Raw genomic sequence first — 72,089 nt, forward strand, 5'->3', positions numbered from 1 at the left:
TGTACTAAATCTGGTGATATCCCAATTTAAAATTAATCTTCCAAAAGATTGTACTACCAAATAATTCATCCAATATTTCATCAACCATAGAAATTGGATAATCTAGTGGTTACTACTGGAAAGAAATTTTAGAGGTTGGAGGAAATTTGGAAGAGAAAATTAAGAAAAAGACTACTAGTGTTATTGAACACTTTTAATTTTTTTGGCTTGATACAAATGATAAGACATCCCTCCTATTTATGCTAGTTGGCACCCCTAAATTTATGCCTAGGATTTTGCCAACATATTTATGATCTATGGCTACAAATGTCTTTCAAACTATTTTTTACAATTACACATTTTTCTCATATGTTCTAGAGAATTCTGCAAAATGCTCTAAGTATCAATGCATGTACAATATTCTAATAATTAATACTTCTAGATATTGGGCTTTTGTTTTGGACTAGGCCCAAATAATTCTATCCTAAAATCAAGTTTATATTTCAACCGTTGCATGATTGAAAGTCCTATAATCCACTCTATCTTTTTTCTTAGTGAAAAGACTTGGACTCGAGAATAAACTATTGCTTAATTGAATGATTCTTACCATACCGTTCCAACACTTAATAGGTCCCCAAATTTTATGAGATATCTCATAGGGTTATCTCAATTTTGTACCTAATAATGTTTATTTATTTAACCAATCAAGTATCTAGCTAGAATACAAAAAATTGAAAAAAAATAGAGAAAAGTGTTTACTTCCTTCGAGGAATCCTTTGAGGCACTGAGTTGAGTTCTAAAGTCTAGAGTTCATATATTTACGAAATTCATATGTATATGTTTGGGGTGCAGAGTTATTTTATCTGAATTAGAAAGTCTGTGTTTAGTGCTGAGTTCGATATGAAATCAGAGGTATCTAGGGTTGTTTTTTCTAACATAAATAACCTGCTTCTTTGGTGATTATTATTTTTTGGAAATATTTTTATTCAATAATTCTACACATTTTTTTTTATAAAAAAAATATGGATTACCTTTTATTATTTTAGAAGTACATATGCATGTTGGAAGTTTTGAAAAATAAGGTTTAGGGTTTACTTTTGGATCATGCATTTCATTATTTTTTTTTTGTTTGATTAACTTTTTGTCTAACCTTTCAATTGCACACATATTTTTAAAAACTTTTAACACTCAATTTAAATGTCAACTTAAAATCGTCAAATATATTTTACAATTTTTTACATGTAACCATTATATTTGAGGTACACAAAATACTCATGTTTCATACAAACAATAAAATTACACTATACTTGCACATTAATGCAATGTATGAGTGTAATATGCACAAAAAAAGTAAGTCATCTATGAGTTTAGGCTATTTATAGCTTTTATGCCAAATTGTAGGTTAGGGTTTATTATGCATGTAATGTCGGTGTTGGGAATGTGATCAAAGTTTTCCACATTGACTAGATAAGTGGATGATCATGAGTATATAAAAGGGGACAACTATCACCAATGGTATGAGAACTTTCGGGCGTAACCAAAAGTAAAGAAAAGAAGGTTTATGCCTGAAATGGATAATATCTTACTATTGTAGAGATAATATGGAGGTTTGTTGTCCATAATAAGTGATATCAGAGCGACAATAGGCCTTGACTTAGTTTTGTTGGTAGAATCCTTGGGTGCCGAATGAAGAAGTGGAAAACCTTAGAAGATGTAGTAATGATGGCATCCATACATGGATGGTATTGGAGTTGTAACCCATGGAGTTGGACATTGGAGGTCGTTGCTATAGATGATTATCAGAGGTGGTATTCTCTAAAGGTGGTCGTTGAAACATGTCGCTAGAGTGAGTTGGTAGTAGTTTTCGATGGTTGTTGTAGTCAAAGATGGGCGTTGAAAGAGGTCGTCGAAGCATGTCGATGACAATGATTGTTGCTAGAGTTGGTTATCAACAGTGGTCGACAGATGAAGTTATTGGAAGCATTGGAGGGAGGGTGTAAGAAAAAGGTGAATAGGCGCTATGAAGAAGCTGAGAGAGCCTTGAAGCAAGCTCAAGCAAGCTCTTGCTGAGGATAAAGAGGAAAGAAAGAAAAAAAAATGACAAGAAGATTGAGAGGAAGAAATAAATAAATAAAAGATATGGAAACAACTGCTTTTCTTTCAAAAAGAAGAAAAGTTTGATGACCTTTTCACCTATGAGGTTATAAAGCCAAGTTCAAAAGAAGAAGAGCAAAAGAACTCTATATTCGTGGAAGAAGTCTAAGAAGAGGAAGTCAGGCAACCTGTGTCTGAGCAGGTGGCTTCTAAGAGAGTCACAATATCGGCTAGCAAGAGGGAAAATGAGGAAAGAAAGGACTAGACTGAGGCAAAGAGGCCAAGAATGAAATATGCCTCTAGTGGATGATATGATGACCGACAAGGTTTCATTTTGTCCTAGGAAAGCATACTTCAAATGGGCTAATAACACCTTCAATTCCAGGATTGGAGGTTGTTCCATAGAGGTTTTATTCAAGCCCTTTTCTTCCTCTATATTCAGCGGTTCATAAGTTTTCTGTATCACAGTCATCGCATTACATGATTCGACTGCAGTGTAGGCCTTTTCCTTTGGTCCTGATTCTTCATCTACGTCCCAATCAAAGCTGCAGGGCCATTCCTCATCTATATCGCATGAATGTACTTCGTCTAGGTAGTTCATCGCCTTAATGATCCTGAACTTCAGCTTTTGACCATTGACATTCATTGCAATCTCTCCTTTATGTACATCAATCTGAGCTCTTCTAGTGGAGAGAAATGGTCGTCCTAAGATAATAAGGGCATCTTTATCAGCTTCATAATCAAATATAATGAAGTCCGTAGGAAGGATGAATTTATCCACTTTAACCAACATATCTTCCAACTTCCCTTCCGGATGTACAAGTGATCGGTTTGCTAATTGGAGGGTCACTGTGATGGGAGTGAATTCTCCAATCTCCAATTGTTTAAAGATTGACAAAGGCATTGATTTATGTTTGTCCCTAGATCAAAACATGCCCAATATAAATTCCTCTGATTGAACAAGTTATTGTAAAACTTCCAAGGTCTCTCATCTTTGGAGGAATTATCGTATTACTGACTTGCGTTAGAGCCACCATATCGTATTTCCGTATGCTTCTTTTCTTGGATATAATATCCTTTAAGACCTTAGCATAGGTTGGCATTTTCTTTATTGCTTCCACAAAAGAGTTGTTGATGTGCAACTGTTTTAATATTCCAAGAAAGCGTTGATATTGATTTTCATCGTTTTTCTTCTTTTTTAGCCTTTGTGAAAATGAAGGTGATTATTGCCTTATGGTGTTAATGCTGTAGGAGTTGTTGTGATTATTTCTTATGATTCTTGTATTTCCTTATGAACACTCTCCTCGGACGCATGATCTTTGTCTTGTTGACTTTTAAATTCTTCATGCGATTTTCATTTTACAGCCTATGATGTTATGCATCCACTCCGTAATGTCACCGCTTGACATTGTTCCTTGCCTTTGTCTCTCGTGTGGTGAGGAATTTTTGTGGTGCTGGAAAGTGCTTCTTGTTGCTTGTTTTTCATTTCACCTGCGATCTGACCCATTTGTACTTCAATATTGCGAACGGATGTTGCTTGATTTTGAAGAACTATTTTATTCTTTTGAATGTATTCCTTCAGTAAATTTTCTAAGGAAGAGGATGTGGATGACTGAGATGAATTGGTTGTTTGCTGAAATCCATTTGATCTTTGTTGAAACTCTGGTAGCCCATCTCTATGGGCATTGTGAGGATTGACTTGTGCTTGCTGCTGATTACCACCCCAAGAAAAATTCGGACGATTTCTTCAACCAGGATTATATGTGTTGGAAAAGGGTTATTTTTAATGAAGTAGACAGATTGAGGATCGCGCAGGCACTTCTCAAAGGAATGAGATTCCTTGCAAAGGACACAACTTTCGTTGTTCATTTGGGCGATCATATTCACTTGCCCGCCCTTCGCACCAATCTTGGTCATGCTCATCACCTGTAGTAAATTTGTCATTGTATTTACTTGTGTTTGCAAAGATGCGATAACATCATTATTATGAGTTTTGTTCGTTCTTGACCGATACTCATTTTCCTGCAAATCTTCGTGATTCTTCGAGATCCGATCTAAAATATTCTTGGCCTCAATATATGTCTTGTCCAATAGTCCCCCTATCACGGTAACATTCACGACAATCTGTGATCCTGAGTTCAAACCATAATAAAAGATTTCCATCTGGAGATAGTCAGGAAGTCCGTTATGCAGATAATCCCTAACTAATCTTTTGAATCTCGCTCACGCATCACTGAGCGTTTCTTATTCTCTCTACTGAAAGTTTGTAATCAACCTTCTTCTCTTTGCATTTTCTGTTGGTGGGAAGTACTTTTTCATAAACTTCTCTTCTACTTGTTTCCATGAAGTTATCTCCCTTGGTTCATGCAAGTATGCCCATTTTCTAGCTTCATCGCATAGTGAAAATGGGAATAATGTGAGTCGTACTTCCTCTGGTGTGATGTTTGGAAATACAAAGGTGTTGCATATTTCGATAAAATTCCTCGGATGAGCGTGGGGATCTTCACCGCGTCTTCCCTTGAATTGACCAGCCGCTTGAATCATTTGAAGCATTATAGACTTCATTTCAAATCTTGTTCCATCTAAGGCTGGTTGCATGATTCCTGGAGAGAAATCATAAAAGTTGGGTGATGCTTAGTCCCCAATGGGTCTATTACAATCATTTGCCAACAAAATTGGGTTGACAAGTGCTTCATTATGATTGTTTTCCACTCGTTGTTCCTCCCATGTGGTTCTGCTGCTCGGCCATCCTACGAGCTCTATTTTGTCGCCTTCTTCTATTGGCTCTATGTCTTCTACGTCTATTTTTGGGTCGTATATGAGCTCAGGAGTATTTCCTTCGCTCATACAGCGTGTACGCCTTTCTCGCAGTCAAGGTATAATACTCCAGAAATTCGAGGTCTGCAAAGATCAATAAGAATAGTTTTAGCACAATTAGTTGCCACAATCCTCAGCAGCAGCACCAAAAACTTGATGCGTTAATAACATGCAATGAAATGATAAGACTTATGTGGTTTAACACTTAGTTTTATCTGGTTGAACCCAAGTGTTAATTCAACCAGAGTCCTGGTGAGTCGAGGGTCGAATGCAGGGATTAATTGCAAATATGTGGTGAAACTAAAAATATGATTATAATGCAAATTGAATTGTTCAAAATGGTTGAGTGAATGAGTTGTTTTAAATCTAAGTACTATGCAATGAAAATTATGTTTAAATGAAACAGTGTAAATTCAATGATAGATATATGATGATAGGGTTGAGGAGAATTGTCACTAACACTTCCTAAACAACTAAGTAGATTATGCGATCAAACAATGCACTCAATGTTATGTAGCACATCTCAGTGTATCTAGCCATATTATCTTATTTCTAAGATGCATGCGATGAGTGCCATGTGTAGAGGATATACTTATTTCTAAGAAACATCTTCTCTTGTTCTATGAGATCCAAATCTAAGGTCTTTCAAACTTAGATTAAATTTACTTAGAACAATCTCTCACTTGATTCAAGAAAATCATATAAGCATGCATAAGACAAGTTTTTCGCATGATTCTCCTGTTAGTAGTGTCAGTTGCACGCTTCTTAACCCATTTGACAATTTAGCTACACATGATATTGATGGAAAAGATGGACAAAAGATAGGATGAACATGTATTCATATTGCAAAGTCTGAATTTGTCAATATAGAAAGTACAATGCAAATATACAAAGAAAAAGAAATGAGTAGAGAATCAAGTCGTGGTCTGCAATACCTTGCTCCCTACAGCTCCTTTGATGATTGCTTCACTTAGAACATTAGTGGTATCCTTCTTCCTCTCTCACAGGAATCCTAAGCTCTCATTAAGGAATTTATATGGAAAAATAGGAAGGTCTTTTAGCAGAATTTCCTCTTAGAATTTCCTCTTGTCTTCCCCTATATCTGCATGAAAATTGCATAGGTATTTATAGGCGTTCAAGGATGCTTTTCTTCTTTTTTATCTTTATCATGATTGCATTGATGGGGCGCATTAAATTCTATAACATGTCGCGTCGTCTGCAACGTGTCAGGGGTTCATTGAATCTTCAACAAAATTTTCTTACCGGCTACTGACGCAGTTCGTGATTTGACTCCCACCGCCCATGTCATGTCATGCCTTGTCGCTTATAGCTATGCGATCATTTGTTTTTCTGGCAGTTTTTACTTGATCATGTCAGTGGGTACTTGGCTTATGCGATCGTGCGTTCATCTGGTTGTGTTGAAGGGCAGTCTGCATAAAGATAGCAATATTAGTCCGAAATTTAGATAAGTTAGATATTGAGAGTATGTGATCACATACTCCGTTTTTTATATACTTTTTTTGGTAAAGAATGTTGAAACTTCATGTTTTTTTTCTTATTTTTTTACATGGAAGAGATATTATAACTTGTATTTCTACAAGTTATTAGGGAGTTGGGAACACAACTACACAAGACGGAATTCACTCATTCCCTAATGTCGGGGTAAGTAGATAAATTGCTCATTTAAAGGCTGATTTCGGGGCTCAAACAATATGACCCCACGCCCTCTTTTGGTGCGAGAAGGGTTTGGTCATAGTTGGACTATGACTTATTTTTTATTAAACGGATCAGTGGTACTTAAGGAGTTAGATGTAACTACAGGAGCAAAACGAAAATTTTGGCCCAACTGTACTTATGAGCAATTGGTGAAGGGTCATCGTACTGTTGACTGGTTATATCCAATGGGCATAGAAATATATCTATAGTGTGAATAGTGCAGCTGTCAGTCTTTAATGGAGTGACGGGCAGTTAAGGATGTTGGATAATTTAATTAAATGAGTTTTATCTATAAGCCCATAAGGTCCCCTCTGTAGCTCAACAGGGATTATTGAGAATTAATTTTGGATCAATTTGAATTGCTCAAATTATTTGACGGATTAATTATATATGATATAATTAATTAAAATTAATTATATGTGATATAATTACTATATTATATTTGATACATTATAATATAAAGTTTATGTTGAGGGGAAATTAAATATTTGAGTATGATTCAAATACTAATTGTATGAATGAGATTCATATAATTAAATTTAATATAAATTTGATTTATATTAAATGTCAGGAATGATTGAGAGTTTTAAAACTATAGATTATATTATATTCGATATAATGTAAACTATAGGATATGTGTTATAATTGATATTATATATATATATATATATAATAAATTAGTTATTATATATATTTTTATTTATTAATTAAATTAATTTTAATTTAATTTTAAATTAAAGGGAGGAAGTTACAACTTTCCTTCCCTTAATTCTCTCAGAAACATCGTGGTAGGGGTGTGTTTTTTACGATTACGGTTTTTATCTTCTTCATAGAAGAGAACACAACAATGGTTGTGTGAGAGACTCTCTCGAGGTTTTTCCCAGCAAAATTCTCGTCCTCTCAATTCGTCCTCCCTCTCCCAAAAATTAACAGAGCCCACACAACTTCTGTTAATTCTCAACCCTTAAGGAGAATACAGAAGGCTCACTGTTGGTATTGTCCACTTGGGATTTGTTGTACCTTTGTTTGAGGAGATTTGAAGTGTTTGTGACCGGATCGAAGAGGAATTCGTGAAGAATTGGTTCTTCAAGGGTAAGTGTTATTTCTAACTTTAATTTCTCCTTTAAAAACATGCTGTAAAATATTCTCTGTAATTTGCATAATTTGAGATCTTTGTATTTTTAATTCTGTGAGATTTGAGAATTGAGATCAATCCCCGCTTCTGCTATGGATCTCACAGTCGTTCACACAGAAATATATATGTAGAGTGCAACTATCGGTCTTTTGTAGAGTGACTAGTAGTTAATGGGGGTTGATTAATTTAATTAGAGAGTTTAATTAATTAATCAAGTACCATTGAAGCTTCAATTTATAAGTCCATTAGGTCTCATCGTCTCAATTAGGCTAAATGAGAATCGAATTAATTTTGAATTAATTTGAATTGTTCAAATTAATTAAAAGGGAATTAATTATATGAGATATAATTAGTATAATGTATATGATACATTATATTATAAAGTTTTAATGACAGAAATAAATATTTGAATATGATTCAAATATTAATTAAATGAATATGATTCATATAAAATCTTTATCCTAAAATTAATGTGACTTTGATTCATATTAATACTATAAGTTATAGGAGAGATCTATAAATTATAGGTTATATTATATATGATATAATATAAACTATAGGTTATACGTTATATGTGATCTAACATATAGTTTTATTAATAAAATTTGTTATTAATATATATAATTTTAAAATTTAAATTATTATTAGTTTAAATGTTAAATAAAAATGAGGAAATTATAACTTCCCTCCACCTTTTAATCTCTCATGATCTCCTCACCGTATGTGAGTTGGTTATCATGTCTGACAGAGAGAGAATTCTTCTTCTTCCTTCTCCAAGCCTTTTTGCGTTGGGTGTGAAATCTTCTGGAAAAAAAAATTTATGCAAAATTTCTCTCAGAAACTTACCTTCTCCTTCCCTAAATTGATTGTTGTGAGCCCACAATTTTGCATCGATTATCTTCATTAAAAATAATAAGGAAGTCCTCGTGGTGGTGCCCGAAAATAAATTCATCTCTATTGTGGTTACTAGGTTCATGAAGGTGAGATAGGGATCGCGATCGTTCGTGAGATCGGGAGAGGAAACACAAAGAAATGGTTCTTCAAGGGTAAGTTTTGAAATCCCTTTCTTTTCTCACAAGCATGCTGTAATTTTAGAATTTATCTTGTAAGTTTTATATATTTTTTATATTTTCTGTTTGGATCCAAATTAAAAATAAATTCATACAGCGTTCACACGCTTCCGCTTAGGATTCAATCCTTTCAGATAGGTTGTTCCATTAAGTATTGACTTTGGGACTTAAATAATGAGACCTCACCCTTTCACTGGCCTGAGAGGGGCTTTGTTAATGATTAGATCATAAACAAAATTGTTAATTAGAGGATAAGTGGTACGTAAGATGCAAGATGTAATTACAAGGGTAAACGGTGATTTGACCTAGCTATAATTACGAACAATCTGTGAAGGGTTAACTTACATAATATGGTTAAATCAATAGAGACATAAATATACTGCAATTTATAAGAGTGCAACGAGTATGAGTCTTTAGTGGAGTGCCCATAGTTAATGAATATTGATTTATTTAAAAAAGAGTTTAATTAATTAATCTTGCATCATTAGAGCTTATAATTCATTAGGTCCCTCTACTAGTTCATAACGGGATTAAACAAGGATTTAAGTATTGGAAAATTTTGAATTATTCAAAATTTATGTTTAAGGGAATTTATTTTATATAACAAAATTTAATGTATTAGATACGTTACAATATGAATTGGATTTATATTAAAATTATAGGTTAAAATTAATGTAAATAAGATTCATATTAAAACTAAGGTTAAAGTTAATGTGAATAAGATTCATATTAAAACTACAGGTCATGAGAAATTATGTACATTAGAATATGATTTATATGTACATCTTTTTAATATATGATATTAATGAAATTGGACTTGATTAATACTTGTTTTTAATTAAATTTTGATTTATTAAAATTAATTAAACTAACTTGCCTGCAGTTGCAGGGGAGTTAACTCCCCTTACGTATTTTACAGATTTGTCTACAATTGGGACTATTACATTTTTAATACTTGTTTTTAACTCTCAGTCTCTATTGCTCCAAAAGTTATAGGGAAAGGTTCTCCTATTCCTTTTTCCCTTTACACCAAAAATACAAAAAGATTACACCATCCTCTTTGTCCCTAAAGAATAGTGGAGAAGATCTTTGATGGTATTATTATCTTGTTCGTGAATAGTTCACACTATTTGTTTCAAGATCGGGTGAAGATTTGTTAAAGAGATTCTTCAAATGTATTATTCTTCTCGTTTTCTTAATTTGTTTCTACTGCTATGATTTGTATTAATTTTTGTAACACAATTGAGACAAAAGCAAATTAAAACGCTTCCACTTGGGATTCAATTCCTTCAATAATGCATACTTTCAATGTGTAATTAGCTATTATGTGGGCCCTCATATGTGTAATTAGCCATATATCCAACAAAAAAAGAAAGGAAAAATAGGTTTTTTGGTCATAAGTTTTCAATAATAGATGCATTTGGTCTCTAATGTTTTAAATTGACCACTTTTTAAAATAATTAAATATACGATGTGATAAGATGACTTTGAGAAAAAAAGATACATTATTTTTTAATAGTTCCCACTTCTCTCTCTTCTCTCTCTCCTCTTTCTTCCTTCTCTAGTTCTCTCTTCTCCATCACCATCTTCTCTATTGAATCAATCATGGTAAATAAGAAATATATGATTCACAGAGAATAAAGTTAATTACATATTTTTTGTTCTTGCGTACCAGTGGAAATGAAATAAAAAAGTACACACCGTAGATTATTTGATTCCATGAATCATTGTTTTAGAAATAGAGGTTCATTTGAGAAGTGGGATCCTTCTTCTTCTTCTTCTTGAAATGCTTGATGGTTGTTCTGAGTAACTTGCTCCATCCCTAAAATTCATGGAGTATTATTAGTTAAAATTCAGTGAAAGACAACATTACACTGATCTTGCAGCATTCAAAGCCTAAAAATACTTGGAATCAATCAAGATTCCAATTTCTTGTTCTTCATCCTCTTCATCTTTCTGTTGCCGTTCATTTCTTATTAGCACGATTGGTTCCATAGAGAAGATGGAGATGAAGGAGAGACAACAAGAAAGAGAAGAGAAAGAAGTGAGATATATTAAAAATAATATTTTTTTTCTAAGTCATCTTGTCACATCATATATTTAATCAAATTTTATATGTAAATTTCATAGATTTATTAGTTAAATGATCTTTTTAAACCTAATCTTGAAAACTCAAAACTAAAATTATCCATTTGAAATATTATGAACCAAACACATTTATTTTTTAAATCTCAAGTCCAAAAAGGTATTTTTTTTAAAAAAAAGGAAAAAAAAATATGTGATCCACTATATTTCAAAAGACTTTAATTCTAGCTACTACCTAAAATTAAAAAGGAAAAAGAAAAGGTTGAATTGAAATGAGACCAACTCGGTTGGGTTAAACTCGTTTGATTTTGGCCCAAATTAGTCTTTGGGCCTGTGTACAAAGCCTCATTGATATATGGATTTAGAGGTTGCTCCAAAAATAAAATGAATAATTTTGAGAATGTTTCATATCTATCCTATTTGCTAATAGTGTTGTTCATCTAAATTAAAAATAAATAAAAAAAAAAAAAAGAAAATTTACTAAACCCTACATACGTATCCTATTTCCTTGGATTTTTCTCCCTCTTTTCTTTATTTTAACTCCACATTCTCATTCTCATACTCAAATTAAATATTAACACTTTTCACCTCTAATAACTTTTAAATGACAAGAGTACTTATAAAATATTTAGAAGATGTTTGGGATCCTAACATGAAATATTATGGGTTGAGATATAAACTCAACTAAATGTCAGGAGAGCAATTTAGTATGTCATCGATATTTTATTCTATGTCCAGCAATAGTGTATTCAACTACCATCACCATCGATACCCCCATTGCCATTCTGGCTGCTATCTCCAACGACTAACTCTGAGGACATCCGACCACCAATGTTGACAGCCAACTCCAACGACCTCCAGCGACGACCATCTCCACCAACTCCAACAATATATGTGTATTTAAAAAATTTACATATGTGGTAGAGATATTTATAAACTTAAATTTTCAAAAAAAAATTACAAAACGGAGCTTAATATTTGGGTACAAATTCAATGTGGTCTTTTAAAAGAAAATTATACTTTAATGGTGGTTAGTTTGGTAAAGAAAAGTCCTTTTTTCAACTTTGTTATCCACTAGTACATGAAATGAAGAATGCTTTAAATCTAGACGCTATTTAAGCAAAAGAACCTATGGTCGCCAGAGACTATGGGCATCTTCTAAATCCTTATATAGCAAAAATTAATAATGATACTTTAATAGTTGTTTGTTCATTTTGTCAAAACCCAATACCAAATAATTTGATTGTTTTCTTCTTTAAACGCAATATATATTACATACATGGAACTAGGAATTTAAACATTTTACTTGTTTACTATTGTCATGGGACTCATAGATCATACATACTAAATAATTTACAAATTCATTGTTTTTTAAGTAATATAAATTTGTATAGCTTAAACAGATAAGCTATATATATTGATTGTACGAACTATGTTCAAATTGACATTTAAAAAAAATACTTAAATTTTAAATCCATCTATTTAGAAACATCTATCAAACTTTGAAAGTAAAATTATGAGAAATATATTTACTAATTTAGTTTAGCTTTTTCCCAAAAAAAAAAAAAAAAAAAAAAAACTAGTAAATTACAATAATTTCAATCAAACGAAATACTTGAAATCAAACCATACAAAAATGTCCAACAAAACTTAAATCATTAAGAAAATGAAAATTGAATAGAAAAATTGTTGAAAATATTTTCAAAATTTAGCAAAATGTCACAGTTTATCAATGATATCAGTATAGATGATAGTAGTTATTACAATGATATTTTGCTATATTTATAAATATATTGGTTCATTTTACTATATTTGAAAACAACTCTAACCCATTTGACAATAAAATCAAGCAGTTAGTAAAAGGAAAAAAAAAAAAAAATTCAAATCCAAATCCAAATCCAATCATAAAATATCCCTATTCAATTAATAAAAGTATATGAGTATAACTATATCAAAAACTCATATCAGCAAAAATAGTCTCGTCCAACTAAGTTCCACTTTGATTAACCGGAGGGAAATGCGTTTTTCAAAAAACTTACTTTTATTTAAACACTCTTAACAAAAATGGTTGAAAATATACTTCAAAAGTTATTTTGAATGCTCAAATATTCCGATTTTTTCCAAAATGACTTATTTTTTAAATAAAACATTTAAAAATGTATTCCAAACACCTCCTAAAGCAACACTTCATAGTTAGCCATAATTTTGTTAACTCAACTCCTTAGAAATTAAGAAATATCCAAATTCTATTTTATGTTTTTAAATTCTATTTCAGATTGTGTGATCTAAGCCATGCAAATTCTAAAAACAATATTTTTATATTTTTATTATATTCAAATTTTGAATTTAAAATTTAAAAGGTAGAATTATATTAAATAAAGATACATAGGTTAAAAAATAGAGAATATCAATTATAAACTCAATTCTTTTTTTTTTTAAAAAAAATAAAGCATAATAAATTATAAAATATTACAAAATAATACCTATATAATTTTTTTAACATAAAACATTTTCATAAATTAATTAATAATAGTTTATAGTCAACCTAATATATAATGAGTAACTACACTTAATTTTATGATTAATAAATATAGTATCAAATACATTTACCGTTTAAATTAGAATCCAATTTATGAAATTACTATCGAACACATATGAAAACATGAAATACAATTAATTTTTATTTAATAATCCATTCTTATCAAATTTATCTTTTTAGATTGGCTACTAAAAAAATCCTAAAATTTCTTTCTACCATTAGAACTATGCTCAAATGCATGATGATTATAATTAAGGGTATATTTGGGGCGAGGACTATTCTAAGACCATAATAACTATTTCTTGCTATATTAAATGCTATTTTATATTCTCCAATTAGGTACGATAAACAGTATTTCAAAACCTATTTGCTACCGATTTTACTATTTTACCTTCATCATTTTTTTATTATTTATTATCGTGTTTACTAATTCTTTTTAAACTAAAATAGTTAACACTTCAAACACATATTATTATAATTCAAACTAAAATAATCTACAATCCCAACTCAAATTATTATAATCCAACTATAATAATCTATAATTATATTAATCCACTCCTTACTTCAACTATCTCCTAAAAAGTTTGGCAGGAAAGAAAAAAAAGAGTAGTTAGTGTGAGAGATAAAAATTCAAATGCAATGGATGCCTCTAACACCCCATGAATTTAGGCTGACGGGAAAGTGACAATTCAAAGGAATTGAAAATTCGTACTAGAAAAAGAAGAATTTAAAATTGAATAAATATAAACCAAAGAAATCAATTAATTGTGTTTGTCATACAAAAGAAGAAAAGGGTACGAAAAGCTAACCGAAAGCAATGACCACAAAATAAGGCAAGTGGAGGCCTTAGAGTTAGGCCACATTTTTCAAAATCCCTAAATTTTTCGGAGTAGTATCAATTTAAGTCCCAAACTAATAATTATATTAATTTAAAATTTAAAATTTTGCAAGTTTATTAATTTGCTCTCTCTTTTGAGTGTACCTACTAGAGATTATGTTCATCTAGTGGAGATATTCGGGTACACCGATCTACCTCACATCTTTTATCCAAAGAAAACTTTCACTCTCCATTTACATTTCGTTTAGAAAAATCTCGTGTAAAACTTATAATTGTAATATTTAAACTCATAAACTTTCATAAGTAGATCAATTTAGACTCTCATAATTTTCTTTGAGGAACGCCCATGAATTTACTTTAATCGTTCATTTTATAAAATCGACATTTGAGAAAGTTTATATACGTTTGAGAATCAACATGCATGGATGATTTTTGAAGGTGATCGTAATGGAATGTCTTAGTTGATTGACTTATAAAATTTAGGAGTTAAATTGATTCAAATAATAAGTTTTACACGATTAACTAGATATTCCTCAACCACTTACACAACAATCTTAAAAGCATGATTCATATTATATATATACATGCCAACATAGTTAATATTACAAAGTCTTCTTTTCAAGTTTATCCTTATCCTTAAGATGCACATATTAATTTACAAGCTTATCCACGTAGTTGTTTAATTTCTAGGTTCCTCTACAATGTTGGATCCTTGAGTCGTAGATTGATAGATCAATTAGGCTCCGAGGTGTAAACCGTTACCTGAGAAAAAAGTGTAAGCATAGAAAAGAATGAGCTAATGGCCAGTGAATGACATTAAAAACATGTTTACAAAACATAATCATACTCAAGTATCATTATAATGATCTTCAAGGCTTCCAATTTTGAACATCAAATACAACATTTTAGAAAATGTTATAAAACCCTGGAACATCGAATAACATCCACTCATTTGTAAAATATCATCCTCTAACCTTAATTGAGGGAGAACTCTTTTGCTTAATCGCTCAACGTTGAAATCCTTAGTTGGTGTGTTTAGTTAGGTTTAATTCTGACAAGAATAATATTCTACAACGAGCAATTCATTTATTTTCAAACTGACTCATTTACTATCTATTATTTGATTAACTAATCTTTTATATTACAGTGGTTGAAAAGCCAATTTAGTAATTCCTGAAGGGGGATGAATCAAGATAATTTTGAATAAGTGCTCTCGATTTTTTTCATCCTTTGTTGTAATAATATCTCGGAGTTTGCACCGATAACTTGGTATATCCACTATAGAACCATTAACTAAAGAGGAAGGTGTAAATAGATACATTTATGAAAGTTCAGAGTTTAAATTGATACATTTATTAGTTCATAGTTTTAATTGATACAACCCTAAAACTTAGGGATATAAAATATTATTTCTAAAAAAAAAAAAAAATAATAATGTAGGAACATATGTAGATTTAGAAATGTCAAGAAGTAAAATAATTGGTCAAATAATAGGTTGATTTATATGTTGGCTAGATTTTTTTTTTTTTTTCATAAATAAAAGACTTTAATGTCTACCTCTTCATTATTGAAGGTTTAAATAAAAGAGTGAAGATTCAACATGACATATGGGAATAGGTAGCATAAGAATAATATTCCACTGGTTTGTCCCACACCCACCATTATTTCATTATTCATTCAGCCTCCACTTCATTCATCCATGTCACATCTAACATTTTAGTATTAATAAATAATGAAGATTGGTTAAAATTAAAAGAATTTAGGTGATGTTACAATTTAATCTTTTTTTAGTTCTATGCTTTTTTTTCTTTCTAATTTTATGCTTAATTATTTTTTCTTCTAACTTCTCTATGATTGATAAGGTAGTTGTTTTACGTTGAAAATGTTAAAAGAAGTAATGAGTTTCTAAGCACTATAAAAGAAATCTACGACTTTGGTTTCAAATTGTTCTAGTTAAAAACAATTTTAACGTGGATATATCAACTCTAACTAAATTATCTTTTCGTATTCTAATTGTGTGAGTGATACATAAGCCTTAAGAGAGTGATTTCATAATTGGGGTTGAGATAAGAATTAGAGTGGCTAAAAATTTTTACATAGTGAAACTTATTTTTGGTGGATCATGGTTTTTTCTCTAGGTCTGAGTTTTCCACTTAAATTTTTGTATTTCTTAGTTTGTTATTTTCTTTTAATTAAGTTCTTATTATTTTCATGTTTATTTCACTATAATGTAATGAGATGTTTCTTCCAACAAGATTTTCATCCATCTTAAGAAAAAAACTTGATTACCTATTTCCTAATCAATTCTAAAGACAACATAAGTTTTTGAAAATTAAGTCTGGTTCGATAATCTAATTTTTTTAAAAAATTAAACTTATAAATACTATTTCCTCTCTCAAGCTAGGTTTGAAAAACTAAAAAAAGTGGTTTTTATTTTTAGAATTCATCTAGAATTCAAGTGTTTCTTTAAGATAGCTGAAAATAATCATAAAAAAGAAAAAATCAGAAGAAAACAAGCATAAATTTTAAAATCTTTACAAACATAGCCTACTTTTTTTTCAATATTCAAAACTTAACTTTATTTTTTAAAGTATAAGTCGAAAGTGAATAATAAACATAGAAATTTACTAGAATAACTTGGAATTTGATACTACAAACGTATGTCCATTGAGGAAAGAGAAATGATTGTAGTAGGAAAAAAAATATAATTTAGATAAACTTTGGAGAGAGGGTTATTATTATTTATTATGATTATTGTGAGTAGACTAGTGATGAAGAAAAATATTGAAAGCAGCGGCGGCAGCCGGCAAAAAGAGCAAAATTGTCCACGTTGAGAGGGCAAAGAAGCCTGCAGTTGAACGTTGCTTCTTCACCAAACAACATAATATAAAGCCTTATTAATTACCCAAAGAGAATAATTTATATATATAATATTTATTGTTTGTTTGTTTGAATTTTGTTTCGCACTTAAGATATATATATATATATTTATTAATATAAAAATATGTACATTGAATGCATTGTGGTGTAAGCAAAGGTAACCGAATCTGATTCCCCCAAAATCAACCAATCTCTCTTTGAGACTTGGATTCGACTCAAAGCTCTCCCTAATTCTGAACTTTTCTCTCCCATTTCTAACCCTTTCATTCTCCAATCATTTTTTTAGGTTTCTGTAACTCGGTACTATATTAACTATTTCATTTCTCTATTAAAGTATGTTGAATTTAGGACATCGACTCATTCATCGGTCAATGAGACCTTGTACTTGATCACTTGGAGTGTCAACTAATAAATTCAAGCATTCTAACATTAGTTTCTTCATGAACTTTGGAACCATATTAAAAAAATGTAGAGTTAGGTTTCTTCTTACAATTAGAGATGTCCAATTTTTCTATTGGGATGGGGTCCACCCCGAATGAGAGATTCCGTGATTAGGTGGGGAATGGGGAAGTGAGTGAGGTAAAAAAATTTCCGTCACCTAAACGCATTCCTCGTCCCCGTTTCTGTTCCCATCTCCTCCCCCGATTTACTTCTACATGTTTATTTAGTATAGTTATCTAATGTTATGTTATATTATTATTATATAAATATTAAATTTCAAATTTCAAATTTGATTACTTATTCGGAAAGATAATGAATATGTTTAAATTGAATATTTAAATTTAAATTATATATGTAAATAATTTGATTTATATCTATTTTTTTCTATTAAAAAAATTAATTAGTTTTTTTAGGTCAAAATTTGAGCAATTTATCTTTAAATTCAAATTGTCATGTAAAATTAACCATAATAAATAATTTAGTGATAATGTTAATTATTTAATTAAAATTTGTTCACATTAGTGATTTAAATTAATTATTTTTTACAAAAAAAAGTAACAGAGAAAAATTTATCGCAAGGAACCCGATCCCCACGAATTTCCCACAGGGAATTTTCATCCCGATCCTCGTGAAGAATTTCACGGAGATGGAGAATGTGATGGGTGGCGGATACAAGAATGGGGAATGTAATGGGTGGCGGAGACGAGAATAGGGAATGACATCCCGACCCCAGCCTATTGACAATTCTAGGAATAATTCTATTTGAACGCTTGTTAACAATTTTTTTTATTGCTTATGATTAACATTTTTTAAATTAAGTTAAACTACACAAGTTTAGGCATTGTACATCTCTTTTAACACTTTTCATGTTTGTGTTTAGTAGGTACAGTTCATAATTTTTAAAAAGTATTTATTATGACTCTAATTTTTTAAATTTGGGCTTAAAATTTCTTGGAGCTTAAATTTCTGTACTCTTAATTTTCCGTCTAATAGTTTGGTAATCCAATGAATTTTTTATATAATATAATTTAGGTCTTTCACTTATTGAATATAATTTCAAAACATGAAACTAATAAATACAAAATTCAAAATTCAAAATTCCATTATAACACAAAATTTAATTTCTACGTAATAGATTGGTTAAACTAGAAAATGTTGAATATGTTTAAAAGACGTGCTTAGTGAACTCAAAATTAAAAATTTTGTATTCATTAAAATTTAGATAACTATTAAATAAATACTTAAAAGTTTAGCAATATATTAGATGTATATCTTTTAAAGTCTAGATTCTGATTGGATTCAAATTAAATTTGTCTTTAGAATTCTCACTAAAAATTTTAAACAGAAAAAAAATAGTATTCAAAACCCTTTTTCAGGCTTTTGAAATTTTTCTGAATTGTCATTTGACAAGATCTTTAATATTTTTTTTTATCTCTCCCTCAGAAAAAAAAAAAAAGAAAAAGAAAAAGTTTTAATCTTTTAAATTAAAAACGATTCGAAGCAAATATAATATAATCTGTATTTTATTTACTTTCAACACTAGAATTTTATTTTCCCTATCCCTATTGTACTAAAATAAAACTCTTTTGTGTGTGCATTTATTGATTAAATTTTATAATGTAGTATAAATTTAACGAAGGAAAAACCTTATCTGCAAGTTTTCTTTTTAGCATTAAAGAAAATGCTTCTACAATTAAAGTTGATTTCACGTTGAAAAATAAAAAGCAAATAATAATAACATTATTGAAGGAGAAAAAGGAAAATAACAATTGTATTTTTTTTTTTATTGAGCTCTAATAATTCATATCTTAGTATAAGTTTGATATTGAAGTCTCTGTACATATATATTTAATTTAATGGGGTGTTATATTATCACCCACGACATTTGTTCTAAATCTAAAAAGATTTTTATTTTTTTCACATTTTTTTTTATCCTGTCTGCTTTTTTTTTTTTTTTTTTTTTATTTTTTTATTTTTATAATCATTAAATTAAATGTCAATTGAAGATGGATTTCATAATAGGGACGTAATATTATTATTATTATTATTTATAAAGGCTTTATATATACTCTTTAATGTTTCTAGTTAACATAAGATTATAATCCAATTCTTAGAGGTGTTTGGGGCAAGAGTTATCGTCAAAATATAATAACCACTTTTTACTACAGTAAAAACTATTTCAAAACCTTCAATTAGCTACCGTCAATATTATTTCAAAACCCACATTTGCTACCGTATATACTATTTACTACCGTTTTTTACTGTTTTACATTCATCATTTTTTTATTATTTGCTACAGTGTTTACTATTTCTTTCCCAAACTAAAATAGTTTACACCTCAAACACATGCTATTATAACCCAAATTAAAATAATCTACACCCCAAACACAAACTATTATAATCTAATTATAAGGATCTAGGACTATAATAACCAACTTTTTGTCTCAAACGCCCCCTTAATATCAAACGTTATGGAACAACCGTCTTTAAGCCCTTGGCCCAAAACCATGATGTCAATCAAGTCAAACCTATTTCGAATCGAAAAGAGATTGCTTCATGGATTAACAGGATTAGGTCGAGACCACATCCTATTGTACAAAAGGGATAAAGAAGTCTTGAACCAAATTAATAAGTCATCAAATCTGCTTTGAGCATAATACGATCATTCTCAACTCGATACTATTTTAGCTAAAACTGATTTAGACATAACATTATATTATTGTAGGATTATGGCTTGTGAGTGAGTTTGAAGAGGATCATCCAACTAGAATCATTTGACAAAAGTTGTCCATTATAAAATTTTACAACATTTATGGTGGCATAAATGCACTTTTTTTTAAGCATAGTATAAAAGTATACTTATTAATATGTTATAAGTTTGTCATAAAAATCTGAATCCCATCATGTTTTTAGCATTTAAAACAAAAACATTTACTTCCAAAAAAAAAAAAAAGAAAAAAGAAAACAATTGCCATATAATTTATTTTAATTAATTAGCAAGAAATCCAAAATCCGTAGTATATATGGAAAACAGTTGATTCATGCACTTTCCAAATATGAAGCGTGTAAAATGCAATGGAAGTGACCGCCTCCAATGATTTCAAGACACGTCAGCAATGAAATATTTGTTTGCTTACCGAAATTGATAATGACGTGTGAGCTTTTTTCTTTTTCTTTTTTTTTTTTCCCAATTATATAGTCAAAAAAGAATATGATGAATGCTAGCAATATAGCATTATGGGTACCTAAAACACTTTCTTTTTTCTTTTTCATCCTTTACAAGAATGGAATATTTCAAAAATTCCTTGCCCCATTTTGATGATGCCTCTACTCATTTTCTCTTTCATTTCCTCTTTACTAAAAAGGTTCCATCATTACAAATACCCATTTTTAAGTTGTTACACAAAGTTTTTCCCTTAGCTCCTCTAGTTTGCTTCCAAATCTTGGCAACTATATTAAATAGATGTGTCTATCCGTTCAACAAAATCTTAAATATTAGTCAACGAACGAGTTGGACTCATCGACTTTCAAAACTATTACTCATATTATATACATCGAAAAAATGGAAAAAGAGCTCTCGTTACTTGTTGAATTGCAGAAGTCAATCGCTAGCTACCTTCTCTTCTTTTTGGTTCTTTTGTTTTTTCAACTTTTTCTTAACCTAATTGATTGTGAAAATTATTTTGGATTTGTTAATCAATAGTGTAGATGTTTAAAGTAAGTCTGTATTTTCAATTATGACATGTGCGACAAATAGAGTAATAACGAAAAATTTCATTTTATAGTTAAGGTTTCATATGACTTTTTATGTATGTAGATTCAATAAATTAATAAAGAGACTACGGGGATGTTTGGGGGAAGGGTTATCATCAAAATATAATAACCACCTCTTGTAACAACTATTTCAAAACTTTCAATAAGCTACAGTGAACACTATTTCAAAAACCTCATTTGCTACAATATTTACTATTTACTACAGTTTTTACTATTTTACATTGATTATTTGTTAGAGTGTTTACTATTTCCTTCTCAAACTAAAATAGTTTACACTTCAAATATATAATATTATAACTTAAACTAAAATAATATATACCCAAACACAAATTATCATAACCCAACTATAATAAGCTAGGACTATAATAACTAAATCATTGCCTCAAACACCCCTAAGTGTGTCTATAAACTATATAAAGACTAAGCATGTATATGATAAAAATTGACCTTAATTAATTATAATGAAATATTTCACAAGTATAGTGATTAAACTGTTATAAAATTTAAAATATGGAGACTAAATTATTATAATATATTAAAATATAAAAATTATATTAGTAAGAATTTAAGAATATGAAAGTTAAATTATTAATTCTATAAAAGCTGATAAACACATCTTCTTTTAACTTAATTTAAAAAGAATTCATACCCAAATTTGAGTAACTCAAATCAGTTACAACTTATTTAAATCAAATCTTAGTTACTATTTTACTTTTGATGTGGTAGAAAAAGATATTAGGTGTATTTAAAGTAAAAACGAAACTTAAAATAAAATTGAAAAGAGGGAGAGAGAGGATAAAAAGGAAAGTGGGGTGTGGATAAGAAAAAGAACAAAAAGGCCAATAATGGCTTCTTTCAAGATACGACAAATTTTACTATTTTCAATAGTTGAGTTTACACCTATCTTTATATATCTTATTTAATTATAAATAAATATTAAAAATTATATATTTTTATTTTTTTTTACCCGAATTAATATTTTATTGACATTTAAGCGAAACACATAAAAAATAAATGCAGTTTAAAATACACTTAAATCATTTCTTTTTGGAATTAATCAATTAAAGGATTGCTTTTGAAAGGACAATTACTTGAATAATGCTCTAAATCATTTAAAAACTTCAAACCACACTTTTCTTTTCCCAATAATTATCACTAAGGTTAAGTATATCTTTGGCAACTTCATTCCCATCAAATCAATTTATATTTTTTTCCTAACCAAATCAACCCTAATTAAACTCACTCTTTATCCTAAATTCGATTTATAATTAGGGGCACTAACAAAATTCCATTAACTCAATCTTATCCATACAATTTAGATTGAGTTATTAATTTATTTGAATTGAGTTGGATTCAAATAAATAAAAATGTAATGGATTTAATTTGTTCATAAATTCACTTAAAATAACTTAAATCAACCCGAATTTATTATTAATTTTTAAAAGTATGTTGTTTTTACATATAATACAATTATTATTTTTTACATATGTTTATATTTATTTTATTTTATTTCATGATTTTTTAAATTTATTCTCACAACTCCTAAAAACAATTTTTTTTACCACTTTGGGAAGAAGATTTTTTATAATATAAATTGAAATAAAGCTATTAATCATAATTAAATATATAAAAGTAATTAATAAATTTTTTAATATTAACATTTTGCTTATGTTTAGAACCAAAATTTAAATACAATGATTCATGGTTAGATTGGGTTAAGTTTATTATTTAATAAAAGATTATATGAGTTAAAAAAATTTACAATTTGAATAATTAGATTGAATCTAAAAATTGTTTCAACTCAATTTCATCAAATTATGAACACTGTAATTATAATATTATTAGTGTTTTAACAAATAGAAATTTACTTTAAATAGTTAAAATCTCTAGCTCATTATTGTGATAGGACATTACTTAATAAAAAACAAAGTATCACGTGGAAGGTACTCTTTTTTCTTCTACCAAGTACTATACCAAACCTATTTTATTTATAGGTATCATTTTAGTTTGTTCAACTATCCATTTTCTTTTGTTGCCAAATAAGCTATTATATAATTTGTTTCCAACACCAAAATTTGTTATAATGGAGCTGTATTGAGAAAAAAAATTGGGGACGTTTGGGTTAACAAGTTGGCTATTATAGTCATAGACAATTATAGTTTGTATTTGAGACGTAAATTATTTGAATTTGAGAAGAAAATAATAATCACTGTAGCAAAAAATAAAAAATTGATGGATGTAAAATAGTAAAAATTATAACAAATAATAAATACTGTAGTAAATGTGAGTTTTGAAATAGTGTTGATTGTAACTAATTGAAGAGTACACAATAGTATTTATTGTAGTTGATTATTATAGTATTAGGATAGTGTTCTTATCTCAAATGTCCCTTTAGTTGTTATACAATATCTATATTATAACAATAATTTGATAAATAATTCTTTTGACATATTGTTATTTAACATATATATTATTTTAAATATTGATTCAACAGTAGTATATGAAAGTAATAATTCATACATATTTTGGGATATGTACACCAATTATCCACGTAAGTTTTCACACTTCTTTATATTTTTAAATAATTGTAAATATGGTAAAATAAATTTCAAGAATTGGATTAAATTTTTGTTTTATCTGCAAATTTTTTTATATTATGTTATATCTGCTGAGATTTTGGGGTTGATTGTTATATTTGTAACCACCCTTTAGTTTTATCTATAAATATATTTTGGATTATATAAAATTATTTAAAATAAAATAAAACAAATGTTATAAATTGGATTTTTAGAAAAGGAAAATTAAACAAACCTAATAAATGGAAGCGACTTAGATCTTCCATTAACTTTCCATTTTCCTAATTTCACTCTAAAAGCAAATAGATAAACAAAACTTTCCTTTTCCAATTCATTGCCGCAGTCGGACTGTGCTGCGCCTGCGCGGGAGTTGGCTGTATAAAGCCCGCGTGAGCCTCCATAGCCATCGGATCTCTCTTCCATTCTTTTTCCTTTTCCTTTTCTATCCCTCTCTTTCTCTCTCGCTTTCTTCTTCCTCAAGTTCATCTCATTCCTCTGTTTCTCAAACTGATATAATTTTGATGGCGATGCCTCTCTTCTCCCACTAAGTTTTAAGCTTCCTTTCGCTTTCTTTTCCCTTTTCTCGTGGTGGGTTTGCGAAAACATTTTCTGGGTCAAACAATTTTCCCCTTCTTGCTTACCCTACCCAATTTCATTGCTGGATCAATAACCCCAAGTTTCCGTTACCAAATTTTCCGACGAAACCCCATAGGATTATTGACATTTGGATGATCTGTGGATGAACCTCAAAACGTGCACGAAATTGGCAACAGATCACTCTTAGACTTTCCCTTTCTCAATCATAAAGAGTTGCGGCGACAAGTAAGGATCAATTCTAAACCCCCTTTTTACAATTTGAATTCCTTTGTTATATATGTGTGTGCGTATATTCCTTCCTATTTATTACTACACCAGTTAACTCTATTGGTGGGTTTACTCTTCTTTTACGACGAATCTTGAAAAACCCCTTTTCTTTTTTGAATGATTTGTGTTCTCTAATGAATGGGTTTTGTACCGAAGTTGATTAATAATACGGTTGTTGAATTTGAAGGAATATGGCTACGTTTGTGGAGCCACCGAACGGAATCAGATCAATGGGGAAGCATTATTTCACAATGTGGCAAACTCTGTTTGAAATTGATACTAAATATGTCCCAATCAAGCCGATTGGGCGAGGAGCTTATGGTGTGGTGTGTTCTTCGATTAACCGAGAGACCAACGAGAAAGTGGCGATCAAGAAGATTCACAATGTGTTTGAGAATCGCACGGATGCCATGAGAACACTGAGGGAGTTGAAACTTCTGAGGCATATAAGGCATGAGAATGTGATTGCTTTGAAGGATGTGATGATGCCAACTCATAAAAAAAGCTTTAAGGATGTTTATTTGGTTTATGAACTTATGGATACGGATCTTCATCAGATTATTAAGTCCCCTCAGCCACTTTCCAATGATCATTGCAAGTACTTTATCTATCAGGTTTGGATTCTTTGTCTTATGCTCTCTGGTTTCTCCTTTGATCTTAGTTTTTGTTCTCTCTGAAGTTTCTCTTGAAAATTAATATGGTTTTAAAATGTAGTTTCTGTTTTGTGTGTTTCAGAAAAAGAAAAAGGCATTTTATATGATATGGTGTCTATATACTTTTAGAGGCAAAGTTAATAGAGGGAGTAATATCATTGACATTTAATGTTGCTTGGTCTTACAACAATCGTAATTCATTTGTTTGATTTTAAATTTCTATGACTTGATGTTGCTGCATTTTAGTTTCTTATAAGCTATGATTGACGTAACCATCTATTTTCTATATATGACTGATAAAGCGGATTCTTAATAGAGTTGCAATTGGAAACTTTATATACATGTCAAATTTGATGCCTTAATAAACTCCTAGGTATGATTATGACATTTCTTCTTATGTATTACAGTTGCTTTGCGGGTTGCAGCATCTTCATTCGGCAAACATACTTCACCGGGACTTGAAGCCCGGGAACCTCCTTGTCAATGCTAACTGCGATCTGAAGATATGTGATTTCGGGTTGGCACGAACTAGCATGGGCCATGACCAGTTCATGACTGAGTATGTTGTTACTCGTTGGTATCGCGCTCCAGAGCTTCTCCTCTGTTGTGACAACTATGGGACTTCCATTGATGTATGGTCTGTGGGATGCATCTTTGCTGAGATTCTCGGTCGGCAGCCTATCTTCCCGGGGACAGAGTGCCTCAACCAACTCAACTTAATCATCACCATTCTCGGTAGTCCGAAGGAAGCAGATATCGAGTTCATTGGCAATGGAAAGGCCAGAAATTATATCAAGTCAATGCCCTTCTCGAGAGGAATACGCCTTTCACATCTATATCCACACGCTGAACCTTTAGCTTTAGACTTGTTACAGAAGATGCTTGTGTTTGATCCAACTAAGAGAATTACCGTTGACGAAGCACTTCAACATCCATACATGTCGGGGCTATACGACCCGAAATTCAACGCTCCTGCTGAGGTTCCCCTGACTCTCGACATTGACGACTCACTTGGGGAGCCTAAGATCAGGGAAATGATGTTGAATGAGATGCTGTATTACCATCCTGAAGCTGTTTCAGCATATTCTTGAGGTATAATTTTCTTCGAAGACTCGCATTGAAACACAATTTGATTGATTTCCGTACTTTTTGGGATGCTGGAATCTGATGTTACAAGTTCATCAGCGTAGTTTCGAGAGCTTTCATCAGCAATTTTAGCGTATTGACACGATTGAGGCATTTTATCAACTTGTAAATATAACTATGAAGAACTGATGGATTCAGAAAAGGTATAAACTACTTTTGCATTAGTGATGAATGTTTGACATTTTCTTCATCAGAATCAAATGAACATTTGAATGTGAAAAAGGCTCTTTTGGGTTCAAATATATATTGATTTTGGTGATGCTTGTAGTTGTAGTTTTGTTCTTTGTTCAAGTAATTGTTGATCCTCACTTCCCTTTTGTTGTTCCATTTGAATTCTATTTTATTTTGAGGGAATTACACATTGTCATAACATAACTTTCTTTTTCTTAAAGAGTTATTCACAATAGAAAAAGAAAGGATGAAGCATAGAAATATGCTTATTCCATTAACAGAATCAGCATGTTTTAACATTTATTTCTAAAAATTCTCCCCATGTTAGTGATGTCAGTTAATAATATTAATTGTTATTCTCATTTTAATATTCAATTCCTTTATACTCCTAACATGTAAATATAATGAGATTTTATTATTTATATATTCAAATTTTTATATATTATGATTAAACAACCAAGTCACGGACAAAATATTGTTTATAATATTATATAAATAAATCATCATATTAGTAACTAATAAAAATATGTTTTCAATCGCCTCAAAAAAAAAAAAAAAAAAAAAAAGCATTTTCTATAAATCTACAACTGTTTGGGCTTCCAATAGTTAAGCCCATATGGACCAGCTATGAACTTTCCTCGTTGGATTGGGCTGGAATTGGTCCATTAATTCAATTAAATTTAATTCTTGGGTCAAAATTTTGTTTTGTTTTTATGGGCTTTATGTCTTACTATTATCTTTATGGGTAAAATATATTTTTAGGCAAATTGTAAAGTTCAAATATAGAACTGTGGATTGCTAACATGTCGACAATATCAGAAAAGAAAAACATACAAATTTCGTAAATTTTAAATATGAAAATTTCTTTTTAGCTTTTAAAATTTAGGGAGGAAATCATACTTCAAGGGAAATTTAATATTATAATTTCTCAAAATTACAAATCTTTATGAAGATAAGTAAACTTTTTTCCCTCATGCTTAAGCTTTTAATTATATATGATTGGAATTTGGTTATGTAAGTGAGGTGGGTAAAGGAGACAAGAATGTAAGCAAAGTCAAAAAGGGTGAGAGTTATAAAACGTGAATTTAAAGAATATTTAGGAAATCTTTCTCAAATGGGAACTCACTTTGAAACATTCAATGAATGTAATGTATAAACCATCCACCGTTTAGCCGCCAAATTTTACACCATCTTCTATATATTTTATGTAATATCAATCTACAGCCATTAATTATGACCATAATATATGCTCCCATCTCAGATTGTGACATTATTTTCCACAACATTTCGATGTTTTCCCCTTTTTTCTGTAAAGTTTTAAAAAAAAAAAAAAAAAACAGATTTTAAAATCTGATCTTAAAATTATGAGTATTATCACTTATCCAGAAGTTATGTTCATGTTGGTAATTTGGTCATGGATATAAATTTATAACTTTCAAAAGTTATTATAATATTTACTATTTAATTCTTAATCTTTAGGAAATGATCAAGTTTCAAATTTTGAAGTTAGCTATTGTTAAGATGATTTGACAGTGAACTTGATTTTTTTTTCCTTTTTCATGAGTGCCCATTTTGAAGATGTTTTTTAGGATAGGCCCATTTTTTTTTTTTTAAAAAAAAACAAAATTAATCTGACCGACTTTTTTCAAAATAAAACCTCCAAATTTTTTAGTTAATTTTCATGAAATATTTGTACATTAATTTGATAAATTAGGACTAAAAATTTAATTTGGGAGGCAAGATAATTAATTTAAAAGATATTTGTAAAGAATTGAAATTAATTCTATTTAAGGAACAATTGGTTTAATTTTATTTGCGGAAAAGTGTGATTTTAAATTCATTAAATATTTGGAAGGATGCTCAACTATTGGTATCCCCTCTAATTTTAGTTTAGAGCCAAAAATAAGTTAATTGGTTTGAGATTAATTTGATAAATGATTTGAAAATTTTGAGTTATTTTGAATAAAGATTTGGAATTTTTGGATTATTTTGGATAAAGATTTGAAAACAAAAAAGGAAAAGAATTAAGATTTTGAAAATTAAAAGAAATTTGAAATTTAAGAAAGAAAAAGGGAAATTGTGGTTTTAAATTTTATCCTCTTTAATTTTGGAGTTTGGATCTAGATTAAAAAAGATGATGAATTTAAATTGAGTTGATAAGAGAAATTTGGATTTAAGTTAAATTAATTAGATTATGGAATTTCTAATTTAATTTTATTGTGAAATTCTTATCTGAATTAGAATAGGGAGAATATGTCTTATTCCATACTTATTAAAATCTAATCTATCTACTACTTTAATTATTGATTTTCTAAAAAATAGATTTCCTAATTAGATAAAGTATCATATACAAAAAAAAAAAATCTAATCTACTATAGAAATCTAAATAATTTAGGATTAGGATTATTTCAAATGGAGGTCAATTAGAGAGAAAAATCCCTATTACTTTCATATTTTTTTTAGCTATTCGCCGTTGTGCATCCGTTGGTCACCACTGCTCAGCGGATTTTTATTTGGTTAATGTTAAGACTATGGAACATTTTGGATTAGTTATAAATGTTGAGAATTGGATTTTAAATCCTAAATAATGGTTTGTGTAGATTTGAACTTTTGAGTGAAGTTTAGGATAAATTTGGAGCAAACAAAGCATTTGGAACGTTAATTCTAGTTTTTGTTAGAGATTGATTTCTTGGATTAATTTTGGAATTTCAATCCGAGGTAAGTATCTTTCTACTGGTTCGCCTTTGAACGAGTCGTCCCTACCACTTGGACAGTCTATTTTAGACTAATTGGACGGTTTATTTTAAATTGGTTGGACTGGTTATTTTAAAATGATTATAGACTGGACTATTTGATATAATAATATTTATTGGTTGAATTGTTTTGACTGTGATGATTTGTAAAGTTAATTGTGGTTGTATTGGTAATTTTACCCAGGATAAACGATTGTAACTATAACAAAAAGGTTATATATGTGAATTGATGCATGCTAAGTTTAAATGGTTCTTGTTAACTTTTCTTATCTGGGCAATTGTACACATAAGACTAATTGTGTGCTCCTTCGGATCCACACCATGACTATATATGTGCACATTTATAATTGATTTGTGTACCTTCAGATTACACACTATGACCGATGTGTGCTCGTTCGGGATCACGTTACAACTGATACTGATGCATGTTTTTTGGGGATCACATTTATGATTGATTTTTGTACCCTTGGGTTGCATAGTATGACTGATGCCTGTTCCTTCAGGATCACATTTATGACTGATATGTGACCCCTTCGGATCACCACGACTGATATGATATGGATGTACGCCGATGCCTAGACAGATTAGTTAACAAGTTACTTAGAGGGCTCAGTAGTGGGTCACTTACTGGGTATTGTTATACCCATTCTTTCTTCCTTTATGTTTTCAGGCAATTACAGGAATCGATCGACAAGTGATAGATGAGACCAGTGATAGAGTCATATGGGAACAAGAAAAACCACTTTCGCTTAGCCTATGTTTTTTTTAGTCCTTTGAATGTTTTGAAACTAGAATTTAATGTCGGACAGAAAATGTTTTTACGGCCCCGAACAAAGGTTTTACTTATTTTTTATTTAATTTTCTAGTTTATTTTGAAAAATTGTCTTTATTTTTTAATGAATTTTAGGGTCAAAATATTTGGGTTTTACATGTGTATTATGAATAATAGCCCTTGTCAGAGTACTCGAAAAGTTGGATCGTTACATATTTGGTGTCTCTAAACATTTTTTTTTAATTATGTTTTCTTCTCTTGCTCTCATTCTAGTTATAACTCACTTTCTCGTTTACATTCTTGTTTTTAATCTCATTCATGCTCACTTTTAGCTCATTTTTTCACTTTCTCTCTTGATTATTGCTTATTTTCTTGCCTTTTCCTTTTTACTTGGTTCACTTAGCATATGAAAAACTCTACTTGATGTCGCGTATTATTGTTGGAGGAAGAAGAAACAACTTCTCATTCGTTGTTGTCATTGGCATTGTCAAAGACAAAACACAAGGAAGGATGCATTGTCGTTGCCGATTACGAACTCCTGAGAAAAGATTTAGAGAATAAAGACGGGAGGAAGGAGATTTAGAGAGAGAAATAGTACTAAAGTTGAAAGAGAGAGGAAGCAAAGGAAATAGTAAAAAAAAAGTTTGAAAAGGGTGACAAAATCTCATTTAGAACAACTAGGTCAAATAACATTTTGACCCAATTTTTTTGAACAATTGTAAAAAATAACACGGGTAGGTTTTTACCTTACAAAACTAGCACACTTTTTGAAAACTCATAAAAATGATCTTTCTCGGTCCATCTCGGACGAGATTGACCACAAGATTTTAGTCAAAGAATCAACTTTTTCCAACTTATCGATTGTTTGGTGCCTTTTCGATACATCTCACCAAATTATACACTGAGATTATGTGCATCTCAATGCTAATCCTAACAAAATAACACTGATATTCTATATATTTAAGCTTTATTAGTGAAATTTTGGGCATAGTTAACATCGAAATTTATATATTTGAGCTTTGTCGGTGGAATCTTGGACAGGATTACCACCGAGATTCTATATATATCCTAAATCTTACCTAATTTTTTGAAAAATTTGATATTTCCCAAAATTTAAAAATGTTGAATCAATTTAGAAAATCTATTTTGATAATTGAAAAACCCATTTGGAATTTTGATTGTGAAAACATAAATTATGCTAAAATTTTGAAAAATTACATAATAATTTGATATAATATTTTAGTAAACATAACCGACTTTGGAGGAAATTTGAAAATAATATAAGATTTGATATAAGATTTGGAAAAATTACATAAAAGATTTATAAATCTCGTTGTGTAATCAGACGAGATATACCGAGAAGGTCCAAAACAATTGTTGGAAAAAGTTGATTTTTTAACTAAAATCTCGTGGTCGATCTCGTCCAAGATGGACAAAAAAAAACTATTTTAACGATTTTTAAAATGCGTGTTAATTCTATAAGGTAAAAACCTAACTGTATTATTTCTGACAATTTTCCTAATTTTTTAGGTCAATCTATCAAATGATCCCCATTGTATCTCATCTATAGAACACTTCATTCTCTAGTAAAAATGAAAAACAAATTCTTCTGCTCTATGCTCTCTTTCAAATTTCACATTTTTATTGGTCTTTTCCAATCAAATTTACGCATATTCTTTCCAATTTTTCTATTATAATTTCATATTTTTCAAAGAAATACTTGATCTCCCCAATCAAATTAGGAAGTGAATAGAAACTAATTCTCAAATTTAATGATCAATTTTGCCCTATTTAAAAATTATATGTAAGACTGCTTTACATAGTGGACCAAATTAAAAAATAAAATTTGGTAGGCCCATAGACTTTCATTTAATTTAATTCATTTTATATATCTACTTGGATTAGTGGGGAGTTCATTGGAATATTATAAATAAGCCTACAAGATTTTGAATAATGAGATAATTTTCCACTTATTAGTAGGGTGTTTGGAACAAAAATTATCCTAAGATTATAATAATCATCTTTTACTACAGTAAATACTATTTTAAAATCCACAATTAGCTACAGTCAACACTATTTCAAAACAACATTAATTGTTTGCAGTATTTACTATTTTACATTTTACATTTTTTATTCTTTGTTACAGTATTTACTATTTCCTTCTCGACTAAAATAGTTTATACCTCAAACACATACTATTGTAACTCAAATTAAAATAATCTACACTAAAATATAAACTATTATAATCTAACTATAATAACCAATTCCTTGCCCCAAACGCCTCTAAGACTTTGGAAGTGTTTAGTTTAAGAAGGTCAAAACTCTATTCTATTTTATTTTTTGTTTCCACCAAATAAAATGGGTCAAATAAGTTTGCTAATGGATGGATGCCAATATCTCTTACTTTTAATACTATCTATTAACAAATTAATCTTTCCTCATAAAAATGTTACAAATTAATATATAAAGGTTAAATTCTTAACTAATTATTTTTAGTTGTTTATTTTAATCCCAAATTTTTAAAATTTTTAAGTCTCGTTTGATGATCATTTGGTTTTTGGTTTTTGTTTTTTAAAATTATGTCTATAAACCTTACTTTCATCTCCAAATTTCTTCATTTGTTATCCTACCTTTTGCCAATAGTTTAAAAATTCAAGCCAAATTTTGAAAACCATAAAAAGTAGCTTTTAAAAACTTGTTTTTGTTTTTGAAATTTGAATAAGAATTCAACCACAGTAAGAAAGATGCAAATCATGATAAGAAATAAAAAAGAAATAGACTTAATTTTTAAAAACAAAAAACAAAATGGTTACTAAATTGGGCCCTAATTATATATTTGATTTTTTAAAAATTAATATGATGGTTTAAATATTAGAATAACTAATGATTTATCATAATGAATAAATAGCTTTAAACTAATTGGAGTAGTCAAATAGACATATGTATTGGTAGGGGTGTTCAAAAAATTCGATGACTCGAAAAAAACTGACCAACCCAATCCAATTTATGTGGTTTGGGTTGGGTTATCGAATAGACATATGTATTAGTAGGGGTGTTCAAAAAAATCGATGACTCGATCAACCCAATCCAATTTGTGTGGTTTGGGTTGGGTTATCGATTCATTTGGATTGGGTTGAGTTCAAATAAATAAAATTTTGTATTGGGTTAGTTCATGGGTTCACCTAAAATAATCCAAACTACCTCGAATCAACCTAAACTTATTATTAACTTTAAAACTTATATTTTTTTCTTTATATATACATATATTTATTTTAATTTCTTTGAATTTCATTATTTTTTGGATGATTATTTTTTAAAAACTTCTAAAAATAGTTTTTTAACAATTTGGAAAGAAAATTTTCATTATATAAACTGAGATTGAGTTGTTAATCTCAATTTAATATATGAAAATAATTAAACCAATTTTTTATATATTAATATTTTACTTCTTTTCATAATAAAAATTTAAATAAATGATTCAGTTAACCCGAACCAATTCAATCCAAATGTGTCATGGGATGGTTGGGTTGGGTTCACTTTTTTAATGACAGTTTTTTAGGTTGAATAAATTTACCGTTCGAACAATTAAGTTGGATCTAAAAAGTTACTTAACACAACCCAACCTATGAATACCCCTATATATTAGTGTCATAGATGAGATTGTTAACATTTTTAATTTCTTTTAGTTCAATAACCAAAAAAAGAAATAAATTTGAAAGTTGAATGACAACTAAGTTCATACTTTCTTTTTGTCCTAATGTGAATATCAAAGTAATATCTTCCCCCCAAAAAAAGGTTTAGAGACCAAGTAAAATTAATAAACTATAAAACTCTTTAAATCATAGAAAATATTTGCAAGCAGTATTTTTAGGGTGAGTAATTGTTAATTATACAATCACTTTATATTTCGACAATTGTATGATGTTGTTTACATTAAGTTGAAGGAAAAAATTAATTTATATTCTTAAATTTTGGATAATATCAATCAATATCTAACTAAATATTTGTATCAATTAAATCCTAAATTTTCATTAGCAAACCAATACAGATAATCATTATAATTTGTAATTATTTTAACTTAATTCTATTTAAAATCAATTCAAAATTATCTAAACAAAATTACAACTCACAAAATTATACCAAAAGAACAATAAAATGTATCACATAATATTTTTCTAAATGAGTAAAGAAAAATAAAGGAAATATGAGAAGATAAAAAAAAAAAAAAACATATGAGAAGATAAAAAAAAAAACACTTGTATTAATGAAATAATACTAATCATCGATCGTGATATCATCACCTAGCTCTAATATTATGTTTAGGAATATAATTTTTTTTATTTACGTTTTTTTAGTTAAAAAAATTAGGAATGAAAGATTGAACCATTATCTTTTGAGATGATAAATATTGACGTCATATTCATTACTGAGGTCGAATTAGCTCTCTGATAGCTTTAAAGAAATATAAGATTACTTATTCGATTCATTTGAAAAGTCTAGTACAAATAATGATTTTTCACCGATGTAATGTAATGTATATGGTGAATATTCAACATTGGTCCATTGTAAATAAATAGTGTTGGAAGGAAATACAAGTACGAGTATCCATGTAGATATATAGTCAAATTAGGACCTAAAAAGGGCATTGGGTTGAATCATGAGTCACACTCACAAATCTCAACCAAATGAGAACACACAAAATGCCTTTATCCCAACACTTATAAATTTAGTGTCCAATCCTATACACAACAGATCAAAAGCTACAGTCTACACATCAAAGCAACACATGAATCCACCTTTCTTTGCAAAAATTCCTTCCCTCTTTATCTTTTTCTTCCTTTAATTTAATAGAGCCTAAAAACACTTTTTTTTTTTTTTTTTTCCTTTTTTGAAATTGAGTTCCTTCCTTGCCTTGCTTTTAATTTTTATGGCCCAACTTCACAGACCCTTACCTTGGAGGCTTAGCTTGAACCCTAATCCTTACCAAGAAGATAATAGTGGGTGAGTCAATTTGATTACATTTGTTGTTATTTACATGTGTTTCGTAATCATAATGAACTGTAAGGCCTACTTCCTCATATGTAATTAAAACGAGTAATCTATTTAACTAATGGAAGGTGCTCAATCCACTTGTATTTAAAAATTATGTGGAATCCACTAGTCGATATCGCTACCGTTATCTTTATAGAGATCGTTGCTTTTACAGTATGAGGGTTATGAATACGATAATTTTTTTGTAACCATTGCCATTACCATTACCATTAGGGTTAAACAGTAATGCTATCGGTAACCGTAAATGTGAGATATTCCTAATTCTAAATAAACATAATAAAAAGCAATCTAATTACGTTAGCGGTTGTGATCCATTGCGATTACACCAATTTTGCTTACGAATTGGTAAACATGATTTTTTTTTTTTTTGCTACATCAAGAAGATGTAAGTTCTCTTTTATTATAATTTTGGAGTTGTCAGAAGAGCAGATTTTTCAATCTTTAAGTTGTGTCACTCGGTCTTCCTTGAAAAAATAAAAAGAATTTAACACATAATACAAATGTCACACACAATTTTATTACATGATTATTGACAAATATAAAAACTTAATATCAAAGGATAATGACAGAGATAATGAGATATAGAGATTAATAACCCAGTTTGGTGCAATATCATCTACTACATTTGGGGGGATGTGTGCTCGATGGAAAGAAACATCACTAAACAAAGATTATAGTAATTATAACGAAGTATTTATCTAATAGACTCCCTTTGTAGTGACTCACATACAACTTACTCTTCAATTTCAACTTATACTCCCTTAATTTTGAACTCTGATCACTTCCACAATAACACTTCTTCAAAATTTATATGAGATCCCTTGAATACAACGTACTTAAGCTCCAAGTGTGAGACCCCTTCATCTTCATAAGTAAGTTTTTCTCAAGCTTTGATTGAGCTCTTCTCAATAAACATCGAAACCTCATCTCGAGTTTTCACTTACTCACTAAGTGAATTGTTATACTCACAACAATCCAAACAAGCCTAATGGATTTTTGGAACAAACACACTATAAGGAAAAATAAAGTTTTTCCATTCCCCGTATATAAAGATTGAGGCTTAAATAATTTCTATGCTCAAAACTTGCAATGCACACACTTTTCTAATAAGAAGACTAATCCTAAAAATTAAACAAGACCACAATACATATGGTTAGCTTTAAGAAGTTTTGGAGGAAGGAAGAAAAAATCTCTGCAAGAAAAAAAAGGAAGGTAAGTCACGAAATCTGCATATCATGCCGATAAATAAGGAAAAAATATTATGCAGAATTTGCTATCCATGACGTAACATTGTGCTTGACGTTATACATAACATGTTGCAAAACATGTCCCTGAAGATAGGAAAGTAACCAATAAATATGTACTACACGTATCAACACATGTATAAGAAAAAATTTCTATGCAAAAGTTGTATGACACTAAACATATTGCACAAACAATTATGCTGTCTTATTGAATTTTTATATTTTCAATTATGTGTCTAACTGTATGCCAAACTTATTTTACATTTTTAAGACTTCACTCCAACCTTTCAATTTTATGCATAGTATGTTCATGGATTTTTGTTCATAAAATATGAAATGGTAGTGATTTATATTTAGATATTTTTAAACGTGTATGATGTATTAGATATAAAATTCAAAATATTAGAGATTTATTAGACATTTAGAAAAAAATTACATTCGATATCATCGTGAAAATTTTTAGACCTCATCTAGTAATCATTTAAACCCTATTTGGTAATCGCTTTGTTTTTAGTTTTTGTTTTTGAAAATAATTAAGCCTATGAACACTATTGCCACCTCCAAATTTCTTCCTTTATTATCTACTTTTCACCAATGATTTGAAAAATCAAGTCATATTTTGAGAACTTTTTAAAAGCAATTTCTTTTAGTTTTCAAAATTTAGCTTGGTTTTTTAAATTATTGGTGAAAGTAGATAATAAAAACAGAAATTTGGAGGCAGAAACAATGTTCATAGGCTTAATTTTAAAAAACAAAACAAAAACCAAAATGGTTACCAAATGGGGTCTTAGTTTTCAAAAAGTTGTTTTTTTAATTTTAGAATTTGGCTAAAAATTCAGTTTTTGTACTTAAGAAATATGCAAATTATTGTAAAATATATGAAGTTGCTTCAGTGGCTTGGGTCACATTATGTTAGAGATCAACCATCAACCAAGTTTTGAACAAGTGTGGACACGCACAAACACATACACACTCGTGCGTCCATACATACTTATAATTTTTTTAAAATATATATAATATTTAAATTTTCGTGCATGTGAAGCATACCCGAAAAACTTAATTCTATTTTAAAATACATAGAGATATAGAAATTTTTTTAGATTTTTATAAAATCATTTTACTAAAATTGATTGAATGGTTTTTTTTCCTTATATATTTAAGTAAATAATTATGTAAAGGTTTTATATATATATATATATTAATTAGTATTACTTAATATAAATATCATATCTCATTGCATCTAAAATTACATTTATTTAAAAGTTAAATGATAAGTTGTCTTTAAATTTTGAAAATTGTGAGTAATTATTATAAGTCCATCAACTTTCAATTTTGACTTCTTTCCCTTAAAAATGTCCAAAGTTTCAAGCTTTTAAACAGCCCTTTTTTCCTTTATTTTTTCTTTTAAATAAATAGTCCATATTTCTGCTTTTCTACAAATATTCCAAATATATAAACAAACACCCAATATTTTTTTAAATGAATTATATACCAAATATATTTATAAATTATTTTTATTTTTTATTTTTATAAATATATGTAATATTTAATTTTTAGCACGCTTGCCAGAACAATTTAATTCCATTTTTAACTCAGAAATATACGAATATTTTTAGATCTTAAGATCATTATACGAATATTTTTATTTGAATGGTTTTTTACTTATATATATCTAAGTGAATAATCCTGTAAATATTTATAATGATTTTTTCTTAATTAGTATAACTTAACATAAAGATCATATCTTTAATATTCATGGTATTTTTTTATGGGATATCTTTTGATACGCAAATATCCATTGATATATCCTTAAATTTGATATTTTCATATTCATATCAATTGGAAAATTTATGGTAAAAATTGATACAATATAATAAATTAAAGATTTTTTTTTTCCAAAAAAATAGAGAAAAAGTGAAATTGATGAAAAAAATTTCATATAGATGGAAAAATAAGATAGGTGATGTTCCTTTTTTTCCCCTTTGGTAACATGATGTGCTTGAAAATACAAAAAAGTAAACTCACATAAATATCGTCAAGGTAATGCATACATTAACTAGTTATAATAAAGAAGGTAGAGAAATCTTAAATGCAAAATTATATATATAAAAAAGGGCATTTTTAAATATAAAAATCTATTTAAAAATATTTATCTTTTATAGCAAAAAGTTCTAAAAGTACAAAGTATTTTTAGAACTTTTTGATATAAAATATAAATATTTTCTGGATTTTTCTATTTATAAGAATTTTCCTAAAAGAAATGTTTTTGAACGGTGCATTTTGTGTAAAAAAAATATTCTGAAACTTTAAAAAAATTAAAAAATACTCTTAAACTTTTAAAAATAGTTAAAAAAATACCCTTAAACTTAAGAAAAATTCAAAGGTACCCTTACCACTAATACCTCGTTGCAAAACTAGCTCTATTTTTAAAAAAAAGGTTTAAAAATGTTTCTGTAGTTAGTATAGTGAATAATTTGTTTTAGATTTTCTTGGGTTTGAGAAAACCAATTTTTAAAACAAATTATATAGATATCCTCTTTATTTTTTCCTACATAACTCTCATTTTCCCCCTATATATCCAATCTTTACACCAACTTTTTCGGTAACCAAAATAAAAACCATAACTGCAAGTTAAAATAAAAAATTTCACAAAATTTCAAAATCAAAATCTCCCCTTAAAACATACCAAAACGATAAATAACCAAATACAAAAAGAAAATACATTTGACTATTAACACATACTCAACTACTAATTTACAATTTTGTTAAAACATTTAAGTTCTAAGATCCCTTCATGCTTCTGCTTTCGTTATTCTTTTTCTTCTTTTTATAATCTATATACCTTAGTTGAAGTGAACAATTTTATTTATTTATTATTATTTTCATATAAACAAATGTCAAACAGTTAACAAAAGGGGAGTAAGAAAGTATTGAAGAAGAGAAGGGAGAAAATAGAGGAAAAATAAAGAATTAAGAGGGAATAGACGATTTTTGTTTATATATACTAATCGTAAGGATATTTTATTATTTTTTTAAAAAAAGTTTAAAGGTATTTTTTAAACTTTTTTAGAGTTAAAAGGATATTTTTGAAACTTTTAAAAGTTCTAGAGTAAATTTAGAGATATTGGTATAATTTAACCCTAAAATAGTTCATGAAATAAGATATTCACAATTGACATGACAAAGTTTTTTTTAATCTTTTTTTTTTCTTTCTAGGAATGTTAAAAGAAAGTTAACATAAAGAAAAAAGAAATATGTTGACATTGGAATATTGATATTTGAAATTGTGGAGATTATCATTGACAAACCAATGGCTAGGGCTATACCCATAAGCAAGGAAGAAGTTAAACCCACCAATTTGAGAAATTAGAAAATAGAGTAAAAACATACTTGAAATAAAACACAAAGTTAGATTTTGAGATCTTGACTAAAGGTGGAAAAAGAAAAAAGGGATTTTGATTTGAGTCCAAATCCAATGGCCAACAAACCCATGGGGGGCTCCTACTGACCCACCATCCCTAAATTTATCCAACCCATCTCTCTTTTGGCCTTTAGGACCCCACATACTAATCTTTTTAAAATTAGCCACATTTTTTCAAGTTGTTGGCTTGGTAAATCTAAATGGATAATACTTTAAACATGATTCATAGTTCATATAATTATTTGGTCATATACAAGCTTTTGTTTTTCATACTTCCTCAAATCTCACTTCCAAATGTTTTTAAACATTTTTTTTTTTTAATTTAGACCTATTTGATAATCATTTTATTTTATTTTTTTTGAAAATTGTATCTACAGACACTTCTTTTACCTCCAAATTTCTCTATCATGTACTTTTCACCAATGGTTTAAAGATTAAAGCCAAATTTTGAGAACTAAAAAAAGTAGCTTTCAAGAAGTTGTTTTTGTTTTTAGAATTTGACTAACAATTCAAACATTGTATTTAAGAAAGACGTAAATCATTGTTAAAAATGTAGATGATATCGACTTAGTTTTTAAAAGCAAAATAAAAATCAAATGGTTACCAAATAGGACCTCAGGAATTGTAAATTTTGAATTTGTGATGTAAAACTATTCTCTTTTAAAATTTGTGACAAATAATTTTTATAACTGGTTAGGTAAATCGAGAGTAATCATCAATGAACAAGACAAAATAACGATACCCATTGATAGTGGAGATAGGAGTAGGTCCCCAAATATTAGAATGAACTAAGTCAAAAGGTTGACTTATAGAACTAGACTGGAAAAAAGATAATGTAGGTTATTTTGCAAGTTTGCAATTCAAATAGTCAAAGGATACAAATTTGAAGACATTATTCAAATTGTTACTAGAGATTAAATGACGGAGTTTTTCAAAAGAAGCATGACCGAGACGGAGATGCCACTGATATATAGCAAAGTTAGTGACGGCAATAGAAAGAGAACAAATAGGAAGCTGAAGCGATGTGAGTTCATTGCAACCTGTACCAACTGTCTGTCCCATTTGTGGATCCTGAACCTGACACCCAGTAGAAGAAAAAGACACAATTAAACCAAGATCACACAATTTCCCGACAAAGACAAGGTTAAAGGTCAGATTTAGAACAAAATAAGTATTGGAAAGCTGCATCTTGGAAGTATCAATGGAGCCAACATGGGATATAGTCATACAACTGCCATCAGCAGCATAAATGAGAGGAAGAGAAAAATCAGACATCATATGGTTGCTACAAGCGGAGGAATTGGATGAAATCATTTGAAATGTAGGCAGAGAAGGATCAGAATCAATTGAGGAGACAACAACAATAACAAAAGTAGAGGTAGGATCATATTTAAATTGTCGAGACTTGGAAGTATGTCCTGGCGGTCGTGGTGGTCGTGTAGGGTAGTTGTCCAAAATATGATATCATTTGTGACAGTATTTGCACTCGACTTTTGTGCAGTCAACAAACTTATGCCCAGTAAGCTTGTAGTTTTTACATAAGGTAGCTTCAGAAGTACTAGGCAAATGAGTGCTTACGAAGACAACTTCAAATTGCTTGGAAGAAGTGATACCAAGATGTTTTTCTTCAAACAAAATTTCCTTGATTGCTGCATCTAGCGACGAGAGAGGACTACGGTGTAGCAAAGCAACACGAATCGACTCATATTTTGGACGAGACCCCATAAAAACCTTGATAAGACGAAGATGATCAGTATAAATTTTAACTTGATCCAATTATGTCCAAATTGGTTGAAGCTTGGCCAAATAGTCATTAACGGATTGCCCCGTCTCCTGATTAAAGTTTACAAGAGTATTGTGTAGTTGATAATAGTGAGCTAAGCCAACGGACTGGAACCGGGTGGACAGGAAATCCCACAAACTCTTGGCATCATCAAACACATCAAACTGAATGTGAATAGCTAGTATAGACGTATTTCCGAGCCAAGTGATGATCTGATAGTTTTTGTTATCCCAATCCTTTAACTGTTCGATGAATTTAGTATCGTCCTCAGTGGATTTCTTGACTGGCTGAGAAATATCACCAGTGACAATGTGTTATAATTTATGCTCAATTAGAAAACTCTTCATTTGATGAACCTAATTAATGTAATTTCTCCCATCAAGAATAGTATTGATGGGCGAAATACATGATCCTTTTTCATGTGGCTTGGTGATTGGGAAGAGAAGAAACAGGCTCAACTGCCTGGCTTGACTAAAAATGGCTTAGCGGCTTGGCTTTTACTGAATCGGCTCAGCTCAGTCAACACATATCGACTCGGCTCGACTCGACTCAAATCTGAAAGCACACCGAATTTGGAAGTACCGAATCTGGAAAGCTTGATCGGATCTGAGATTTTGGATCAGGTTTAGTGCGTCTTGACCAGATCTGGAATAGAGGAGTTGGAAGGGCATCGAATAGGGTTGGCGTGGAGGCAGAAGTCTTGACCACTGGAAGGTTTGCGTCAAAGCTCATCGGAGGAACTCGCATGGATAGATTGCGTCGAAGCTCACTGGAGGACAGATTGCATAGGAGAGGCTCGGCTCGGCTTGACTTGGGTTACGTCGAAGCTCACTGGATTTAGAAGCGCATGGAAGTGAGTTGACTCATCGGATCTAAGGAGATATCCACCAAAAGATTTGAAGCCAGACAAATTTGGAGCAAGCAGAAGTTAAGGAAGAAAGGGCTCTGATACCATGTAGAAGTATGTATTTATCAAAAGTATGCATTTACAATGAGTGTACAAAAGTATAAATACTACACTAACAGCCTAAGAATAGATCCTACAAAAGCTCTAACCATGCTAAAGACTCTCCAACTAAGAGGACTAAGTATACATTCACATTAGGAATGTTGATAATTTGAGATTGAGCTATATTTTAGGTTGGTTCGGGTGTTTTCCTCCAATATTATTTGTTTTATGGTTGAGTTTGAATATTGTATGATCAAATTTATTAATATATTTGTAGTAGGATTCAAATAGGTTAAAAATAATTTTGGTATTTTATACTTTTGTTGTAAAGTTAGTACATAACGGTTTAGTCCGTCCTTACAATATAAAATATTATAAAAATTTTATGAAATTTTATACAAATTGATAGGCTCTCTTAAATAGACTAAATATGTATATTTTGAAGAATAATTTTATGAACCAAGAAGACTAAAAATACTCAAAATCTTCCTAAAGAGCAGAGGACACTCAACTAGCTAGGGACTATACACCCAATAGGCACCACGATCTATATATCTTCAGGCAAAAAATTTGGGAATTAAAAAAATTTACAACAGCATGCACTAAAGAATAGACGACAAAATTACATTGTCACTTAAAAAAAAAAAAAACGAAAAGAAAAGAGAAACCATCCCTATGCGATGGGTGATCACCAAAGTGGCATCTACCACGTTCTTAGTTTCTGACACATTAATATATGTATTATGCATACAATAAAGATCACTAAATTGACACATGATAAAAATATATATACTTTATCAAGTTAGAGTTCTGTACAATAAAGCATATATACATTTTTCATTATATGAACTAAATTCTTACCTAAAAAAATTTATACAATAAATTGTTACAAAGTTGAAATTACAGGAACAAATTAATCATTATATACAAAAATTTAAGACTAAATTGCTACTTTAATAAAAGTATAAAAACTAAAAGTTTTTTTTTTTTTAATCTTTTTCTATTTTGCTCGAGAAACATTGAGCGGAGTATTAATTAGTTATTTTTCAGCCTAATCCTCTCCTAGCTTGGTTTTTATTGTACAATTAAATTGAATTTAGAATTTGATTTGATGAAATTAAAGTTGATGAGATTAAACTTTATCGAATCAACTTGGTAGAAAGTAAAAGTGACCTTTGTTTTGTTAAAAGTTATTGGTTTACTTAGGGAGTGGGTTTGGATGAAAAAATTAGAACCATGAATGCCATCTCTAATCTAAAATGAAAAAGAATATTCCGACTTCAGCATAAAAGTATATTTCATTCAGAATATTCCGTTCAAGATTGACTAATAGTTTAAAATAAAATAAGTTTAGAAACCTTAACTTGATATTGTGACTTTACTCAAAAGAAATATAATAATAATGGGTTAAAAAAAACGTGACAGAGATTTTATTTTTCTTATAATAATTTTGATGGGGTAATTTTAGATCAAAGTGCAGAATCGACATCAAGCAAAAATAGAAACAACAAAATCAAGATAATCGTAAGATTTGGGCTGAAATGTAGCAACTTTGGACTAAAATGGACATAAGAAAGGAGACTAACTTGGACCTTGGCTAACGTCGAATCTCACAAAATGCTTAATAAGACTTGCCTCATGCATGCCTTGGTCCAAAATAAGCCTAAGGGAAGGTGTTCGACTCTAACAAAATATTAAATGGGGACACGTCCCTTGCACTCTCCAGTCAAGTGGATTAAATAATAACTTTAATGCAACTTTGAAATCCTATTATGAAGGACCTAGGTCAACTACACCTATAAATACATCATGATAGTTTTGGCAAGTTTATTCTAATACTCAAATCCACTAATTACTATATATATACATTTTCTAATTTAAGCATCGGAGCTTATGTGGTTAGTACCACATTGGTGTGTAGAGATCTTTCCATCTTACTAGTCACGTTCGTCCTTGAATTACAATTTATCATTATTGTCATGTGAAACATAGGTACATTTTTTTTTTTTTTTTTTTTGAATTTTGGCATCAACATAATTAAATGATTGGTTGTTTCTTTGTTTAGTCTAATTTACTGTTTTTCTAAACAAATTATCTCTTGAATGATGAATTTTAAAATCATATTAGACTAAAATCGTGGATAATGCATAAAAAATTCAACGGAAGAATATTTAAAGAGGATTTGGTAGGTATGCGTCAATCTATGGTAAAGAATTTCATATGGTTGAATTTCAATTAGGAGTAATGAAATGTAGTTTCTAAAATATCTTGGGAGTTAAATACATTTTGGTCATTTAAATTCAAATTTTTTATTCCATTTTTAAAATTTTAAAAGAAACATTTTATTCAGATTTAAAAAATAATTCTAAATAATGTTCGGAGTTAGTTGATTAATGGAAGGCATTGGGCTATGTCTAAATGACAAAATAATAAATTAATGTCATATTGTTTTTTTTTTTTTTTTATCAATTAAGTTCATCGACCGTTTTATTTTTATAATGTTCATATACTGTTTTATGTAAAAATTTATATAAATGAACAAATAATCTACATATTTTATGCCCATATATATGTTTTTAATTTTCTTAATTAATATGAACATAATTTAATTGATATAAAATTTATAGTTTGTAAACTCAACTTCGTGATGAAAGGTTTGATTTCCTACTTCAGTATTATTAAAAAAAAAAACACTAATTTTCTAATATTTTTACTTGTTTTTTTAAGCTTGTAAGCAGTTTGTTTTAGAAGAGATGCCCAATCTTTTATTACTTTTCTTTAAAAAAAAAATCTGTTAAGAAAAAGTCAAAGTTCATTAATCCACATAATAAATAATCATTTCAAAAATGACGATTTAAATCTCAATATTTAATTAAAGTGGAACGGATAATTAAAATTTGAAATAATATTTGTGTTCTTAAAGAGACGTGAATTAATAAAATTCTTACTTGACAACATAATTTTGTTGTCATATTAGAAAAAACATTATAAAATTGGAATAAAGTTTTTGCTTAGCGCCTTAATCAAAGCTTAAGTAAGTTTTTTTAAAAAAATAAAAAATAAAAAAGTCTAAAAATGTATGACTGGCAATTTCAGTTCGTGAGCAGCATTTTGCGCGTGCTTGTGAACATGTGATGACTCGTCACCATTTCCACTTCTAAAGTTTCAATACACTTTTTTTTTCTTCATTAAATAAATTAATTTCTGACCATCTAACTTTATGCCTTCTTTTTACTGTCAAATAGTATTTTAAAGGTGTTTCCATCAAATATTATATATAAAAAAATAAACTTAGGTCATAAAGTTGTGTGTGTAATTTGTAGAGTTTAATTTCAAAAGTTGATTATTTGTTGTAATAAATTCAATTTCTACTCTTAAAATCAGCCAATTTTGTCTTAAAGTTTTAACTAAAATTGTTGAGGCTAGAATTTATGTGCTTCTTTCACTTCCAACCTAATTTTTTTTGGTTTGGTCTTGCTTTCAAAGCCGACCTGTATGAAAGTTTCTTGCATTGGTATGGTGCCAAACCTATCATATTCTAAGATCTAAATTAGTGTAGGAAGTATAGAGTTCAACTAAACACATATAATCAAAATCAAATATTTTATTTAGAGACTACTTGCTCTTTCTTTTGGATTTGTAGAATAAAGTTATTTATAATACGTTGTTTATGATTACTCGTGACTCCAAAAACTAAATTTTTGTTGCAATATTTATCTCAAGACTTCGATATTATTTACCCTTATTATTATATTTATCTTAAACTTACCATTTTCAACCATGATTTGACCCTAAGTGTCTCTAAAGCCCCCATTAGGTGAACATAGAAATATTTATTGAAGACTCTTTAAACAAAGCTTAATAAAAGATAAATGTTGTAATAGATCTTGCTTTTCATTAAAATAATAATAATAATAATAAACTAAGCATTGTCTTATCTTGTCAAATTAATAGTGAGAGTTAAATATTTATAATACCTTAAATATATATTTACAAAATTTCTTCTAATTTTTTAAAGTCCACTAACTAAAGAGTGGATGATGAAATCTTGAACTTTCAAGATGAAAATAACCATTTTATCTCATTATCTTATTTTTTCCCCAAGTTTGACAACATGCAAAGGTAAAAAAAAGGGAATTTTTCTAATTCCATGGGATACTTATTCTTATTTTACTATATAAATTTATTTTTGTAAATATTTAGTACAGACAATATCTAATCATCTTATAAAATTATCTAATCAAATAATCATTTACTTTTTTTTTAAAAAAACTTAATTCATATTTTATTTGTGATAAAAATAGGATGCATACAAATGGTCGCATCCGACTTGTTAAAAAAAAGTTAAACTTCTTAACTATTTGATTAGTAATAAATGTGTTAACCAAGCCATTTAAATGTTAGTATGTCTATCCATTAAACTTTTCCTTTTTTTTTTTTTTTTTTTTTTTTTATATCTTTTAAAAAACTCTTTATGATGCAACGCAGCAGCTTCGCTCATTTTCCCGATTATTCTATCCATTTCCAATGGGCATTTCTGTTCTATAAAATCCGCCATCGTTTCTCCCCAAAACCTCTCCTCTCCATTTCCTCTCTTTAAGCTCTCTTTCAATCTCTCTGTCTCTCTGTTTTTCATCCTTTTCTCTGCTTTTCCCAGATTTTCTCTAGAAAATTTGCAGGGCTGTTTTAATGCTTCGATTCTTTTCCTTTCATTCTTCGTATTCATGTCTCCTGTAGTCAGTGAGATCCTTCTCTCTGGTTTCATCATCAACTCCGCTCTTCGCCGCCGCACTCATCTAGTTCAATCTTTCTCTGTCGTCTTCCTCTACTGGTTCTATAATTTCTCATGAACTAGCTCCCAATTTCCAATTGCAATTCTCCAAAATTTTCCAATAATCGCTAAAATTACCAACTGGGTTCTTTAATTTGTGCCATTTCCAGCAAAACCCATATCGATTTTCATCTCGTTTTCCCACACAAACACACGGAAGAAGAAACTCCTCTGTTTTCCTCTGTTTTAGACACGGCCTGTTTCAATGGCATCGCCTGTTGGAAGTTCATCTGGATCTCCGAGCTCCGACGAAGATCTGCGGCAAATCGTGGATCAGAGGAAGAGGAAGAGAATGATATCGAATCGAGAATCGGCTCGCCGATCTAGGATGCGAAAACAGAAGCAACTCGATGATCTGACGTCTCAGGTGGGCCAAATCAGAACAGAGAATGAGCAAATCGCCGTCAATATCAATTTCACCACCCAACTTTATGTGAACCTGGAGGCGGAGAACTCTGTTCTCCGGGCCCAGATGGTGGAGCTCCGCCACAGATTGGATTCGCTTAATGAAATCATAAGCTTCATGAACTCAAGTACTAGAAATCTGTTTGATTCTGAGGACCACCATGAAGTTTCTGGCATCGATGGGTTTGTTGACTCATGGGGATTCCCATTTCTCAACCAGCCAATCATGGCGGCTGGTGATTTGTTTATGTGTTGAGGGAAAAGGAAAAGCCAACCAAGACAGGGTGGCTTTCTTTCATCATTGTTATTGGTACTTTGGTGTTGTTTAATGTGGATATGTTCTTACTTTCAAATGTAATCAATGTACCTTTAATGATAATTATATATATTAAAAAACCCCTTTTCTTGGTGTACAAATCCTATGTGAGGCTCTCAATAAAAGTTGAAAATTTTAAAAATAGGTTATAAAAACTATTTTAAAAAAGATTTATTTTTGAAAGAGCAAAAAATTTTTAGAAACTTTTTAGGTTGGAAATTAGAATAGTAATTTTCCCTAGTTTATTTAGTTAAACAACATGTGAGAGGTTTGGTTAATGAAACCTTCCTCTCTTAGTGGACAAAATATATTTATAATAAATTTAATTAATTCAAAAAATCAAGATAAATTTTGAATTAAATAAGGAAGAGTTGACAAATTGTGGTTTAAGAGTGAAACTCATGTGTATATTTCAGTTTATCCTTATTATTATTATTATTTTTTTTTTAAAAAAAAAACTAAAAGGAGTTGTTGGGTATTGAATGTGTTAAAAAGGCAACAATGCTCAAAATCATCTTATTCCTTCCTTTTGAAGTAATAAGTTCAAATTTCTACAGACATTTTTTAGAAAAAAAACAAAAAAAATATTAAACTTATTGTTGATTGATAAAAATAGAATATATAATCAAATGATTCCTCTACCCCTCCTAGCTAAACTTTAATATTTCTTTCCTTTTGTAAAATCTTCTTTTGAAATATAATTTATTTAGTGCATTATTCTTGTTTAAAACAAAAAGAGAGGGCTTTATTATATACTTTCTAGTTCTCAATGGTCCATTTTGTACCAAATGAGTAGAGAAATGGCTAAAAAAAGTGAGCATTATTGGTGAAGAGAGAGGAGGAAAAAAAGATAACATTATTATTTGGTCATGATTGGTTGGCATGCTATTGGTTTGGGATTTGCATGGATATATTTAATTTAAGAAATTGTGTTTATTTCTCTAAAAAATGATAAAAATTCTTTTCAAATAAATATTAAAAAAACTAGTATAGCATTTATCCTACTAATTTTTAAGTCAGAGATTCGATTCCTATCCTTCATATTAAAAAAAGTATTCCTCATATTAGAAGAAAAATGTATTAGGTAAAAGAACAAATATGAATAATTGGACTTTGCCTAGTGGAAGAACAATACAAACAAAATATATGATTTCATTTATCTATTATTTTCTTTAACATTATTGAAAGGATGATGCAAAACCAAATTCTGATCACACCCCTTTTCCTTTGCCACTCATTTTTCTTTCTTCTTCCTCATCACAATATAAAATAAAACAAAGCTTACAAATAAGTATACAAAGTTGTGATACTATCTGGTGTAGTGTATGCATCTGTTTTGAATTCTACTTTTTAGGTTTATGTCTTTAGAAGGGAAAATTGGAAAAAAAAAGAAAAACTGGTTGAAACTAATGTTGGTTTGGGCTAAAATCGGCTCGATTTGGTTTGCAAAATAGAAAAAAATCTAATAATTTCGGTCGGATGGGGTTAAATGGGGATCGATGTTGTTGAGGTATCTTGTTTGATTTCGTGGGAAGTACAAATTTTTATTTATATCTATCCCCTTTTATTTAACTAAAGATGAGTTTGAATTGATTAGAGAAAAAAATGTTTTCTAGAAAAGTCATTTTCATTTAAAACTCTTTTTACAAAAATTGTTTAAGAAACACTTTGAATGTGTTTCAAAAGTTATTTTATGTGGTTGTCAAACACTTCAAAATTTTTTAAAATAATTTATTTTCAAAATTAAACACTTTAAAAGTTAAACTAAACACATTCTAATTCACACAAACTCGTAATTCTTTTGTTAACTCACGCCCATGTGACCATCATACTAAATGGACTAAATCGTCGGTTAATCGAATCAAGTGGTTTGAATATATGTTGTTAGCTCAATTCGGTTTAATAATTTTTTTAATTAGCTTAGTGGTTTGGCTTTGGTTCAACACATACTTTCTATGTTTTTAACGAAGTTTATTTTTTTTTTAACCAATGTGTGGAATTATATTCATACTTAAAAACAACCATCTATCTTACAAACAAAACAATCTAGGGCCAATTGCACATTTAGCAAAAAAAAAAAAAAAAAACATTATAAAATTTCAGCCCATGACTTCATGTTTTCAGATTTTACAGAAATGGCATAAACATCCAATCCATCTCAATTACTAAATCTGAAAAGTCCAAAAACATCCTTAAAAGTTTATTATATCCGATATACTGTCAACATATTATTCATAGCCTTGAAAGTCATATGATATGTGATATATTGTTGATATGTTGATTGATATGTGACATACTACTTATCCACTATTAAAATTGTTGAAAGTTGTTTGACATGTATTGATATAATATTGATATATTTAAAAGTTGTTTGATATCTGAAATCAATTGATATGTGATACACTATTGATATTCTTGAAATCTATTTAATATGTACTGGTATATTATTGATATACTTTTGATAGACTTGAAAGTTGTTTGTATTTGATATACTACTGATATACTATTGATATTCTTGAAAGTTGATTGATAGGTGATATATTGCTGATATGTTAGTCATTTTTGAAAGTTGTTTGATATGTATTGGTATATTGTTGATATACTACCGATACACTTCAAACTTGATTGATATGTGACATATTATTGATATACTATTGACTTTTTTAAAGTTATTTAATGTTTATTGATATAAGTTATATTATTGACACAGTTAAAAGTTGATTGATATGTGATACACATTGCTGATACAAATGAAATGTTGATTGTTGTTAGATATACTATTGATACACTTATGTCTTACATCAAGTATTTACTAATTGAATATCTAATATACTCATATCTTATATATGATATATTGTTGATATAGTTAGAATGTCACTTATAAAATGGAATATGAATGCTTTACTTCAAAATAAGTTACTGATTGAATGTTGCTTGTTGTTAGATATATTGAATGTTAATTTTTGTTAGATATATTGTCGATACACTCATATCTTATTTCAAGTATTCATTGATTGATGTCTGATACACTCATGTCTTACATCAGATATACTACAGATACTCTTGGAACATCATGCTTATAAAATGAAACATACATGCTTTACGAATATACTCTCTTTAGGTATATCCATTATGTAACACTTTGATATTTTAACATACAAGCTTAATGATATACTTTAATATTGTATATACCAGTTAACTAAGACAATATGATTGTAGTTAGAATATTAATCATGGTAATTTGTGCCAAGGTTTGTGGTCGTTGCCCTGCTTGTGGTTCTAACGTGGTCTGAGGTCAAATGATGGTCAGGTGTTTGCGTTGTGGCTGTCGTCGCCGGACGACGCTCATCGGCAAGAAGGAGCAAAAGAAGAAAACGATATGGATGGGGCGGGGACTGCGATCAAAGGGAGAATGAGAGTTCATATCTAAAGGCAATTTGGGAATAATGAAGAAACCAAAAATAAAATTTTAGAAAAATGTCATATCGTGGCAATGCAAAATATAGGTGACACACCTTCAATATTGTAGTCCTCATTTGCCACCTTTTGCAAATTCTCAAGAATCCAACAATAGAAAATATTAGTTTCAATCATGGTTAGAAAAAAAGAAATAGAATTTGTAGATGGATCATTGTATGTTTATAATTTTCCTCTCTTAAAATGAATTATCATTAGAAGTAGTTCAAGGTATTGTTATAAATAGAAACAGGAATGTACTTTATTATTCAAAGTTTTACCTTGAAATCAATATAGGAGAAGGTATTGATGTCAATATCAAACATTAATATACAAAATAATGATATTACTTAAACAAAAGAGAGTAATTAAGGGTCGGCTACATGTCTTAAGTGTGGTTATAACTAATTATTAGTTTAACCTTAAGTAGTTAAGTCACGTTTGATTGATTTTATAAAATTACAACATTCAAAAATTGTTTTTATAAAATTCCATATATATGATTTATATATATTTTTATGAGAAGATATATTTTTTATATTTAAATTTACCAGTTACGTACAAAGAAGAGTCGCATCCTTCCCTTATTTTATATTATAAATTTAGGTCTGCTTAGGTCACAAGTAAACATACATTTCACTCTCTTTCATGGTTTGAATTTCCAGTTTTATATTATGTTTAATATATTGAAGGTTTAATGTCAAGTCTACTTTATAAAGTTTATGGTTGTGCCTAATAAGATCATAAACTATAAATATATCATATTTAAATATTATATTTAACAAGTCTTAAGTATATTCGACAATAAACAAAACTTAAGACATAAAATTAAATTTTGTATTTAATAAGACATGAATCTCTTAGTTTTCTATTCAATAGGTTCGTGGTTTTTATAAAATATCTTCTTTTTTTTAATAGGTAATACTATTGTACAACAACAAGAGGGATCCCACAGCCCGAGATCAAAACACCAAAGCAACAAAAGCACCTACAAAGACGCACGTGGCGAAAAAACAGAACCAACAAAAAAGACAATACGAACAAAAAATCAAAACATCCAGAAAAACACAAAACACCCCACAATCTAAGGATCTAAGAAACTGGACAAATAGAGTTAAAGATTTGTTGAAACACTCAATATTTGAAAGTTTGATGATTCATTGGAAATAAAATTAAAATTTTAAGGATTTATATAAACATTTTTTTAAGGTTCAGATAAATATTAGATACAAAATCGAAAGTTCAACAACCTATTAGAATTTTTTTTTAATATTTTGACCTATTTAACACAAACTTAAAAATTCAAATATTAAACTTCTACTTAACCTATATATTAATTGGAACAACTAATTTTTTGTTTGGGGGTGTATTAGATTGAGTAAAATAATAGATTTCATTTTAAAATTTTCGATTGTATGTCTTGAGGCACTGAGTTGAGTTATCAAGTCTTGAGTTAATATGTTTATGGAATTAGAAAATCTATGCTTGGGGTTCAGAATTGAGTTATTAAGTAAGAGATATCTAGTACAGTTTTTTGTAACTAAAGAAATCTATTTTTTTTGTTGGTTATTATTTTTTGTTTAACCATATTTACACACATATTTTCTCCAATTTTCAACACTAAATTGAATGTGTCAACTTAAAAATTTCACATATTTTACAATTTTTGCATGTAATCATTGTAGTCCTTGAGGTAAACAAAATACTCTAATTTCACGCAAACAACAAAATTATAATATACTTTCACGTTAAAGTAGATTGTATGAATAAAATATGCACACACAATAATAATAATAATAAGTCCTTATATTGTATGTTAATTGGGGTTTATCATGTATGCATGTTGGTTGGTTTAAAGCATTTGTATATATCACTATTCATAAATATGACATAGAAAACTCTAACTTTATATCCAAAATTGAGACTACATGTTTAAATCCATGCAACTTTTTAATTATTTTATTAAAACACGCATCTCATTTTTTTTAAGTACAAATGTATATGTAATATATAGGCTTTCCTTATGAAATAGAAATTATTTTTAGGAAAAATTACAAAAATCACACTTAAAGTAGGGTGGTAGTCATAATTACACTCTCAAATTTTTAATTGTGTAAAGTTAAAGCTCTTAAAATTATAAAAGTGTTACAATTATATTTTTAATTTACATAGTTGTAGAAATTGGACTTCGAACCATATTAAATCACTATAAGAAAAAGGTTTTTTTTATAGCTTTTCAAGATAAGCTATAAAAAACCTAAAATTTTAAAACGATGCACGCACACATGAAAAGATGGTGAGAGGAAAAATATATTTTGTGCAAAAAAATCGTGGAGTTTCCTTCTTTTCTCTTTTTCCCTCTTCTCTCTTTTTCTATAAATATTGAAATTAGTCGAAGTCATCCCCCCTCTCTCCTTCTTCTTCTTCTTTCAGAAATCTTCTCACGAAAATTGTCGACGCCCACGTTTCTTTTTTCCCTCATTCCTTTCTTTTTCCTCAACACACATCTTTCTTTTTTCAATCAACCACATAAATTTAACTCGACAGTCAAATTAGGGCTTCCAAACAAAGATAAAGTTGAAATTGATCTTTATCTCCATTAATTTTTTTTCTTAATCTTCTCGTCTCTCCTTTCTGAAGCTACCATTCCAAACTCTCTAGAGAGACCGTGTGGTTTTCTTCTTGATATTACTTAGAAAGGCTCGAAAGTGCTTGAAATGATTTGATGGTGCTTGAAAACGCGCTTGACACCGATTAAAATGTATTTTTCTTCTTTCTAACAAGAGTATGAAAGTGCGTTGTTTGATCTTGTAGGATGGGTAACTTCACTTTCTTGGACATATTGCGGTGTTTTCTTCCTAAATTATTGAAAAACATTATGGAATATAAAACTGGTTTAGATTTATGTGTGTAGATTGTGATGGGTTTTGTGAAATGTTTTCATCTTTTGACTTTCTTTAATAAATAATAAATGGTTTTGACCATGCTTTTTTTTCTTGATTGGTTCATGTACATAGATGTTCTAGTTGGGGAATGAGATATTGGGATGTATATTTGGGTTTAAGGTGAAAAGAGATTACACGCTGATTGTTTGTTAAATTTTTGAAGAATTTTGACAATGCTTGGTTTTAAAGAAAATAGTAGACAATACTTTGAAAATCTTCTATCATCCTTTTCAAATAGCATTCATCTTACTAAATACTCAAAATAAAAAGAGATTAAACTTTCAAACATTATTTTTCATGTCTCTTTGAGTAGACCTACTTTCTTCTTATCTTCCCTTCTCTGCATTCTCTATATCTCTTAATTTCTTTAACTTGTCACTTTCTGTTTTTTGATTAACTGTTTTGAGTTTAGTATTTTTGTTCCTTAAAAAATTAGTACATCTAATAGTGTCTGTGTAGTTTGAGGTTGAAACTCAATATGATGTTGAGAATATTGGGGAATGATAAAATGAAAAATGTACAAGAGCTGCTGAACTTGAAAATCTTCATTATGGCCTTTCTGTGAAACATGCTGTTTTGAAAGTTTTTTTTTCTTTACCTTCCACCTTCGTTTTTGCTTCCCCTTATATCTGCTTTGCATTTTCTTGTATTGGCTGTGGGTTGTTTTTGAATTGTCAAATTTTGCAGGTGAATATTTTTACTAATTATCATTGGCTTACTTTTATTTACATATTCTTGTTGAAATTTATGTTTATATGTAGTCCATGTTATTCTTTCTTGCTAATTATTATTTTCTTGCGTAAATTAGCTTGAAAGAGATAAATTTAAAGTTTTATCTTTTAATCGTTGCTTTGATTTTCTTGTTAAATTGCCTTATTCCTTTGTAGGTTGCTTGTTGATTGCTTAATTTCTAATTTTCATGTTTGCTGCATATTTGGTTGTTGATTTGACTTTTTATTTAACTAATGGCAATGCAGCGATTTAAAATTTTTTTCATAGTAATATTTATCAACATTTTAGCATATTGGTCAATGTACTTATCTTGTTTCCATAAATTTGATAATTCACTATTGCTCCCACCAAATATCTAATATTTTGAAGTTTTGGGGTTAAATAAATTATTTTTCTATCAATTTGAGAATATCCTTATGTCAGGTGAGACAGATGAAGAGTTGATCTCAACCTGATAAGTCAAAAACTTAGAAGACCTCATACTCAAAGAAGAACCAAAGACAGCAAAAAACTTAAATATAGTACTTTGAATTCATGTTTGACATGATACCATAATTGAATCTTTATCTCATGTGTTTAGTTTTTCACTTTAGATTGTTGCATTCATCGTAGAGGTTTATTTTTCTTTAATCTCCATTTTTGCATGTGGGTATGTTTCTCGATTTTCTTTTTCAATTTTTTTTATCATTAAATATTCGATCCTATATAATGTTTTCTCTATAAATACAAAGCCAATGAATTGCATATGATGGTTTAATTCTTGTCTCTGATGGTGAGAATCATAATTCCTTATACTATAAATCATTTATTCTGATACTTCATATTCAAGTGGAACTAAAGATCTTTTTGTAGGTAACATTCCAAAGATCTTGTGATTTTTAAAGAATGATTTCTATATGGATGTGTAGCCATTGATTTGAACTTTAAAGATTATTTTCATGAATTATTTTTATTATAAATATGATTTCCAAGTTTGTTTACTTGAAAATGAAGTATTAGTTTTAAATTGTGACTAATTATTATTTGACAGGTTTGTGGGTGAATCCTTGCACTAATCTATCTTCCATTTTTTTCTGCATTATTTTCTTTTGATTGGTTTGATATAGCGTTTAAAAAGTATTAGTTTCTTTTCTTACTCTATTTGCAGAAATGATCATCTTAGATTTAAATCTTCCTGTACCTTTTTATCTTTTTATGCTTATTGTATGTGTGTCCTTATTTCAATATACCTATCTATTCATTTTCATGATCTTGGGAACTTAACATGATTGATTGATCGATCTAATTCAATATTGATATGATTATATTTTTGCAAGAACTCCGATCCATTCAAGTGCTTTTAAGTTAGTTTTGTTCTATGTTGTAGCTTTTTATTGAATGCTAGAATGAAGGATATCATCAATTTATGCATGGTCTTCCATTTAGATAAATCTTAATGGAAACTATTTTTCAATTTTGCATTCCCATTCCACTTATGTTCCTAATCTTTAGTGTGCCTTTTTCTTGATGGTGTAGAGGCATGGAGAACTATTGTAGTCGATAGATATAGCATATTTGTTGATGGGTCCCTGCACTAATCTATCTTCTTCTTTTCTGGATTTTTATCTTGTAATTAATTTGAACAAGTTTTTCTTTTTACATCTTTCCAGAAAATAGGTGTTTGAAAGAGATGAAGAAGAAAGAAAAAAAGAAAATTCAAGAGAAATGTGGTAGATGGTTTCCAATAGTTGTACACATTTACTTTATTTGGTCTCCAAGCAATGCAACCTAGTTATTAGGTAAAAAGGATTTAAAGAAGCCGTGACTCAAATATCTCAGCTTATTTTTTGTTTATAACTAACTTCATGTTGTAACGGTCAGTTGGTATATGTTATAAATACCTCTAATCTGAAAACAAAACAGAGAGTTAAGTTTATTATTTCCTATTTTTCTATAAACAAACAAAAGCTGTATGCAATCTTCTTAGTAAAAGAACTTGAATCTTCCCGTGGACGTAGGCAATCTTGCTGAACCACATAAACTTCTGTTTATCTTCTTCTTGTCTTTATCTTTTTCATTCGATCAGTTGCAATCTTTCTGCATATTGTGCGCAATATAATCTTGTTTCAAATCATATCGAATTCAGAGTATTGAGTTGAATCATGCATTGATCTTTACTACCGAGTAGCTTCGAGTTGGTGATTTTTTTCTTCGAGTTGTTTCGAATAAAGATCAATATTCTTCACTACCAAGTAGCATCGATATTCACCACTCAGTGACCTTGGTATTCTCGGAGTGAGAATCCAGGAGGTGTGGGCTCTATTGGATTTGGTAGAGAGAAAGAAGACAAAACGATCGTATTCAACGACCAAACAAGTGGGAGAGTTTAGAGTCTATCGTATAGACTGGTGCTCGATCGTTTAGTAAAGGTACACGATCTTTTAGGTAATCAGGTCTGTTCGTTTAGACGATCGTTTAGAAAATTTCGCTCAGGCACACGATCACTTAATAAAAGCTATACGACCGTTTATGAAACTGCGCGTGTACAGGACCGTTTAGGAAACACTTGAGCGTATAGGCTCTTGTTAGCTAAACGATGGGCAGTGTACAACTTGTGAAGTGATTATCCGATCCCTTTTCTAGAATGAAAACCATTTTCATTTTATCCTTCAGTTATGAAAAACTGAATGAAAACTCCCACTTTCACGCACGGTTATGGAGAAAACCACCAACAGGTATCTCATAATTGTTTTAAATATAAATAAATATAATAACTAACTTATCATATGATATTTATAACCTATCGTTTTAATAATACATTATATGCAACATTTAAACCATAGTCCTTTTCTCCTTTACTTGATATAAATCATATTTATATCATTTTCCTCCAATTAATGTATCTCATACATCATGTCAACTATATTATATATAATTAAACTAGTTTAATCATCTCATATACAATCAAACTCTCTGTTGTTAATTTGAACACTTCAAACTGACCTAAAAACTGATTCTCAACTTGAATCCATTGAGCTACCAAGGGGACCTTATAGACCTGTAGCTTGAAGCTCCAACAGTACGTGAATAGCTGACTAAACTCTTTAGCCACGAGATCCACCATCCATTAATTGCCGGGCACTCCACTAAAGACTGACAACTACACTCTTTTCAACACAGATATATTTCTGTGTCCATCGGATATAACCAGTCAGCAGTACGATAACCCTTCACGGATGCTCGTAAGTACAGCTGGACCAATTTACCATTTTGCCCATGTAGTTACATTTAACTCCTTAAGTACCACTGGTCCCTCTAATTAACAATATCTCATAGTCCTATTATTGTTGGGATTAGTGTCCTAATTCTCCCAGAGTCTCGTTGTTTTGTAAAGATACACATTGTTCGATGAATAAAATAAGTGTTATTTAATTCAAGCATTTACTCATATCCAATAAGCAAAGCTCTTTGGTTATCTTATGTGAACTTAAACATGTATATGTGATATACAAGAGGATCATGCCTTAAGTAATAACCTAAATAGGTCTGTAGTATAAGGATTAATGTGGGATACCTGATCCTGGTGACACTACGGATACGACCCACTTTGTAGAGGTTTGTAAGTGTTATAAACTACTACAGATGGTTGATCCTGACCATTCATGTGGAGACATGCAAGCGGGGGTGTCCTATACAAAGAGTTTGTATAAGACCTGGACCACGAGATGACTAGACTTTGTATATAACGTCGTTGATACTAGAGACTTGCATCTCACCTAAACGACCATAGGTGACATGACCTCAATCTTGAGTGTTTTGGGAACTCCTGCCTTTGAGGGCGGTCCTTTGATTAGTATGAGTGAGAATGGCCAGATTGTCAACTCAACATGCCTACCTTTTTATGGACTTGTCTGAACTGAGAGCTGGAAACTCAATCTACAAGATGAAATTCACTCATTTCCCGAAGCAAGGGATAAGTAGAGAGATTGCTCCCTTAAGGACTGATTCTGGGGCTTGAACATAGTGGCCACAACTTCTTTTTGGAAGAGAAGACTCAGTCATAGTATTACTATAACTTATGTTCATTAGAGAGATCAATGGTACTTAAGGAGACAGATGTAACTACAGGGGCATAACGGTTATTGGCTCAGCTGTACTTACGAGCGATCTGTGAAGAGTTATCGCACTGCTGATTGGTTAAGATGGACACATAGTATATCTATGGTAAGAAGAGTTCAACTATCGGTCTTTAGTGGAGTGCCTGGCAGTTAACGGTTGCTAGATCCCGTGACTAAAGAGTTTACTCAGTTATTCACGTACCGTTGGAGCTTCAAGCTATAGGTCCATAAGGTCCCAATTGTAGCTCAATGAATTTAGTTGAGGATCAGTTCTTGGTGTTGATTTGAAATGTTCAAATTGCCAAGAGGTATTTTGATTATATATGATATAATCGGTATAATGTATGAGATACATTTAGTGGAGGATTGATAAAAATGAGATTTACATTAAGTACCATGGAATAGAAAAAGAACTATGGTTTATATGTTTTATGAGATGAAATAATAAAACTATAGGTTATAAATATAGTATGATAAGTTGGTTATCATTTATATTTATAATAATATTAATTATTGGATAATTAGTTCTTTTTCTTTAAATAACTAAATGAGTGGGTAGTTACTGGGTTCATGGTAACCGTGAGTTTAAAAGGAAAATGGTTTTCCTAATTTTAAAAGGATCTACAAATGCTGAAAAGTTTTCGTAATTTTTTTTTTAGTTTTTTCTCTCGTGCAAAAGAAACTCACGTAGTTGTCAAGTAAATACAAATTTACTAAACGATGGCTGGGCGAGCTAAATGATCGTGTAATGATGAGCTAAACGATCACATAGTTTTGCTAAACGATCGCTTGCACAAAGTAAATGATCGTGTAGTGTCTGTAGGCGACAAACCGAGCTAAATGATGAGCTAAAAGATCGCATAGGTTTTGCTAGACGATCGCATAGCTTTATCTAAACGATTGGGTATCGACCTATACGATAGGTCTCTGCCATCTCCCACTCGCCCAGTCGTGTACACGATTTGTGTTTCCTCCTTCGTTTGCCTCATACCAAGTCCGAACAGAGCCCATCCTTTGGATTCTCACACCGAGAATACCAAGGTAGCCTTGTTGGTGGTGTCAAACTTAACTTGACACCGTCAACGTTTTCTGGAGGCCGTTCGTGTTGTTGCTGAGGAGTTCGTGACCAAGGCGATCGTTGAAGACGAGTACGAAGAGTTCGTGCTGTGTTGCGGTCATGTAGATCGAGTATTTGAGGTTGCTGTTGTTCGAGCGGTCGTGCACAACGAAGCGTGGAGATGCATCTACAAATGTTCGTAGAGTTTCTCTCTTTGTTCATTTGAGTTTTTCATGCTGTAATTTCTGTATATTTGCATAACTGCTTGTTTTGTATTCAACTGTAAATGTATTATTCATTCATGATTGTGATTTGGAATTATCTTTCTTCCGCTGCTCATAGAAATCGCGAATCCGATTTTCTACAACTATGAGTGGACACCTCTCGGGCCATGAGAAAGTGTGTGGCGCTACATCATTCAAGTCCCAGAATCAGCTCCTAAGAGAGCAATCTATCTACTTACCTCTACTTTAGGGAATGAGTGAATTCCATATTGTGTAGCTGAGTTCCTAGCTGCCAAATCAGATGAATCCCCAAAGTGGTAGGTTTGAGTCGGCAATCAAGCCACTCGTACCCATGTAAATCAAAGGACCGCCTTCAAAGGCAGGAGTTCCCAACTCACTTAGGATTAAGGTCATGTTACTTATGGTCATCCTAGTGAAGTGAAGTCTCTATCATAAACGACATTATATAACGAGACTATACACTTCGTGGTCCGGTCTTATACAAATTCCTTTATATATAACGCCCCTGTTTGCATGTCTCAACGTGAATGATTAGGATCAAACTATCTGTAGCACGTCACAACACTTATAACTATCTATAAAGTGGGCCGCATCTGTAGTGTCACCAGGATAAGGTTTACCTTCTATATCCATATACTACAGATCTTTTTGGTTATCACTAGAGGTATGATCCACCTGTATGTCTCCACATACATGCTTAATTTATAACGACAACAAGGGATCTTAGTTTATTGGTTTGTGGTAAAACAAATAAAACATCTCATGTTTCATAGAAAACAGTGAAAAAAAATCTCATATTATTACATCACAAACGTTTGTTCAATATAGGTTTTTACAAACTACAGGACCCAACGAGAGTTTAGAGAATCATCCCCAACATTACAGAGGGTGTTGAAGGTTATAAAATGTGGCATCCAGTTGGGAGGAAGTTCATAGTGAGCAGAGACATCACTTTTAGAGAAGAGGAGATGTTTATGCAAAAGGAGAAAAGGCTTGAGGATGAAGGTGAGTCATCCACCACAAGAATTGAGGTGGAGTTACTTACTGAGCAACCAACAGAATCTAACCTACCTAGTGACACAAGAGAAGTTGAGGAATATGCAGGAGAACAAGAGAAGACTATAAATGAGTAGCCTGATTTAAGTCAGTATGTCTTAACTAGGGATAGACAAAGGAGAGCCATTACTCTACCAGCTAGATATACTGAAATGAACTATATGAATCTAGTTTTAAATGCTGTTGTGGCTTCTGCTAACTAAGAGCCAATAGCCTTTGAAAAAGAAACTAGTTGTGTTGATGCAAGGGATTGGATAGAAGCTATGAATTAAGAGATGCATTCACTAAAAGTTAATGACACTTGGTCTTTAGTTCCTCTGCCAAATGGTTACAAACTAGTTGCCTCTAAATGGATTTTCAAACTTAAGGAAGGTGCATCTTGTGATAAAAAACCTAGGTATAAGGCAAGGTTGGTTGCAAAGGGGTTTACTCAAAGGGAAGGAATAGACTATTCAGAGATTTTTTCTCCAGTTGTCAAACAAACTTCCATAAGACTTCTTTTATCCTTAGTTGTTCAAAATAATTTAGAATTGTATCAACTAGATGTGAAAATTGCCTTCCTTCATAGACATCTAGAAGAGACAATCTATATGAGCAACCTAAAGGATTTGAAGTTAAAGGAAAAGAAAATTTCTATTGCTTATATTGTTGGGGTTTGTGCCCTAAAGTTTCGTGTCCTGTAGTTTGTAAACAACTTTGTACGAACACTTGTGATATATAGTATGAATGATATTTACTTCACTACTTGACTTTGCACATTTAGATGTTTTTTATTTTGTCACAAACCAATAAACTTAATATCCCTGGTTGTCTTTATGTAACTTAAGCATGTATGTAGTGACATACAAGTGGATCTGTCTTAAGTGACAACAAAAATAGTCTGTAGTATATGGATATTTACTTCACTACTTGACTTTGCACATTTAGATGTTTTTTATTTTGTCACAAACCAATAAACTTAATATCCCTGGTTGTCTTTATGTAACTTAAGCATGTATGTAGTGACATACAAGTGGATCTGTCTTAAGTGACAACAAAAATAGTCTGTAGGAGGGAAACCTTATCCTGGTAACACTACGGATGTGGCCCGCTTTGTGGAATTGTTACAAATGTTGTGACTTGTCACAGATAGTCTAACACTAATCATTCATGTAGTGGACATGTGGGGGGGGGGGGGATCCTATATAAAGTGTTTGTATACTTGACCTCGAAGTGTTAATGTCTTGTTATATAACTCCGTTCATAACTAAGACTTCACTTCACTAGGATGACCATAGGTAACATGACCTCAGTCCTGATTGAGTTGGAAATTCTTGCCATTGAGGGCGATCCTTTGATATGAAGGACTTAGGAGAAGCAAGCAAGATTCTAGGAATTGAAATTCTAAGGAACAAGGAGGAGTCTATTCTAAGCATCAATCAGTCTAACTACTGTGGGAAGATCCTAAAAAGGTTCAATATGAATGATGCTAAACCTGTGAGCTTAACTATTGCTCAACACTTCAAGCTATCCTCAGCTAACTCTCTTAAATATTCTGACCAAGAACATAAAAAATAGATGGCTATCATACCTTATAATCAAACAATCGGAAGCCTAATGTGTTTAATGATTTCTTCCAGACCTGATCTCTCATATTTAGCTAGCCTAGTTAGTAGATATATGTCTAACCCAGGTAAGAGAGACCCTGAAAGGCTACTAAATGGATCCTAAGGTACTTAGATTGGTCTAAAAACTCAAGATTAGTCTACCAAAAGTCAGTTGAAGCAAACTTAGAACTCTATGGATATATGGATGCTGACTATGCTGGTGGTTTGGATAAAAGGAGGTCCTTAACAAATTACCTATTCCTTTATGGTCCTAATCTAATCAACTAGAAAGCAACACTACAGCCTACAGTAGCCTTATCTACAACAGAAGCTGAATATATGGCTTTAACAGAAGCAATCAAAGAGGCATCATGGCTTAAGGTGCTGAAAGATTTTGGAATAGATCAAACAGTGGTAAAACTCTACCGTGACAACCAAAATGCCATCCATTTATCCCGAAATCCACAATATCGCACTAGAACTAAACACATTGATATAAAGTATCATTTCATCAGTGATAAAGTTGAGACAGGGGAAATAGAAATCCTAAAGATTCACACATCAGACAATGCAGCTGACAATTTGAAAAAACCTGTTTCAAAGCTTAAATTGGTTAAGTGTCTAAAACAGGTTGGTTTCGAGCTTCTAGACACAGGGTAGACAGAAAGGTTAGAATCAGGAAGATCAGAAGATTGCAAGGCATTAAAGTAATGCTGGAAAATTTGAAGAAGTTTTGACTCAAATACCTTAGCTTATTTTTTGTTTATAACCAACTTCATGTTGTAACAGTTAGTTGGTATATGTTATAAATACCTCTGATCTGAAAACAAAACAGAGTGTTAAGTTCATCATTTCCTATTTTTCTGTAAACAAATGAAAGCGGTACACAATCTTTTTAGTAAAAAAACTTGAATTTTCCCGTGGACGTAGGCAATCTTGCCGAACCACGTAAACCTCTATGTATCTTCTTCTTGTCTTTATCTTATTCATTTGATCAATTATAATCTTTCTGTAAATTGCGTGTAATACAACCTTGTTTCAAATTGTATCGAATCCAGAGTATCGAGTTGAATCGTGCATCAATCTCCGGTATCGAGTAGCTTCGAGTTGGTGATTTTCGTCTTCGAGTTGCTTCAAGTAAAGATCAAGACTCATCAAGTAGGATCGAGTATCAATCAGTTCTCATCGAGTTCCATCGAGGATTCAACAAAAACTCGTCATGCAAAGAAGGAAATTTGCATCGAGCATCGAGTAGAAACACATCGAGCATTGAGTATCCAACATCGAGGATTTAATAGAATCTTTCTGAGTCATTTCTTCACCATTTCAGTGTTGATCTTGAGTAATTGGGCCTAGAGAAGATTGAATAACTCAACAGGATTTAGATAATACATTTGCTTTCTCGTTTGCCCTCACCCACCTATTATAGACGTCCTGAACATTTCGGGTGGCCGTTGAACTGGGAATTGGAGGACATTCCTCCGTCAACACAAACGTCAGATCGTCTACTACTAATATTGTATTGATGTTTAACTTCTAGTTCGAATAACCCCTCCTTTAAATTTATCAAATGCAAGCAATTGTATGATTGAGTTCGACATTGCTGAAACATTTTAAAGAAACTCTATTAAATATGCATCTAAATCCATTTTTAGCAAAACTAATAAGTACCGAATAAATATTTCTTTATTTCAACGATACTTAAGTGATTTAGAACAAATTCTACTGAGGGGCAGTCAAGAATTCCTTCACAGAAGCAAGATAGTTCTTGACCAAATACTATGATCCAGAATAACTCATATTCTAATAGTTCTTTTGGTTATCGCTTTCGGTCAAGGTCTTTACTAACAATTAGTAATTCTTGTAAGTGTGACCCGCCATTTTTAGATCTTATAGGACGGTATGAATATGTCTCCGAAATAGAAGACAATATTCAAGACGGAACTATAAAACCCTATTCATTTTACTGAAGCTTAGGTTGTTCCGAATCTTATGTTACAATCCTCCGAGGGGATCGCCGCGGTTAACGACTAGCTATTGCCACCTAAAAATGACAGCAAACGCAACATAGAAATCTCAGGGTTCAAACTAATGGAGGAGACCGTAGGACAATGTTGACACATTTCCTTCACCCACTTACTATGAACTACTTCCCTCATTCACCTTGTTATTGACCCATGCAAATACTTTCCGAATGAAGCAGTCGAGGTAAAATCGACACGAAGCCGAGCATGGATCTCATGGTCTAAACTCTTGAGGACATGAAAGCTAATACCTATATATCAAATATATTGTTAATCTCCCACTGAAGTGTGTTTGGATATTTTACTTAGGCATGACGGCTAATTTTAGACAATCTATGTCTAGGGGATTTATCCAAGTATAACTCTTATAATTGGATTTAACCTACAATGTCTAGGTGATAAACCATTTTATTACCTCACATCGCTCTCACAAGCTCATAAAATCAGTTAATACCTCTCAATAATTCAGTCATAATCCCCAGGTAGGAGATGTTCCGTAAACCGTCAATTTAAGTACCCCCAGCCTTAGATAGGTTTATGAACCGATATGAGTTTGTAACCGTATTTTATAAGGTAACAATCTATTTTAACGTTAAAAACTAGTTGTTAACCTAAGTGAGCATGCAACTGTTCTTTGTTATAGATTTTAAACGTCTAACCAATTTTATAACAACTTAAAATTTTTTAGATATGTTTAGCATCCACAACATTCAACAAAGAACTTTAATATAACCATTATATTAAACATAACCCTAACATGCATACTGTATATTATAAAAATTATAACATACTTTCAATGCATGTAACATGCTTCTTACGGTGGGGTTTTAAATCTACATTGCATACTGTATGCATATACATGAATTATTTAATTATTACATACATCACATGCATAAACAATTAAATTTTTTAGATATTGTTTGATAGAAATCCAATAAATCTAAAAGTCCCTTGACTATTGGATGAGTACTTGAACTTTATGTGGAGACATAAAGGTAGATCAGGTTCGAGTAAATAGTCAAAATGATCTATAGGATATGAATAAGGTTGGGTACCTTATTCTGGTAATATTATTGGATGCGGCCCGCTCTGTAGTTGTTACAAGGATTTATAAGGTGCAACAAATGAAGTGATCCTAATTCGTTCATGTAGGGACTATTGGGGTTGATGCCCTAAAGTCTCGTGTCCTGTAGTTTGTAAACAGTTTGTACGAATGTTTATGTTGTATAATATATGATATTTACTTCACATCTTGTATTTTGCTCGGGCTTGTTTTATTTGCTTTACCACAAACCAATAAAAATAAAATCCTTGGTTATCTGTATGTGACTCAAGCATGTATGTGGTGACATACAAGTGGATCATGTCTTGAGTGATAAACAAAATGGTCTGTAGTAGATGGATATAAAAGGGAAACCTTATCCTATTAACGCTACAGATGTGGCCCACTTTGTGGAATGGTCACAGATGGTCTGATCCTGATCATTCATGTTGGGACATGCGAGTGGGGGCATCCTATACAAAGAGTTTGTATAAGACCTGACCACGAAGTGTTAACGTCTCGTTATATAACACCGTTCATGACAGAGACTTCACTTCACTAGGATGACCATAGGTAATATGACCTCAATCCTAAGCGAGTTGGGAACTCTTGCCATTGAGGGAGGTCCTTTGATTTGTATGGGTGCGAGTGGCCAGGTCGCCGATTTAAAATTACTATTTTTAGGATTCATCTGATTTGGGAGCTGGGAACTTAGCTACACAAGATGGAATTACTTCTTCCCCGAGGCAGGGGTAAGTAAATAGATAGCTTCCTTAAGGGCTGATTCCGGGGTTTGAACGATGTGGCGCCACACATCTTCTCTTGGCCCGAGAGGTGTTCACACATAGTTCACACATAGGGTGCAAGAGAAAATTCACTCCTACCCACTTTTAGGGGTAGTAGAGAGGTTGTTCCCTTAAGTGCTGATTCTAGGTCTTGAACAAGAGGCCCTACCCTCTCATTGGCCTGAGAGGGACTCAGTTTTGTTGATCGGATCACAAAACAATTGTTCATTAGGGGATCCGTGGGGACTTAAGGAACAAGAGGTAATTTCGGGGGTAGAACAGAGATTTGACCCAGCCGTTATTACGGACAACCTGTGAAAGGTTGACTTACTAATTATAGTTATATCGACTGGACATAATATATCTACAGTGATGGGAGTTCAACTATGAACTTTAGACGAGTGACCAATTAGTTAACGAATGGGGGTTAGATCGGTCTAATGAGTTTAGTTGATAAATCTCAAATCGTTGGAGCCCATGATCTGTAGGTCTACGATGTCCCCCTACTAGCTCGAAAATGGATTAACTCTAGAGTAGCGTGATAAGTTAATTTGAAATGTTCAAATTAGAATCAAAGGGAATTGGAGATAATATATTTAAATATCATTTAAATATATGAAGATGAATTTGTGTAAAAATTAATTTAATATTGGATATTAAATTAATTAGTATTATTTGAATTCTTTAAATAATTATTTATTAATTTTATTAGAAAATTAATTTGTAAAATTAATAATTTTTTATTTTAGAAATAAAATATGATTTTAAAATCAAAATAGTTTTTGGAAATAGATAATTACACAAAAAATTGAAAATTGGTTTTCATCTTCATCTTCAAAAGTAGCTCACAATGAAACCCACCTCTTCCTTGATTTACTCCAAGCATGAGCTGCATCCCATGTAACAAATCTCTTTGCATGATAGTCTGCAATATATTGAAGAGATTGGAGTGAAGTGAAGGTGATGCAATCGAATGAATTTTTCTGAAAAATTCGGATGAAGAAGATGTTCTTCATTTTGGATTGTTGCAGTGAGCTTTCTCCATATTTCCTTTGGTTCCTACTTATCTTGAGTCCCACAACTCATTCTAGAGCACCAAGAGAATAGTAAGGAAGATCTTGTGGTGGTCTACACAAAGATTTAGAGGAATTTGCAGCTGGAAATAAAGATTTCAATAGTTTGGCAAAGGTATGCTCTTGAAACCCATTATACTCTGTTTAAGCATGTTTCTTTTTCTGCCAAAATTAATCAATTAGAGTGCTTATGGATCCTGATCGCTTCTGCTACGTGCTGGTATCGATCCAATACTTAGCTCTATCGTATAGAACATCATCGCGTCTCTTAGCACTTCGTCTACATGATCGCTTAGCGCTACATCGAAACGATCGCTCAGAGCTATCGCATAGCACTTCATTGCATCGCTTAGCGCGTGCCGCAGCTAAACGATCGTGTGGTGCTATCATTTAGCAAATCCAATGTATCATTTAGTTCCCACTCTAAAGCTAAACGATCGTGTAGTGCTATTGTATAACATTTGAATGCATCGCTTAGCTCCCGCAGGTACACGATCGTTTAGCGTTCGACATCACAACAACCAGCACCCATTGCTATACGATCGTCTAGCTTTTCTTCACATCGTGTAACCTTGGAACTAGACAATCGCTTAGCAACTGAACCTCATCAACGATTTTGAGTAGAAGCTGAAATACTGGAACAGCATCTTGACCTTCTTCACTTGTTTCTTCAATTACATCTTAATTTCAACTCTAATGACTCCAAATAAATTATAGACTCTTGTTAACACATAAAGTCTCATCAAACAAGAGCCAATTACAAATTTAAATGAGAAATTAAAGAGAATTAAAATGTCAAATCTCAAAAAACTATATCAGTGCATCAGTTTCATATATCTCATGAAAAACACCCACCACACCAAAATTAAATCGAATTGAATGCTTATTTGATGCTCTGATACCAATTGTTAGAGTAAAAAAACATGCAACGGATATATCAAGGATCCATAAGCATTCAAATTCACTAATTTTGGCAGAAACTAAAGCATGCTCATCTAAATAAGAGGGTTTTAGATCATACCTTTGAAGAACTCTTTAAGAACTTGATTAATCAGCAGCAGTTTTCATCGAAGATCACTGTGAACCACCTCAAGATCTTTTCCACTATCCTCTTGGAGCTTTAGACCGAGTTGTGGGACTCAAGAATAGCTTGAAACGATGAAGAACAGAGAGATACTCATAGCAGCTCACTTCGAAGAACCCTTTCTTCTCACTGAAATTTTCTCTCAAAATTTCGGTGTTATGCCTTACTTCAACTCACTCCAATTTTCTTTGTTTAATACAGATGAATCATGCAAAGAAGAGATATGCATGGCTTGCAGCTCATGCTTGTAGTATTAATGAAGAAGAAGAAGTGGACTTTGTGTGAGCATGAAAAAGATGATATTGGAAAATCAAGATTTTCCATTTTGGTGCATGCAAAATGATTTTTGCCAATTTTTCTTTAAAACCAAAATTTGATTTCAAAATTCAATTTTGATTTTAATAACTGAAAAATCATTTTCTAAAATTAATTTCATAAATTAATTTAAAATATTAATTAATTTAATATCAAATATTAAATTAATTTTTTGCACAATAATCATCTTCATATATTTAAATCATATTTAGATATATATTATCCCATTCCGTTTAATTTGAACATTTCAAATTAATTTCTCAAGCTACTCTAATGCTTAACCATTTACGAGCTAGTAGGGAGACCTCGCGGACCTACAGATCATGGGCTCCAACGATTCGAGATTAATCGGCTAAACTCATTAGTCCGATCTAACTCTCATTTGTTAACTAATTGGACACTCTATTATAGCCCATAGTTGAACTCCTCTCACTATAGATATATTATGTCCACTTTATAACCATAATCAGTAAGTCGATCCTTCACAGATTGTTCATAATCACAGCCAGGTCAAAATTACCGTTTTACCCCTATGAATACATCTTGTTTCTTAAGTTCCTACTGACCCTTTATTGAATAATTCTGATTCATAATCTCTATGAATCAAATCCTTTCTCTATCATGAGAAGGCGGGGCCCCGATTGTTCAAGACTTGGAATTAGTACTTAAGAGAACAACCTATCTGTTAACTCTAAATAGGGCAGGAGTGAATTCCATCTTGCAAGGCCATGTCCCCAACTATTCATCTGGTCTTATCCCCAAAATGGTAAGTTTATTGAGATGTGCTGTTAGACTACTCTTATCGTTTGTAGATCAAAGGATAATCCCAAACAAATAGGAGTTCATAGCTAGCTCAAGATTAAGATCGAGTTAACCTAGGTTATTTGACCACGAAAATAGTCATGGTCCAGTCTATATGCAAACTCATTGCATAGGATGCCCCCATTCACAAGTGTCAACATAAACTATTTGTGGATCACATCATTTGTAGCACTTTACAACTTCTTGTAACAACTATAAAGTGAGCCGCATCCAATAGTGTTTCCAGGATGAGATACCTAATTTCATCCATATACTTATTAGACCATTTAAGCTATATATTGTCAACTTGATCCTGTTTATGTCCCTACATAAAGTTACAGTATTCAGACTATAGCCAAGGATACATTTATTGGATTTTCATAATAAGATGCAAAATCAACAAGTCATTATTATTGATAAATAGAATGTTTAACACAAACTGTGAGTTCTAGGACATTCCCAACAGTACAGTAATTGTTTGTGTTCAACTCGAATGGAATTTGGAAAGATACTTCTGCTGCTCATGGAAATCCTCATGTTTGATTTATTTCAATTGATATCAGAGCCAGGTTGTTCTGTTATTCCAAATACCATTTTAATTTTAAACTTCTTTTACAGTCTGGTGGGTTTTAAGGTTTCTGCATTTCGTTTAAGTGTTAAATGCATTTATGGATGTGTTAATGAATGTTTATGGGTTAATTGCCTCTGTTTAAAGCTTTCTTTATAATTACAATGTGTTAATTTGTAAGGAGCCCTGCATTTTTGGGCATAATTAACAAGCAATCAAGTCTGTAATTCAAAGTGTTTGAGTTTATTGAGTTGTTCGTGATGAAGTTTTGAAGCATGGAGATGCGGTTCTCAGTGAGGAAGAAGACCAAGGGTTTGTCGTATCGTGTAGCCTAAGGTAAACGATTGTTGAGATTTTGCTAAACGATTGTTTAGAAAAGTTCTACGCGATCGTGTAGTATTTAGTAAATGATGGGGTAAAGAGTTTGCTCTATCGCGTAGTGTTGATTTCTCGATCGCGTGGACGCTGGAGGTAAACAATTGTATAGAGCATTTGATGCTCATCGTTTAATAAAAGGCGCACGCACTAAACGATCGTGTAATTAGCATGCTTCATCATATAGTCACTGACTACACGATCATGCGATATACGATACCTTGACGCTTGCTCCACGATCATTTAGATGATTGTGCTTCACTACATCGTTTTTGTTTAGATGATTGCTTAAGGCTTTCATTGCAAGATATGCGTTGCACGATCACGTGCCTTTATGCTTCATCGCAGTTAAAGGTACACGATCATTGCTAAATGATGGTTTAAGGTTAAGAAGTGTTGGTAAACGATTGAATAAAGCGTTTACTCTCTCGTGTAGGCGATCACAAGGAATTGTGTACATGATCAATGAGACGAATTCTTTTGCCCGGACAGTTCAAGACCCGGTTCGCCTGTTTGAGCCGGAGACTCATTGTTCTTTGTAATA

The 72,089-nt window shown here is 30.7% G+C and overlaps 1 protein-coding gene and 1 pseudogene across 2 annotated transcripts; both read left to right on the plus strand.

The window, feature by feature from the left end:
• Window positions 1–24,211: 24,211 nt before the first annotated feature.
• LOC120082520 (mitogen-activated protein kinase 7-like) lies at window positions 24,212–26,866 on the plus strand. The gene is made up of 3 exons (XM_039037758.2): window positions 24,212–24,766; window positions 24,996–25,422; window positions 25,869–26,866. Exons 2-3 carry the CDS (start codon window positions 25,000–25,002, stop codon window positions 26,550–26,552), a joined length of 1,107 nt encoding a protein of 368 aa, XP_038893686.1. The 5' UTR covers window positions 24,212–24,766; window positions 24,996–24,999; the 3' UTR covers window positions 26,553–26,866.
• A 20,256-nt stretch (window positions 26,867–47,122) lies between these two features.
• Window positions 47,123–48,405, plus strand: LOC120085646 (bZIP transcription factor 44 pseudogene; annotated as a pseudogene). The gene has a single exon (XR_016527402.1). The product of XR_016527402.1 is annotated as a bZIP transcription factor 44 pseudogene (transcript).
• The last annotated feature ends 23,684 nt before the right edge of the window (window positions 48,406–72,089 follow it).

Source organism: Benincasa hispida, chromosome 1 (genome assembly GCF_027475165.1).
Source record: "Benincasa hispida cultivar pf3 chromosome 1, pf3_genome.v1.1, whole genome shotgun sequence".
Lineage (NCBI taxonomy): Eukaryota > Viridiplantae > Streptophyta > Magnoliopsida > Cucurbitales > Cucurbitaceae > Benincasa > Benincasa hispida.

Excerpts from the sequence above, each read along its gene's own strand:
- LOC120082520 (XM_039037758.2), top strand. The coding sequence starts at position 25,000 with ATGGCTACGTTTGTGGAGCCACCGAACGGAATCAGATCAATGGGGAAG. Across the intron at positions 25,423-25,868 it reads GCAAGTACTTTATCTATCAG|TTGCTTTGCGGGTTGCAGCA; the intron begins GTTTGGATTCTT and ends TATGTATTACAG.